General features: G+C 37.7%; 1 long non-coding RNA gene across 1 annotated transcript; it reads right to left on the reverse strand.

Moving 5' to 3' along the window:
• Nucleotides 1-48,776: 48,776 nt before the first annotated feature.
• Nucleotides 48,777-51,551, reverse strand: LOC141353193 (uncharacterized). Its single transcript, XR_012360215.1, has 4 exons — nucleotides 51,184-51,551; nucleotides 50,092-50,282; nucleotides 49,693-49,758; nucleotides 48,777-49,000 (listed from the first exon to the last, which is right to left on the reverse strand). It is a non-coding gene; the product is annotated as an uncharacterized lncRNA (long non-coding RNA).
• Between the last annotated feature and the right edge of the window lie 20,538 nt (nucleotides 51,552-72,089).

Genomic DNA, 72,089 nt, shown 5'->3' on the forward strand with positions numbered 1-72,089 from the left:
TTTCTGAAAAGGGAGAAACACTCTCAAATCTCATTGCTGTGCTTTATATTAAAAACGGGACAACATTCTAATCATATAACACACTAATAAATGAACATATAAACAGCAGATATATTAAACATTTAAGCAAAATATAAAATATATCAAAATATAAAAAATAAATTAGAGCAATGGCGTTCAAGGTAAAAAAGAATAATTTTAGCAGCATTATCTCAGTTTTTCTCTAGTGAGCATTAGCATAGTAAAAAAAGATAAACAAGTACTTAAACAAATTCATTGCTTTTTGTTTGTTAATGTTAATACATTAACATTTATATGATAAACAGATTATAGTGTAAATGTGAAAATATACCTCACTGTACGACATGAGGGTTAATAAATGACGTGATTTTGTGAACGTAAAGCACAACAGTATCTTGGTTCATTTACTTTTTACCACAGTAAAAGTATTTTCTTGTCAGCTAAAACGCTGTCTAATTTCCTAAGTCTGATAACTGTAAGGCTATTGTATTAACTTGGGTCATTACAGGCCAAACGTGACAACACGCATATCAACAACAATTTGGTAAGTCTAGAATTAATACTTTTGGATGATTATCAATCTCTCGTCGGCATGTCGGTCCTTCAGTGCTTTGCTAGCGCCGTTAGCACGCGGCTCTGTAGCAACGCATATTTGGCTTACTTCACTAGTGTCCTTCGGGTTCGCATGTTTATTTGACTCGCATCCGAAAAAAACTCCAGACAGCAATACTGCTTGGCTTTCTTGTACTGTTAAACCAGAGCGAACGAGACGAGGAGAGAAGGCGGAGCACTGCATTCACGTGCACTGTGTGTGCGGTGCTGTTTAAAAGCAAAAGAGAGAGAGCGAGAGCGCGCAGCTGGTGTTTGCAGAGCTACATAAAAAACAACTCGCAGCTCTTCTCGGAGTATCGATTCCGCGGGACACGAGTATTGGAATCGTTTTAAAATTTCAGTATCGATATGTATCGAAATATCGATAATTTTGACAACACTACACCGAACTTTTACAATTATGTTATTGATAATGTTACCACGGACATGCATGTTTTTTTTTACAAGTTCCTCAGGTAACATGAGCCCTTTTTTGCGAGCAGAGGAGTCGTAGACTCGTAGCTGCATGCGTGATCTGAGTTGGTTGCATTAGTATTAGCGATTGGAACTGGGAGATTTTGACCAAGTGATTCAAGTGACTCAAGTGACTCGCACAACCCGGATCATATTAGTGAGTGACTCAGATTAACCTGAATCCTTAAAAAGATCTGGGTTGACCATCACTAGTACAGATTACATTAACAGGAAATGTCCCCCCCCCAGCAATTAATGTTAAAAACTCTAGTCACATAACAAATAATTAAGTTTGATTTTTTTGTAATTTTAATTTTTTGGAACACGATGGAACATGACTTCATTTCCCAGAATGCTTTACTTTAACCAAGAATTTAAAATGGTTGCCAAGCAATTTTCCAAAGTAACTTTCCTAACACTGAATGTATGTGAGATTCTTTCTGTTGTGTGACTGTGGAATTTCTTTGAATTGCCATGAATTTAATTCCACTTCCTGTCATTCCAATTCCAATTCTAATTCAACTTCCTTTAGGGCGGAGTCAATTCAATTCACATTCCAATTCATGAATTGAATGGAGGTCAATTCTGAAATTCTGAATTGTGCACAAGCCTGGTTCAAAGCAAAACACCTATAGACGGTTTCATTGGAAGCACGTGATACACGTCTGGATCCGAACCTTACTTCCGGTTTCGTTTTTTTAATGCTCTGACTAGTTGCAAAACTGATCTCTTGAACAAATGCCTCGTCGTAAATAACAAATGTTTTGGTTTCCTAGGTAATCTATGTGTTGTTTTTTTGCTTGTTATATAAATAAACTATGTTTCAAGAACTTTGTTGTTATTTATTCTTAGGGGAGTTTACCGGAAGCTACGTGCAGCCGCTTGTTTATGTTGTTACTGCTGAAACGGTCTATAACTTAAGGCGGATGCACGTGATATTGTAATGCGCGCGAGGGGGATCTGTGGCGCGTACAGGTACTGTGATTGACAGGCAGATTTTACACAGCCTTGCGCTGATTGGACCAAATGAACCGGCCTGCGCTGATTGGACCAAATGCCGGGAGCGGTGGATTTTTTTGAAAAACAAATAACAGGCTCTAGGTGGAGCTAGAAGCGCTGGTTTTTTTCTTAAACAGTCTAATTTATGTTGTTCTATCGTAGCATAGTGTTGGTTTCAGTGAATATGATAACAAAATATGATCAAATAAGTTGCCGACCGCAGCTTTAAGGCCTGCTTAATATAACTTTGTTAATACAGGTTTAAATGAAATTTATCTGAGAAGTCATTGTAAAAGAATTGATGCATTTCCCAAAATCTTTAAGGGTATGAAGTTCGCATTAATCTCTCAAATGCATAAATATAGCTTTTTAGCTGGATAATATGTCAGCACTGTAGTCAAACAAACACAGAAAACAGGCTAATTGTCATGTTCCATTTCTCTCATTCTCCAGCAACATTGGTTTAAAAAGTAATGGGTTTATTTATTTAATTTCGCAGAACACATAAACAATTGTATCAGAGAGAGATGAAAACACTAGAACATAGCTTCAGTTCCAGGAAAAAACGCAAAGGCGCTCACACATAGGGGCGGTTAAGTTTGGTCCCTGACTAATTGGCGCAGATAAATCGTCCTATGACATAAGTACTGTGAGAGCGATCAAAAACGAATTATTTTAAAACGAACACACAGGGTGAATTCAAATCGAAAGTGATCATTCCTATGCTCTATTCCCTTTGAAGATCACATCTCTTGATGTATAAACTGTAAAGAAATTTGGGCGATATTGTCTCACATTGTGGCTATTAAAAAAACACTTGGTGAATAAAGCCATATAAAATACAGCGTCTTTTTCTGTTTATTTGGATTCTGTTTATGCGACATCACCTTCGCGAAGTGCCCTTCAAGGGCCCAAAAACGCCATTTGGAATTCACCCACAGTTACACCAAAAGTTAGCGTGGTTTCCTGTCACGAATTCGTGTGCCCTTCAAGGGCCCAAAAACGCCATTTGGAATTCACCCACAGTTACACCAAAAGTTAGCGTGGTTTCCTGTCACAAATTCGTGTAAACCTCTATTGAACTGCATCAAATACATGGGAAAAGTCATTGAGGAAAGAAATCGACCAATAGTGATCACAACAATAAATAACACTGTGAGCTACGTTTTTAACCTGGATTCGTAGAAATGAGTACCGGCCCACTTGAAGCACTGGGTTAGGCGGTACAGTATTTGGTATAATTTCTGTAAGACACAAAAATACTAATGAGAGATATTTATGTTGTTAATAGATGTAAATGGTAAACATTAGGGGTGTGACGAGATCTCGTCGTGAGATTAAAATTGTATTGTAAAAATTAATACTGGTCGTTTCTCAAACAAAAGGCTGCATCCTTTGGTGGTCGCATTTGTAGACTGCATACTTCTTATTACAGAATATTAACAATTATAAAGTTTACTATTATATTATGTTAACCGTAAATTGTTGTAATATGCTTATGACTTGCGAATGTAATGCTCAGTTAACTGAAATAAACCAGGCTTGATGACGTATGCAGCCTGCATATGCGACCTCCGGAGGATGCAGCTTTCTGTTTGCAAAACGGCCAGCATAAGACGTGTTGCGACTGTCTGTTGATCAGTGTCAGAAGTGTCTCATGCTGCTTTTTATTACAAAAGCTATGTTTTGATACTTTATTTGAACAAATTATTATTGCATCATCATTATTATGTAATTTTAAAGGTTATTGCTAACTTGGGGCTATTTTTATTATCAAAAATATCCAAATACTTATTTATCAATTAGCAAAATAATTGTTAGGGACAGTCCTAGATTAGTTAAAACATTCTAGATTAGTTAAAACATTTAAAAAATAATGTGATTTCAGTTTCCCAATCTTTCATTTTATCATTGAGGATTTCTTAAAAAATGTAAAAAACTTGTCTCGTCTCGTTCTTGTGAACCCAATCTCGTGTCTCATCTTGTAGATTAAGTGTCTTGTCACACCCCTAGTTCATGTTTGTTTAAAGGTGCAATTTGTAAGATATTTGCAGTAAAATCTCCAAAAACCACTAGGCCAGAGTTATATATTTTGTCCAGCTGATTACTATCAATATCTGTAATGTTTTCTACTACTTGTAAATCGTGAGAAAATTTCCATTCAAAACATTGACACGGGGCAGTGCAGTCTCCTGTCAATGACGTTAATATCCATGTGACCCTTTGTCACCGCCTTTACTGACGTAACCCACATGAGAACACTGGTCCAGCTCAAAAAAATAAAATGGCGGCCAAGGAAGCGGCTGGAGCACAAATTTAGTGAAAATAAACGTATATTTTCACTTTTTAAGCATTTTAATTTCATTTCTAGCGAGAAATTAGTATTGTAGTTTTCAAATATGTGATTAGTTATCACAAAGGCGCTCTCTGTTTTTATTTCAAACACGCTGCCTTTGAAGTGCGTCGGAAAGCCTTTCTCTGGGCGGCCTTCAGGCCTCCGAGTCCGAAGTCATGTCCTCATGAGGCAGCGAGGCCACAAGTCCTCACTGCCTTGAGTTTTCGGACGCAGCCAGTGTTGTGGACAAATGCGGAACTATGCGCTTGCTTATGGACTTATGGATATCTCTGTACCGTCTGCCGCTGGTTGTGTCAGCTCCTGTAAGCATACGGGCCAACCAAACGAACCAAGAAGAGTTTGGAACAAAACGAGGGAGGATCAATTTGGTGTTGCATTATCTGGATAGAGAGAGCTTCACGACAACATTTAACTAGACCGAGATTCTGATCCTGCTTGTGTTTTACGCGATGGGTGAGTTGTTTTGATTCGTAACCCTTCAAAAAACGTATGCTATTATATTGATCACAACATTAGTGTGTAGACTGTAATCAGCACGTCTTCCCGCGGACGATATGCACATCAAAAGGTATTGCACAGCAATATAAATGGTCATTTTAAGACACTTCACAATAAGATTTGTACTGTCAATACATTATGTGAAAAATCATTGTAAGTTGAAAACTTAATTCTGAGCTGTGTTTACCATCGAATTTGGACTAATACTGTAATATCAATATGACTAACAATTTCGTTTTGAACATCACATATAAACTTACATAATGAAATAAACGATGTCATCAAACGCAACATTTATAAGACTTGATTACCTTATCCATCAACGTGATTTCTCGTTCTCGTCTGATTAAAGACTACAAATCCCATAATTCCACGCTGCTTCAGAGCGTCAGTAAACAACATCATTGTTTTTGTTTGATCTGGCGCCATCTTTCGGCACATAAATACAAATTGTATCTTTAACCTGCATAGAAACATCAGACAACACTAAGTAGAGGACACAATCCCCTTCTCTCTATCACGAGATCCACAGTGTGATGCCGGAAAACCCACTGCACCTACTGTAAACTGTTGTATAACAATTTGGGTGAGACACAAAATCACGTAACAGAACATCTTCGACATGCAGTTCATTAAAAAGGTATGTGTGTAAATTATTGTACGTTTTTCTTATACAGTTCAGTTATTTTGTTTGTTTGTAAGTTATAAACTCTTTTGTTTATCACATCTTTTAGTCATTTCCCCCTAGAATTTTAAGTGAAAACAAAGAATTTCAGTTGACATTTCCTTGCCTTGTGAGACATTTTGGATTTCTGAAACCCAAATGTTCGCATACTTCTGTACACAAGGATACTTCATGTTTAAAGGGCACCTATTTCAGTGCTAAAAACATAGTTATTTTTTGTATTTGGAATAATACAATGTGTTTGTGTGGTTCATGGTAAAAATAAAAAAAATCCACATACCGTAAATTTTTATAGCTCATGATTTCCCTGCCTTCCTCAAACCCGTAGATTTTTTTTACAAAGCTCATCATTCTGAAAAGTGATGTGTCCTCCGATTGGCCAGCTTACCAGTACATTGATGTCCCAGAAAAGAATAGCTCACAATGCAATTATGATAATGTCAGTCTTGTCCACATCAACAGGCCCAGGAAATAAACTGTTGCCTACAATTCGTGTGTTTGTTGTCCAAATAAAGAGAGTTACATTGGAAATGATAATACGCGTCATTGTATACATAATGAACCATTTTTAAATTATGTGATAAACAAATGGGTTTATAAATTTAGTTTAATTCAATCAGTACATGTAATTTGTGGCAGCTTAAACAGCTTTGCTTCCTTGCTTCCCCAAATATCTTTGCACTAACCATTTCTGAAAGCACTTGCTCGTCCAAAGTAATGGTTGCTGTGTTTTCACAAAAGTTTCACAAAATGCCTTCCAGAAAAATTTTCTTCTAAAAATATATAAACATACAAATAAACATACAAATATATCAAATGAAAGAACAGACCCTCTGCTTTCAAACAAACAAAACGGGATTTTGTTATCCTATCTATATATTTTTTCTATTCTTATAAACTCTTAAATATGGCTATTTTTCTTTAACAAAAAATCCTTCACAAAAATGCAATTATTTCAGTTTTTTGCTAAAAAAAAATATTTTAGGGATCAAAGTCAGAACTTGGGTGAATTTGATTGGGTAAGTGCGGTATTGCAGATTAACATTAAAAAAGTGTTTCTGAATAATTTTTATGTAAATATTTTGTCTTAATTGACGAGATAATTTGTCAATGGCGGAGAAAGAGTTTATTTTATGTGAACCAGCAAATTCCTTTTATTGATTTTAATGCCACAGTGTGTGCAAATCACCCTGAATGTGTATTCCCTGACTTTTGATGGAGAGCGCGACGTGGCATCAGAGTCTGCGGTCCATCTCTCACCTGTGCGGCTGACAGACAGCGATGGAGAGCGCGACGTGGCACCAAAGTCTGTGGACCATCTATTACCTGGAGACCCGACGGACAATGAATGAGATTGCAACGTGGCATCAAAGTCTGCGGACCATCTCTCACCTGTGCAGCTGATAGACAGTGATGGAGAGCATGACGTGCCACCAAAGTCTGCAGATTATCTGTCACCTTGGGACCGGAACGACAGTGATGGAGAACATGACGTGGCACCAAAGTCTGCGGACTAACATCAACATCAAAAGGAGTTATTCAGAAGAACAAGGCCCGGACTCAAGTCTTTTACAATTTACATATCCACATGGAAATGGAAAAAGATAAGTGCCCAGTTGCATAAAGCACCTTAAGTTTTTCCCTTAAGTATAATACTTAAGGGGCGATTTTCCCTTACCTAAGAGAATAACTTAAGAGTGTTGCACAAAAAAATTCTTAACAGTTCTCTTAGGTAAGGGAAACTGTTAAGTGTTTCATGGCAGCGATCCTGGTTTCACGTCATAAAAGTCTGTTGTTGCCATAGATATGCAAACATCAACAATAGCAATTTTGCAGTTTCAGCAAATAAAGTATATCGGAATGGATAAAGAAAACAAAAAAAGAAAGCCTAATTCGAGAGAGCAGAATATTCTCTTGATTGAATATTCTTGATTGAATATGTTAAAAGAACAACTATTTTGAAAAGCAAACTAAATCTCAATTTAACTGTGGCAAAAAAAATCAGAAACAGTGTGAAGAAATAACGGCTACAATTAATGCAAGAAATCTTGGTGTGAAGCAGACGGTTCAGGAAGTCCTTAAAAAATATGAAAAAATCTCTGTGGTCGCAAAAAAAGAGCTGAGCGCTTATAAGAAAGAAGCCAACAAAACAGGTGAGATTAAGCAAGACTATACTTTTAAGATTTTATGCACCGCACTGGTGAAGAACTCACTTTATTTGCTGTACAGTGTTAAGACCTAACGAGTACAAAACTGACCAACAGGTGGAGGACCCCCACCGGCTGAGTTGTCGGACAATCTGAACCAGTTTACTGCATTATTGTGTATCAACATAGAATAGCTAATATAGTGGCTAAGAGGATACATTATAGAGGTCTACACGGGTCCGAAAATTCCTACCCGAGCCCGATCAGACCCGTAAATGTGCTACACTGAACCGACCCCGACCCGTCTGTTGTTTTGAAAGCTGGACCCGGAACCGACCCGGACCCGTCTATTATTTAAAAGCTGGACCCGGATCCGACGCGGACCCGTCTATTATTTAAAATCTGGACCCAAACCCGTCCGGGAAGACACAGACCCGACCAACAAATATTCTTTAGCTAAATGTTATTAATAAGTCAATAAACAAGTAGCGAAAATTAAACTTTTTGTCTTACCCATAGAAGTTAGTCTTCTTCCTCCTTATACCTGACTGTGTGATGCACAATCCTTATTTCCAAGCAAGTTCCATCATGTTATTCCTCTCTTGACGATTGAAATGTTTAATGCTTTAAAAGTCAACTTTACAGTCATGGTGATTAATAACGCAGTTTTACATTTGTTGTGTATGTGCCCATTTGGATTATAATAACGATTGCTCGTTCAGTGCAATGGCTGCTTTTGTTAGCTTTACTTCTTTGCTATCATCTCTGTGCTCTTTGAGCAGATCGCGAAAACTTTAGATATAACAGCAAGATGGTCAATTTATAATATTATTATAAAAATTTGAGAAGTCAGTGCAAAATGCGCAGTACGGCAGAATAGGTCCCGCCTTCTAAATAAAAGAGCCAATTGTCAAAGGTAAAGTAATTGCGTCTCACTGCAGAAGCTCCTAACTGGTGGCCAGAGAAACATTACAAGAGCGCATGCGTGTTAGCTGCCTGGTTGGAGCAACCAAATATACACTTTTTAACGCAATTTTAGCGTCATAGAAAAAATGTATGCGACATTTCATCTAAGTTTTTGTTGCTGTTTTTGAAATATTTTATTTAAATGTGAGTGTGTTTTCTCCGAGTCCGATCGACCTCGGGTATTACCCACAATGTTAAACAGACCCGGGACCCGAAGTAATAGATTGAGACCCGACCCGGCTGATCATTTAAGATATAGACCCGAACCCGTACGGGTCTCGGGTCGGGTCTTCCATGTAGACCTCTAATACATTATTACTTTTGACATAATTAGAGACATAATATGTAATAACATAATGATATAACTGACATTCCTTTCACACTTAGACCCTTACAGCACTCTGAAAAACAACTTTTTCAGAGCTACCCTGCCCACACAACCCATGCACTGCAACTGGCGGACAAGGCCCTCTTCAAGAGTCTAAAACACCACTGGGATCAGGAAGGGAGGAAGTGGACAAGGATGATGGCTGGGCAGAAAGTATACTACTTTCAAACTTAGACTACATGACATATTATGCAAACATACGCATTCACGTTAATGCACGCATCCCCCCCACATACAATTTAGTCCCTAGTCATATCAAATGTACACCAAATAATTATTCTATTTCTTGCAATAACAGAGGCTCTTTTTGTATTTACTTTCTGTTCAGTATGCGAAATCGGTCACATTCACTGACTTGATCTTAGTGCCGCAAAGGGAGTAACTCTTTATGCACATGAAAAATATTTCCCACTACCATCTGAAAACTTCCAGTTGCAAAAAACACCGAAGGCAAAAAGTTGTTGCGATGTGTGACATGATCAAGGTCACCGTCTAGTAAGTTAGCGATGTCAAATATTGTGCGTCGATCAAATCGGTATTCTTGCAACAATTTTTCATCGCTAAGATGGTCCAAAGGATTCTCCATATCCCTAAAATATTCTTATTGGTACATAATGATCTTCAGTTGGTTCTATAAATTCAGCCATGTTGTCTTATTTTTGTGCTCTTAAGGTTACGATTTTCAAACCTTAAGTTATACTTAGGGAAATGACTGTTAAGGTGTTTTATGCAACACTTAACGCCATTTAAGGGATTACTTAAGTGAAAACCAGCTATTTAAGGGAAATTCTAAGGGTTGATGACGTTTCTTAAGGGTAAACCTAATACTTAAGGGTTATTTTGTGCAACACCCTTAAGGTGCTTTATGCAACCGGGCAAAGGTATTTGCCGGGTAGCAGGACATTGCAGAAATCATGGACACATGTAATTTATGAATACCTGCTGCACACTGGTTTTTACATACCAGCACATACAGGTCACTCACAGTCGAAAGTATTGTTGTTCATTTATGACAGTTAAGGCATCATGTTCCTTCAAAACTTGCAATGCACATTGTAGTTTCCATCATAGACACAAACCATTGAGCAGTGACTAACACATTCCGATTCAGGTAACAGGAATTGGTAAGGTAACACATTTGAAATGGGAGGTAAGGTCCCACCACACAAGTTACCAGAAGAGAGGCAAGATTGCCAAAGAAGTGGTACAAGGAGTTAATAATGTCTACTATAAAAATCTCAGAGAAACACCAGTTCCTGAGTAGATAGCAGAAAACATCAGTAGAAGTTTGAATAAAAACATACTCAAAGTAGTTTCTAGTGAAATTCAAAAAAAGCTGCAGACTACATGATGTTATCCTGGAGCTGATGTTGACTCAGAAAATTATGAAAGACACAGATATGTCATCGCAATTTTGCCCAGGATATGTCCAACATCTTCAGGTGGATCCATTTGGTATTTATCTCTACACTGAAACAGGACTGGTCATTCTTGTACAATATCTCAGAAAAGGACATCCTGTTACTTTGCATCTGGATGCTACTGGAGGGGTTGTGAGTCAAGTTCAAGTCAGGCAAAGAAAGTATTTTACTACAGCATCAATCTACCTGGACATGGAAAAGACAAACCTCCTCTTCCTGTGTCTGAAATGATAACGGTCATAATTTGTTAATTTATTGAGGACAAGGGGAGTGTGGTGGCCACTAACCTAGGCCTTGTTGAGCTAGAGGAAGAAGATGCTAAATTAATAGCCAAAGCAATTTGGGATTTTCTGAGGAAGTGTGGCCTTAAGAGGGAGATCTTGCATGCCATTGGAACATACAATGCATCTGTAATGACAGAAGTGTACAATGGTGTGCACAAAATTCTAAGGAGAAAGTGACCTAAAACATCTGATCCTCATTCGCTATGTGTGTCACTCCCTACAGTTAGCTGAGAGCTCTGCCTCAAAAAACACGCTTCCACATAGTGTGGAATTTCTTATAATTGGTTCTCCATTTCTCCAAAGTGCAGAGAGGCATACAAGGCTGTCTATGAGACAATAAAATGGGGGGTAAGACCTTTATTAATAACTACGGTCTGCGCCACTCCACAGAGCCTGCTGTGTCCCGACTCCTGGATCAGTGGGAGGAGTTAAAATTGTATTTCAACTCTACCATGTCAAGTAACACTGTACAGTACATAGAGTGTAAAACATCTGCCATATACTGTAGCAGTGACCAACAAAACCTTCTGTACCCCACATTTTAAAAATCTATGCTTGGCAAGTTACAGTCTGCTGTTAAGGCTTTTTAGGGGGAACAGTCGGATCCCTCTGAGCTGCTTGACTGTCTAAAAAAACTAATAAAGCCGGTTTGCAGATGAGTCATTAACACTATGGCAAAAAATGTATGTCCACTAGACGGACACCTCTCTCCTAAACCATATCTTGGCTATATATTCGAGACCAAGGCAGCACAGCTAACCTGTCTCCAGAGTTGGAAGATTCTGTGCGAAGGAGATGTGTTAGCTACACTGTAAAAAAAAAATGTAAAAAAACGGTATTATTCCGGCAGCTGGGGCGCCAATAAACTACCGTAAAATAACAGAAAAAAACTCTCTCGTTAAAAAACAGTAATTTTCCATAATTAAATAACAGATTGTATCTTTAATATTACATTAAATCTTACGTAATTATTGGATTTTTTTAATGTAAAAAAACCCCATATACACCTTTAAAAACAATTAAATTATGTACAAATACAGTCAAATGCTGCTATTATACAGAAAAATGCTACTATTATTTGAGTTTTATACTATATTTATATGTAAAAATCGTGTTTATTTAATAAATATTTAACGTAATAAAATGATATATCACCCACAAAAAAAGTGCTTTAACTTTAAAAAAAAAATCGAAATACTTTTGTAAAACAGATAATAAGCATTTTTTTACAACAATCTACCCTTAATTTTAGATCATATCAAGTTTTTTTAATGTTTTTACATGGAACTTAACATATAAATTCTGTATATTTAATTGATTTTTAATGTGAAAAAAAAATCATACTCTCCCAAAAATACAATGAATTTAAGTACAATTACAGCAATTCAACATTAATTTTAGAATTTAGCAAGTATAATTAGAGTTTTTATATGTAATTTTACATAAAGATCATGTATATTTAATTAATCTTCAATGTTAAATAAGCATACTCTACCATAAAAACAATGGATTTGCCTTTTTAAAAAAAGCAAATACTGTTATTAAACAAGTATGTGTTAGTAAAATTAGAGTAATCTACCATTAATTTTAGACCCTATCAAGTTTTTTTTACGTTTTTACATGGAACTTTACATATAAATCCCATATATTTAATAGATTTTACAATGAATTTAAGTACAATTACAGCAATTCAACATTAATTTTAGAATGTATTAAGTATAATATGAATCTTTATATGTAATTTTACATAAATACTGTTATTAAACAAGTATGTGCGAGTACCATTAATTTTAGAGCATATTAAGTATAATCACTTTTTATAAAGACTACTTGGACTACAATATATTAACCTTTGTTTTAAATTTCCAAATACTGTCAAAAAATATTGATTATAGCAACAATCTGCTGATAAATTTGTCAAATTTCAGAACACTATGCTATAATAAAGATAACTTGATGTACATTTATAAATATTCGACTTGCAAATGTAATGGACAATTCCAAAAATATTGAGCTATAACAGTACTTAAATGACAAATGATTTAGCTTAACAATAAGAACCAGAACACACTAACTACTGTTCAACATTTTTTTATTCTGCTGATCAACAGATCAGAATAGAAACAGTTGCAGCGGATATTCACAGTGAAATAAAAACACTTTTACAAAAAAAAAGAAAAAAACAAGCATTACAATTTTAAAGTCTGGTACTTCAGATGCCAGATGCCTATGTTTTGGAAGATAAAAGTTTTTAAAAGTCCTGTTATAACAGTAACTTCACTGAAGCCTATAATAAAGTAGTAACACTTTTAAGTACTGGGAACCAATTCTGTCAACAATTAAATAACACTCAAGAATGCATCAACAACATGAACATTGCATGAAAAAAGAACTATGGGCATTGATTTATTTTTTACGCCCTCCACTCATAGTCCGCAATTTTCGTTATCAGGGATAGAACCCTTGGACTAACCGGCAGCTGCTTTTTTGCAGAGTTCTTCTCCACCTTCGATCCCTTGTCCGGGTTAATCTTGAAAAGGCATCTATCAAGTGAAACACATCAAACAATTTCAGTAATAAAATGTGGACTCCTGCAAAACATACCTTATATCTTGACATGAGGACGAATCAGGAATAAATTGGAAAACGGTATTATGTAAAAAAGAAAATGGTAAAATGTATACAAAAAAAATTCATACAAAATTCTGTCAAATTCATGCAAAAAAAAGGAGGCACCAGGGGTCTGAGATATGTATCATCTACGGTAATATCTTATTGTTTTAACAATGACCACACATTATCAAGCATGCTACTTCACTCACTTTTTCAAAAACTATTTTTATATTTTTTTTAAACTTCCTCACTGAAGTCAAAAATTTTCTGCAAAACAGCAGCAGGAGATAAAACACTGACTGCATCAGCAAATACATGGGAACAAAAGTGCAGTGTAGTTTTTATGTCCTGGCATTATACACAAGCAGTTTAGAACAGCCAGTTGTGTTCTAAAATGCTTGACTTTGAATAAAAATAAACTGACAGCTGTGCCCTGAACGTCATTCAGTAACAAATGCTGTAACATAACAATATATCAAAAATATATTTGATATTGAATTAGTGTCCAACTGAAAAAATGTTAAGGCATAATTCCACTGCTGTGTGTACTTTCACATATCAATCCAAGACGCGCGGCAAAGACTGTAAAGTATAGCACAATATGTACTGTGCTGGCACACTGCATGTGGCTTTTCACACAGCCACTGTTCCGCCTCTGTTACTATCAACCATTTCCTGCTCAGATCTGACCAGCCCTTTCCATATTTCACACAGCACAGTGTGGAGGCATATTGGCACAATACTGTGCACTGTAACTTAACGAAATATAATATAAAGTGGCTTAGTGTGGACTTGGTGCTCACTGTGCTGCTGAGGCACTCAAGGCCCACACACAGCTGTTGCATCATATGGCGTTTTTCCATTGCATAGTACCCCACGGTTTAGTTTAGTTTGGGTCAGGTCAGCTCACCTCATTTGGCTTGGTTAGCTTTTCCATCGAGTTTAGTATCACTTCGGAGTGGGAGGGATTATAGGCGTGTCTTTATATTTGCGCTGCATACTGCTGTGACATCATACAAGTGAGAGCAGAGCTGCCAACTTATGAGTTCAGCTTGGAGTGAGATTTTTTTTTTTTCGGGGGGGTAATTTTTTATATAAGTCCTAACCATTTGCCAATAGATAATAGTGTGGATTTTAGCTATTTCTGTGTTAAATAGTTGGAAAAGACTGCGTTAAAATGGTTCACAATACAAATCGAATCATATTTCAGAAATTAAATTGAAATAAAAGCTTTTACTGAGTTTAAATGCCTGAGATTAGAGTCTTTACCATTATTTTATACAACTCTATTATGCTTTCCTTCTGATAAAAGTTCCTTCCAAAAAAGTTCTTAAAATCTAATGAATAGCCTACTGGTCTCTGTAAAACGTATAACTGCAGATAACAGCAGCTTTGATTCAGTTTATCCATTGAGAAAGAGAAGCGTAAAGTAATGATTGGTGATAGAGAGACTGTCACAATCAAATAAACCAAATGAGTACTTTATATTAAACTTAAGCAACAGATAATGTGTATGTCAAGACCATATAATTATATTTCGTATATATTATTGTTTATAGATGTCAAATATCAATTGACTTTTTTCTCTTTTATTAAAACCTGTCACAGCAAACATCACGCAGGCTTGTACTGCTTGCAAACATACACACGCGAGTGATGGTTGATTAAAATTGCTGTTTTCTGAGGGTATCTGCGTGCGTGGAATCCGGGCAATTCTCTGCTTTTCATCCAGACCTTGACGCTTTGTGTGTTCGACTGGTGCGGAGCTGACTGATCGGCGTATGACATCAAAGTAACGCGAGAGCAAAGGTAAAGGCGGACCCTTTTGTAACATTTCGCATGGCTCTCGCGGTAGTCTGATGACCTCGCTGCCGAACTTCCTGCGCAGCGCCACATAAAGTGAAATGCTCTTTGACTCTTTGCAGCAAAGTACCAACAACATGAGAAGTGGTGGCACCTAAGACAGTGAAGGTACGCTAAAATATAAAAGTGTCAGTACTGCGAACACTGGTTTAGCTACATACATCGTGCTTTGCTCTTTCACCATCGCGCAGCCGCGCACTCGCTCTCTGTGGTTTGTAGCTGGCGCTTCGGCATCTGTAAACAATAACTCCACCTTCTTTGATTTGATTGGCCTTCGCATCATTTTGACTTTGACGAGCGCTTTATGCTGTTTGAGGCACGCCAGATAGAGATAGGCGTTTACAGTATTTACAGTTAGGTATATTAGGCAATTATTTAATGTCTTTTATTAAACTCAGTGGGAATCTCAATGGTGGGCACGAGCCTGCGTGAGAAAATGGATGTGTGGCGTGAGAGCGTGAGAATGGGGTCAATTGTGTGAGTCTCACGGTGAATGCGTGAGAGTTGGCAGCTATGTGAGAGCGTCCTTGTACATTTCCATACATTTATTTATTTCTCAGTCCGCCACAAAGTTAAAATTGTCCACCACAAATAGATGTGTGCATATTGCGTTTATCACTACCTCTGTCTCACATGACAGTTTCTGTATAAACACCACGACCCGGACAGGGCTTATTCTGGTCCCAGGCTAAAATGCATATTTGAGCTACAATAATTTAAATACACCTTTTACTGAAATATCTCAACATATATGAGTGCCATTGTGTTGGTCGCAATATGTGCACCAGTCTTGTTTTTTAGGGTTTGTTTGTAAAAACTAAAATGTCCTAATATAAATAAGGCCTAGTCCTGTAAACCTTGTCCAAGAAACTGCTCCAATGTGTTAAGCTGGCACAAATGTACAAGCACTTTATCAGTACATACACCAATAGCTTTCAGATAAACACTTGGGATCACCTCCTGATGACTCTGATAAAGCTGCGTCTTAATTTATTACAGCGTGGTCTTGCTGAAAAGTTAGCCGTTTCTTAGTCCATAGTTTTTTATAGTCCAATTTTTATAAACCTTTACAATGTGACCTGATGTTACCTGTTGTAAAGTTACATTAAACCTTCATATGTGATGTCATGCAGTTATATTAAACCTTTACAATGTGATCAGATATTATCTGTAAGGAATTTCTAAAACCATATGTGAGCTTTGTAGATTCCACTTAAAAGGATTTAAGTCTCCTGATTTGAAGGAATAAGTGTTGGCAAGTTTGCAAATGAATTCTATCATGGTACATTACCACATAAAAATGAAATAGTGAGTTATTGGACTGGCTAAGGTGCACATTTGCTTTAAAAAAGATGAAATCACTGTGTAAATATTGGTAGGCATCAGTACTTTAATAAATTTCAATGCTGCTCTATCAACTCCTTCTGACAGGACGAGGTAATTAAATATGTCTCATAGGTTATTTGCCGCGGCCGCTTCATATCGTCTAACCACGTGACGATTGATGGGACATTATAAGACTATCTAAGCGTCGTATAAAGTTTTAACCGTGCTCCTAATTTAAAACATTTACAGCAGTAGCGATATTTGTAATTTCGCTAAAGTTATAGTGAACTACAAACAATCTTTTAGCCACCAAACTAGCTACCGAATGCACTGTGCCATATAAGAAGTGGAAGTCAGTTGACAAAATGCGGAAGAGCGAAGAATTAAAAATGCGCGGGGCGAAATAAGGTTAATAGCAGAGCACAGATGACAACATGTTTGCTCGAGACAGCGCAAGCTAGTACAGGTAAAAGCTAATCTACTAGTTCTATGCAATGTTAAAGCGCCAATACACATCTCAGCTGAAACTAGAGGGGATGAGGCATAAGCTATATTATCGGACTATCGCCTCTTGAGATAAAAAGTAGAACAACACAGGATGGGCCAAGGTTAGCTTGATGGCATGCTGTTATTGATGTCATGTCTTTGTCATGACACATATTACCTTTTAAGAAGTGTTTTAATAATACACACTCTATGGTTGAGAAAATGTAGTAAAAAAGACAGCAAGGCAAAGTTGTGAAATCCTATACGGTGTAAGGCTCTTTTATTTAATTGCATTCGATTTTAAAGGGGTAACTATTTTTCTGGTAATTCTATATCTGTTTGGATATTAAAAATGGACATCTGAAGATGGATTGCCAAGAAGGCAATCACCAGAAAATGGCGTAGAGAGGACCCTCCCACTCTGAAGAACTGGCTGGACGTAGTCAAGGATACTCAACATGGAAAGACTCGGGTATATATATTGAGACTCTAACAAGCAAAACACGATAAGAAATGCGAAAAATGGAAAGAATACCAATCATAATGGAGAGTCACCACCGAAAACTTTGATGTCAGAGACATTTGAGTATTATTACTAAGAACATGTACCCCCTGACGCTGTGCGTTGTTCTTTATACCAAAAATCAATATAACCTGAGTTACAAAAACTTTTTAAAAATGGACTTCTGCTTTCTCACCTCTGCAAGAACTCCAATGTTGCTCCTTGGGCTGCTGGGTAAGAGATGTTCAGGCAGTAATACGTGGCAAACATTAACACAAGAGCATCAGTGAAGGCATTGATGTGACCATTCACAATGGTCTGGTCCACAGAAAGCATGAAGTACTCTGCAGCCAAAGGAGAATTTCCTGTTGTAAACATACAAAAAACAGGGGATCTGTATTTTTGTTACAAACTGTGCTCAAATATCATACAGTCCAGTAATTATTCAATAAGTTTGTCAAGTTAAATTATATTTAACAAAAACACACGAAAAAACATCCATCGCACAATTGGTAGGGGTGGAAATCAACCAGACAAATAAAACAATATAATCATTACATATAAATCTGGAGTATAGGTAATGTTGCAGAAACTATCAATATATAACTACAAACGCCATTGGGTTTTTCATGGGATTTCAAAAGTACAAAGAAAATAATAGTTTTACTGACCAGTGTAATTATATTTTGTAAAAATAAACATTGAGAATTTCATGCCTGCAAACAAACAATTAAGCATGCATCCATCCCAACTTTTGTTGTGTGTGCTGCAGGCATGGAAATCCAACTTTGTTGATATATTAAAAAAGACAATTATGCTGGTCAGTTTAACTACTGTAAATCATTTGTATCTACATTTTTTAGGAAAAAGGGTTTGTTGTAGTTTTTAAAAGTATCCATCTGAAACAATCTTACCCTCTCTCTTCAGTCCTCCCTACAAAGCCAATCCCCCAAAACATATGTTCATGTGCCAGTTATTTAATTCAGACTTATTACAGTCCAGCCACAGAAACCAGATATTTGTTGTTTTTGCGTCAGAGCATCCGTTTTATTATGCAAGCAATAAAGTCCAAAATATAATAACCCTTCTAAGAAAGTGTTTAGATTTTGTGACGTATGGTGGTCATTGTTAGACATATCAATGTATTAACATTTCGGGACACAGAACTGTGCTGTAGATGGAGACTTCACAGTGGGGCTGCGCCCTCTCACTTGATTAGTCGACTAATCAGTCATTTTGGTCTTAGTCAACTAAGATTTCTTCAGTCGATAAGGCATGTTTTATGCTTTTTTTGATGATGAATGGTCTCTGGTTAACAAGAATTAAAGTGCTGCTTTTGCTTGACTCTTTGCGAAGAAACTCCAACTGTCGATTAACTAATCGTTTAGTCGATACAATTTAATGATTATTAGTTGACCTTGAATTTCTTCAATCGAGGACAGCTCTACTTTACAGGTAGGCAGTATCTAGTTATATAGAAATTAGCTGCATGTGAATCAAATAACTGCATTTCAAAAAATCTGACAAGCAGCTGGCTTACTGATCAACCTTATCTACATGACTGTAGCTTGAGCAAATGTCTATAAATTATTTTGGCTACCAGTGTATAATCCATGCAGTCATATGTGAAGGAGGAAGGCAAAAAACAACTACACCTTTAATAACCAATAGTAAATTATAATAATAGTATAATAACATAACTATCTCAGGAAAAGAAAATATTTAAACTTACCGCACACAACAATGCATGGCGTACTTGGAAGTTCCGCACAGTTGACTTCAGAGGGCAGGGTTGTTTGATCCAGTTTATGGAACATCTGGTCTTCTTCCTCATTGAAATATCTAACAAGTAGTTGAAGAAACCCAGCAGCATTGACATCTGCAACATTCTTGCTTGATGTTTCCATTTCTCTGAAGATGGTCTCCATCTTCCCTGTCTTGTCATTGGTCTTGAGGTATGAAATAACCCTGGCATATTTGTTTTCCATGGCTTTGTCATCAATGTCCATGCCTGTAAGCTCTTTAAAATGAGTCTTCATGCCAGTTATTTCAAATAAATATGGCCAATCGTTTGTCAAATCAGAGGTCTCAATTCCATTGATAATGTCTTTTCTCTGAGTGCAGAAGGTGGTCCTCATCATTCTCTCAATACTTTTGGTGTCACGGCATCTTTCTTTGTACATTTTCTTTAACTGTTCTTGTGCTTGCTTCTGGGATTCCAGTGTTTCATCAGTTGGTAGACGCATTGGTTGCCAATTTATGCATCCATAGGCGTCTAGTCTTCCTTTCCTGGGTGGGGTATCATCTCCTTCACTGGTGCTAATAAGTTGTCTTTTTAAGGAAAGTGGAGTGCTTCCTCTCCTCAAGTTATCCACCCTGCTGACCATCTGTTTTGTGAGTGAGTCATATCCACTGCCCACAATTTCACCTTCAATGACATCAGTGAATGCCACAGGATACACCTTTGCCATCTTTCTTGCGATCTCACTCATGTGTTTCTTCCCGGGTGTTGGGCATATTGTTAAGATTTCACTGACAATCAGCCGTATAATTTCAAGTCTGTCACTCTTTGTTGGTCGCTTCCCTTCTTCTAATTTTTTGATGAGCTGAGATGGCAACTTCTTCCATGGAATTTCAAAATTAAAATGCCAGCTGTTGTCAGACGGTTGACGAGGTGTGCAACTCATACTTGAACTAGATGTTGACCTTGGTGAATTTGAACTTGCTGAGCTGCAGCCACCTGAAAGGTTACAGATGAAAATATGATGATACAACATGCACTGCAAAGCTAAACAATTTCATACCAATTTTGGTGGCTTAGTTTGTTTTTAACCAATCACAGTAAATTACACAAAATTATGTTCTGTTTAGTTATGTAGTGGAGCAACACTGACATGGTGCCTTTTTATTTTTAGAATAGTTAATGGCCATGTAGAGAAGATGCATACTTGCCAAATTGTGAAACTTTAGACAATCAGACACTTAAAATATGTCAAGACTAATGATAAGTGTAAAGACCAAAAAGTGTCACATTCTGTGCAATAGGGATGGACTGACCAGAAGGGAACATCTCATCAGGCTGTGTATGAGGACTGTCACAGGACTGTTGGTTGCTGGGAAGACTGTCCACCGCATCTCTTTGGCCTTAAAGGACACACAATAGTGGAGTTATTTCTTGTTACTGTGGCAAAAAAAAAAGTAAACACCACACACCTTTATTTGAAGATAATAAGAACACCAGAAAAAGCATATATCATATTAGCATATATGTAATGTTCTAAGTAATATTAAAAGTTAAATTGAAAGGATAGTTTACCTTAAAATGACAAATCTCTCATCATTTACTCATCCTCATGTTGTTCTAAACTTGTATGAATTTCTTTTTTCTGATGAACACAAAAGAAGATATTTTGATAAATGATGGTAAAAACACAGCAGATATTGACCATTGACTTCTATTGTAGAAAAAAATATGATAGAATTTAATGGGTACCATCAACCGTGTGCTTACCATCATTTCTCAAAATATTTTATTCATCATTTATCGCAATACTTCCAAAATAGTCCTTATTATTTTTACTACTATGGAAGTCCATGGTCACTATCTGCTGTGTGTTAACCATCATTTCTCAAAATATCTTCTTTTGTGTTCATCAGAAAAAAGAAATTCATACAGGTTTAGAACAACATGAGGATGAGTAACTTATGACAGATTTTTCATTTTAAGGTGAACTATCCCTTTAAGTACAAACACATACTTGTGGTTTTAAAATGGGAAATAAGTTTCCTTGCTTCCACTGGCTTCAGGACATGAAGAAGGTCACTCTCTTGAATGTAGTTCAAGTCTTCAAGGTCATGCACTCCTAATTCTTAAAGAGCCTCAAGCAAAGGGTCAAGTTCCCTTAGTTTCGGGAGCGTTGAGGTAAGGAAAGAGGAAAAAGCACTCTGTCTATCCATAACTATACAGGAGAGAAGAGACACATTGATAGTTTTCTTTACTCTGTATCAATAATGCTGTGTTTCAGTGAAATTACTCTTGTCCCAAAAAGCTTGTACTCAGGCAATGGATAATAATCCATTTTGAGCTCTCCTTTCAAACACTTCATGGTCTGCGTTGCCTCTTTCACTTCATAAAGTTCAAACTCTGCTAAATATGACACATTATGAGGTGTAACAATAAAGTACACATGCTTCTCCTCCTTCACCAGTATAAGCTGAATTTGTCCAAATTCAGTTGACTCACCATGGCTCAGACAAAGAAAGAACCCCTTTCTGTATTGAGTGCCTTTCCACTGTACCTCTGTACTTGCCACAACATTGGTTTCCCTGACCAAAATTTCTCTTACAGCAGTGCGCACTGCATTGCTGTACAGTTCAGCATGGAAAGGAGTGGAGTTCTTCACCACCAATGAAGGTGCAAAAAAAGAGCCTGAATGTAAGTATGCTTGTAGTAGCTGGTGGTTTCTGGCAAGTGTTTGACATACGTTTTTGAAATTTTGTGTTCTTCGCACACATCTTTTGAAGTATGAATGCTTGCTTTCGAACCTCATTGTCCACAACCGCATGAGAGGGCCAAATTTCAGTATCAATGCAGGGTAGTGAGTGAAGTAATGGTGCTTTGGTTTTAATTTTTGCGCTCGAAACATTTCTTTCCTTGCCTCTAGATAATCACGTATCTGAACATTGAGCAGAGCAATCTGTGATGCTGATATTTTAGGGGCAGAAATAAATTCCACAATCTCTTTCAGTTGGACAGTCAGCTGCCATACTGGATTTTCTGTATCTGTGATCTTATCACCAATTATAAGAGGGAGAAGTCTCAGCAAAGACCAGTTTTCTGCCGCCTGGCCACCTAGTTTTACACCCTTTTCAGAAACTTCTGAGGGTGTAGAATTACCATCAGATCCCTGATAACCAAACTGCCTAATCCTACGATTAAGTTGGGGATATGTGAAGTATTTCTTCACCTTGACAAAATAGTTGATGTAAATGGCAAGGTCGTATGCCACAACACCCTCAAACAAATCATGGCCAAGACAGGGTGGGAGGCCTGGCTGGCAGACATGGAAAAAGGCCAAAGAGTTAAAGATAGAGTCAAATTTCAAACCCCTGACTTCCCTTACATCATCGTGCAGCTCTTGTACAGTGTCATTGTAGTCTTGTACGGTGCGGATGGGTGCATTGTGTTCCAAGTCGTCTAGCTTATCTCTGGTAATGTGACAATACCGGCAGAAATAGCGCGATGTACTGAAGTTTTCTGTGAAGCCACCGATATTATGCGAACCCAGGTTATCCCCAGCAATGCAAAAGAGAGTTGCTTTCACAGTGTTTCCATTTATATTGAGACCATTTGTCTCCAGTTCTCTGAGATCTGATAACAGTGGAGAGAACACTTTCTCATGGCCAAAATGCTTGAAATCAGCCTCTCGACACAAGAGCAAAAGCTGCATGTTGTCAACGGTGGATCGATGAAAAGGATCAAAGTTTGCAAGAGTGAAGTAGACCCCAAGCATCTTGTGTTTTTTCTTTGCAGAGCCAATGGGATTAACCACCTCGAAAGCATCTTGATACAGTATCACCTTTAAAGTGAGACCTGACTCTGAAAACAGAGGATTGGATTTAAACACAGATCCATCACACACATCGTTAAAAATAAGAGATGCACTCTCATTTCCAGTTTTAGTACATTCTTCCCACACAGCAGGATCTTTTAACAGAGCTGTTAATGTATCTTTTATGGGAATGTACTGAGCATTTCGCTCTTTTCTGTTTTCATCAAACCCCAAAAAAACTGTCTGCAGATGCACATATGCAAAATTCTCCTCAAAATACTGTTTTCTCTTATACTCAGTTGAAAGTGCAGAGCTACAGGATGAATGCATATCTATGTCATCTAGGGTGGTCAAAACATGTTCAATTTCTGTCTCAGTTAGTTTAGTTTTCTCATGAAGAGATACTTTAAGTTGATTCTTTGTGTGCTGCTGGCAAACACCACTGAGACTATTAATTTCTTCTACAATCAACTGTATTGTAGAGGAGGGGATGAGGTGCTTTGCCTGCAACTTCATGTAAAACATGCATAAATTTCTCATGTATAAGCTCTTCATTTGTGCAGGATCTAGTGTAACCTCATCAGGCCCATCATCAAAGGCCCCTTCATCAGACTGGCTTTCAGCAACAGAAGTCTGAGGCTCACTAGGAGCTGAAGGCAGACAGTATGCACCAGAGACATGAAGAGCTGTGGAATGTTTGTGCTTTCTTGATAAGTGGGACGTTAAAGATGATTTCACTGAAAAAGTCTTATCACAGTTTTTGAATGGGCATTGCACCTCCTCTCTTTTTGAAGTATGAGATTTCAGGTGACACAAAAGATCTTTCAGATCAATCAACTCTTTCCTACAGTGAGTAAGTTCACATTTAAATGGTCCCTGCAAAGTCTCACACTGTGACACAAAAGATGCTCGTCGATGATGACGGTAAACATGGCATTTAAATGCATTATAATTTCTAAAGTGAGATTTGCAACCTGCTATGCAACATGCATACTGATAATGAGCCTCATTTCTGTGTAGCCCTTGATGTTGAACATAACCTTTTAGGGTTTTCACAGAAACACCACACATGTGACAATTGTAATCTTTGAACATGGCAAAACACTCACCTCTTCAGATTACGTTGAGGTCAGCGAAATCTGATGAGAGACAGATAAAAAAAGTATTTGAGTGCATAGGCAATCTTAACTGAGACATCTGCCAAAAGAAAAAAAAAAATAATAATAAATTGTGTGCAAGTAACGTTAGCTAAATAGGTCAAACACTCTCTCAACCTAACGTTATATTATATTAGTGAGCCAACACTTCACTCATAACTTTGGCACGTTTACCACGTTATGTCAGGTTCAGGTCACAATTTACAGAATTAGCACGTTTGCAAAGATGGTAAATAATTAACAAGCTAACATTTAACTAAATTTACAATGCTTGAGTTGGTAATGTTAGTTACACAGTTTATATTTCGGGCTTACGTACCTTGCAGTTGTTGTTTAATTGCAGACTGTCAATGGCATCTTTTGCTGAATATCGCACGTGTTGCACATACAAGTCGGTCGCTCTCTTTCAACTTGTTTTCGCGTTCTTCCCGCGCTCCTCTCTGGCTCACACTGGTCTCACGCTGTATCGTAGCATGTATCGTAACCCCTCCCACTCAAACATTGCAGTTGTTCTTTAAAATGATTGGAAGTTACACACGTTTAGAAACACGTGTCCCAAAAGGCTTGTTCGACTTCAAGCTGCGCCGTAAGAACTGGCAGTCGAATGACGTCAAAGTACCGCGAGAACGATTCGAGAAATCATACGAAGTCTAATTTCGTCTCGCTCTCGCGGTACTTTGACATCATCCTATTTTGTATTCTCAAAAAACCTTCTTAAGAATGCTCTTATTTTTTTCCTTAATGTTGTTCTTAATAAAACTTAAGAAGAATTCAAATTCTTAAAAATAAAACAATCTGTCTTTAATAACATTCTAAAGTTAGGATAACCTCACAGTAGGCCTAAATCTCAAAATGTAACATGTTTTAAGTTAATTTGATTTTAAATGTGACATGTATTGTGTGGTCAGTGATAATATTAGCTAACATTTGACCAAAGGAATGTGCCTTTATTGAGTTTGTGCACAGTTAGTTGGAGTATAGACCATTTCAAAAGATGTAAACAACACTGGTCCAGAAGCACTTCCTGTTTCAGTTTTTTAACACTAGATAAACGTTTGGATAAAATAAACCAACAGAACATATAAACCTGATTTAACTGAAGTTAAACAAACATCTTAAAGATAATAATATATGTGAAATAAAAAAATAACTGTCACAAACTGTAACAGGAAGTGTTTCTGTGTTGTTTACATCATTTGAACTGGTTTATACTTAAACACAGTAGCCAGAAATATTTTATGATAACCTGGTGAAATACTGGTAAAAATATTCAATATTTACTGCAGTGCTTTTATGCTTTTGTCAGTTTATACTCAGCTCGAACTGATTTTGCCAAGTGGTTGATGTCCTCAGGGCAACATATTGTGTTGACCCAAAGACAAAATTTTTCTAAATAACAACTAGTGAAAAACAATGGTCTAGAAACAGCTAATCCTTGTTGTAAGCTTAAACTTAACTGTAAACTTATTTCTGAAATCTGATTGGTTGATTGAAATGTTGTCCCAGGGTCAACATAATGTTGCCCTGAGGACATCAACCACTTGGCAAAATCAGGAGAGCCTTATGCTCACAATATATCTAAAAGGTTATTTTGATTTGCTTGAAAATAGAAAAGCAAAATATGTGAAGTGCTTTATTGGATGGCATCAATATTCAATCAATCTTTATTTGTATATTACTTTACATACGAAATAATGACAATAATGCTTGAATATATATACAGTTGAATGAGCAACTTCAAGTTCAAATCGCCCGGTCTGCTGAGTAACTGTGGCCACGTCACCGCGACTCACCAGTTTTCACAGTTGTGAAGATTGTTTCTGATCATTAAGAACAATGGCCTGTGATTACGAAAATGGAGGTGGACAAATCTGTACACTGAATTGTTTGATTTAACAAAAGAGGCTGTATGATCCCTGCTGAAAAATACAGCATCAAACCAGCACGGACCAGCATGGGAATTATGCTGGTCCATGCTGGTTTAGCTGGTGGTCACAGCATACCAGCACCAAAACACAACATATGCTGTTATGAACAGCCTGGGATGCTGGTACTAATGCTGGTGTAGCTGGTGTTAATGCTGGATTGTTGCTGGATTAGCTGGTGCTATTGCTGGTGCTAATGCTGGTTTGATGCTGGTTTAGCTGGTGTTCACTAGCAAACCAGCACCAAAACACAACATATGCTGGTCTTGCTGGCATGCTGTCCTTTTCAGCAGGGATGCTGCATTTCAAGCCCTATACTGTAATTCTGTGATCCCTGTAGCTTCTGCTAGTTAGTTAGCTTCATTTGCTGTGAATATATATCCATTCTACTGCTAATTCTTATCAAGACAGGAAGCTTAATGCTTTGGGGGTATGGTGTGTTAGAGATGTAAACATCAACATTAGTACCCTACAGATGCTTTGGACTGCAGATTATAACAGGAGCTGCTGCAAGCTATCTTTAGCAACAGCTAGCATTTTCAATAAGTAAAGCTATCTGTCCACCAGGAAACTTCATAAAGAGTTGAGGCAAAGCTGCCAGAGGACTTTATTATACACCTTGGCCATGTTTAGCATTACATCTGACATTAGGCCCTTTCACACATACAGTCTTTACCAGTGGCTGCCGTGATGCGCTAATTCAAAATAAGTGTTTGGATTGTCATGTGTGTGGTTCCCTTTTTCAAAATATATGTCCTGCGTGACGAGATCCTGTGTGCATCATGTGTTTTGTCAAAAAAAGTGCCTGCTGCACACGCACCAAAACCATTTATGATAAAAGAGACGCTCACGTTCTCAAAATACACGCTAGACACTTCCTTAACAGTAAACTCTGATCACGCATGAGATTATGCGAGTATCTGGCAAACGCGAGCGTCTCTTTTATCATAAACCCTTTAGAGGCGTCTGCAGCAGGCACTTATTTTGGCACGTGATGCACACATGACCTCTCAAAGCACAGAACACATATTTTGAAATTACGAACCACACACATGACAAGCTACATACATGTTGTGACGAACTTCGCATCGAGCGCCCTCGAAAAAAGAAGTCACCGGCTGCCACTGGTCTTTAGTGGTAATTTACTGGTAAATTGCAGTAAAGAGGTCATGACAGAACCTTTCTGGTAAATCAGTGCTGCCAATTTACCAGTAAGAGAGGTTGTAAGATTACCAGTAATTTACCAGTAAGTGCTATGTTTGAACAAAAAATATAGATTACTGGCATTTAGAATGGACGACGTCAGACTCCGCTGACAGCTTCGGGCCAATCATAACGTTTAGATACAGATGACGTGTTTACCCCCGCACTGTTTATGGACATTTCCACACACACGCTGCTTAAAAGTCGAGCACACCTGAAGTTAACATCCACATTTCTTCAACAAAGTTGTTTAAAACAGCTTGCCATCTGTTTGCCGAATTGCAGACATTTGAAGTGCCCACCCCCTTCATATATATATATATATATATATATATATATATATATATATATATATATATATATATATATATATATATATATATATATATATATTTTATAATACAATTTTAGAATGTTTTTTTTTATGTGCATCCTCAACTTGGAGTCCCAAGTTCATGTACAAAGTTTGGTTTCAATACGTGAAAGCATTCCTGAGATATAAACTACTTCCTGTTTTGGCAGATTTTACACTGTGACATGGGAAACGCTTCTGAAAATCAAAAATCCTTTTAGTAACTTTTGTGAGACTTGGTCCAAGGATCATGTACATCCAGTTTAATGAAGTTCAGACAAAATTTGTGACCTACAAATCTTTTTTGTTTTGTTTTCTGTTCAATCCAATCTGGCGGAAGAACGACATGGATCCGTGACGTCGTGTCCTCATGCAACTTAGACTGGCACTGCCCGAAGGTTTTAAAGTTTGAACAGGGTCTCTGTAAAACGGCCTAGTCGGAGGAGCTGGCCAAAAATTAGGGCCGAATAATAATAATAATAATAAACTTATGAAGAACAAGCACACTTAATTAGTAATTGTATCCTTTACACGTTTCTCATCTTTTATCCAGTTTTCCTTAACTGGGCACTGATGTAGACCTTAATTCTCATCTATAATGTTTTTGTTGTTAATGTAGGCTAAAAGTTCTCCCGCTCTCTGCGTAGACCCATTGGTAGATTCAACGGAGCGCATGGTGACATTAAACGTTTGACGCGTCAAGCAATTGAGCGGATAAAACCTGATCGCGCATTCCGTATTTTTGTCACGTGTGCCCGCACATGCGTGAGTACTTGTAAAAAAAACATTTTGGCCTTGGTGCCCCCCTCTTGCCTAGTGCCCCAGGGCACTCGCCCAATCCCGTCTATGGATAATCCGGCCCTGGCCTAAAACAATGTTGTTTGTTCATGAGCAACTTTGCAACTGTTGGCGTTTGCCACAGATGTGAAAACAACAAAATACGGGCCGTGGATATGAAGTCATAACCCGCCATTGTTTACAAATACAACATTGCCCAGCAAACACTGTGGGGCCCATATGGGTTACAAATGGTACAGACTGCATGGGCTCAAAATGGGCATTAGGGTCAACTAAGTGGGACCTACTTGGTTTAGTACTAAAAAATGAGTACATGGGCTGAAAACGGGCTACTAATTCAGTTTAAGAAGACAAACGCAAACACTGTAAATCCCAAAGGTTAATTACACGAGTAAATAGTACATAAACAGGGTCCTTAAAAATATTTTTTATTGTTTAACACGATGTAACTTTGATCTAATAAAAATTTTAAAATGTCAACACAATTGCTATTTTACCCAATTTTGTGCAATCTAAAAGGATCAAGAGCCTGCAGATACAAAGAAATAAAGGCTAAAAAATACATTTTAGAGTTTACAAAACTGCAGGATGGATCTCGCGAGATTTTATTCAGCAATACCCATCCCCCACCCCTCTTTGAATTTCGCAGGTGCCATGATGACACATTGCCATTCCGCTGCAATTTTCCGGAGGAGATTTTCACTGTCAGTGTATTCAAGGTAAGAACCTATTAATTGCATACAATATTAAAAATGAAAATTGTAACAAAAAAACATTGTTTTCAAAGTATAATGCTTGACAAAACATGTGTTCTTATCGAGTTAGAATTTCAGTTATACATCCAGTTCCCTGGATCGCGCCATTTCCTGCCTTATAACGATCTTCTTTTTTTAAAAATAACAGTTAATTGTTAATACACAAACTGTGTCCAACTTGATTGAATTTGAGAATATAGCTATCATATTTGTCAGTTTTACAATATAAATACCACAATTGCAGTAATGTCTTTACTTGTGTTACGTTAGTTGTACACCAGAGGTTACTGTATTTTAATTCATTACGAAATGTGTATTTTATTTTATTTTAAAATTGCCGTCTCGTGTTTCCGGGGAAATCCGCGAATTAATGACTCGTTTGAGTCGATTCCTTATAAAGTATGGCAAATAAATGAGTCTTTTGAATCGATTCATTACTAAGCAAATCGGCCAAACGTTTTGAATTTGTTCGCGAATGAGTTTAAATGAATAGTTCAGATCGCTTTAAAAACTGAATCGTCTGGTGCGGTTTCATCGAGAAACACGCAGAACATACTGTCGGATGACGTGAATACGAATCTACTATATATTTTAACTAAAAGCAAAACTTCACACGTGTAAGTTACCCGCCATTATATATGCGCGACCTGTTTGCCGTCAGACACATTTACGTTACACGTGCACAACCTCCGAAATACTGTATACACGTGACTGTTGCACAGAATGACGAAAATCCATCGATCATTGACGTCTGATTCGCTTTTTACTGTACTGTGTAAGTGCTTTTCACAACACACACGTTAAATGAGATTATAAGAAAACATGAGTTTTGTCTAAAACAAGTTTGTATCACATGTAAGTGTAAACTGTCGATGTCCTCAGATCATCTTCGGAGATTCTCTAAGTTAACTTTAAGATGCCTAACTGAATGCAAAACTCTGTCAGTTTACTTGTCTGATATTTTAGATAAACTGTGTATATTAACACTGAGACTAGACTTAAGTACATAAAAATGCTTGTCTATTCTGTGTTTGTCCAAAGTATTCTTTAATCTGCACTGTTTGTGTGTATGTTGCAGATTCACACTGTGCCCTTCATATTGGAAAATACAGACAAAATGTATCTGTTTGCTATGTAAACCAGAAATTGGAAAGATGAATATCAGTATGTCAGAAGTAAGTTTTTATGGGTGTTCTGCTTTGTTGTCAAAGCATGTATGTGTTGAAACATGACATACTTATATTCATCTTACCAGTTTCAGTCTCTACAGCAAACAGATACATTTTGTCTGTATTGCCCCAATACTTATGGAGGGCACTGTATATACTGTGTTTGTGTGCGTGCGTGTGTGTGTGTGTGTATATATATATATATATATATAAGACACACACACACACACACACAGTTCCTATACAGTTCCTATATAGTTATATATTATATAGTTGCTCTTGTTGCTTTTGTGAAAATACAGAGAAACCATTTCTGCGTGTCTAATATTATATCTGATACTGTTATTGTATTTTCTGAAAAATGGAGATAACTGCTTCTTTCTTGCAAGAGCTCAGATGATATTTAATCTTACTTTAATGCTCTTTATGTATTTTACAGAAAGCTTGAGAAAAAATGCACCAACAAACAAAATAACAAAAGAGAGGCAGAAACGGCTGTGTCAAAGTGGCTAATCGGTACCAGGGACAGGGGAGGAAATCGCACTGCAAGGACATGTGTTGGAGAACAAGATGAGTAAAAGTCTTAAGATTTACATTTTAACTGGAAATACAAATTGTAAAAAGACGAATGATAGTGCATTTCAATGCAATTTCAAAAATGTGTTACCATTTGTGTGCTATTACATACAATGACCGGGAGGGGACATTTTCTGTTAGCTTAGTTTTGTCTTGTAAATTTTAACTTGTGGGAACATGTGATCCTTTTATGATCGTAGCCAAAAGATATTGAATCATGGGTTTTCAAACATGTCCTGGAAACCCACAGAACTGCACACCTACTTCTGTTCCTGCAATTTGCACTAATGAGCTAATCGCTGCCCTAACAGGCACAAACATATCGGGCAGTGTTTACACATAAATGCCGAGTTCATACTGCATGATTTTAGGCCCTACTGTCACTCGCCGACAGGTTTTGCGAAATCGCAAATGACCGAAATCATAGGCAAAATTGGTGCTTGTTTATGCGAGTGATAATCACACTGTGTGAATTATTAAAGATTATCAAGAAAATGGTGCGATATTTGGCATGCTTTATATTTTGACCTGTCTGTGATTTAAAAGCGTTAGTTCACCCAGAAATGAAAATAATGTCATTAATTCACTCACCCTTCACTTCAGTCGTTCTACACCTGTAGGACCTTCATTCGACCTCAGAACAAAAATTAAGATATTTTTTTATTAAATCTGATGGCTCAGTGAGGCTTGCATTGACATTTGACATTTCCTCTCTCAAAATTGATTTATGTACTACAAACATATTTAAATCAGTTCATGTGAGTACAGTGGTTCAATAATAATAATATAAAGCGACGAGAATATTTTTGGTGTGCCCAAAAAACTAAATAATGACTTATAATGGCTGATTTCAAAACAGCATCAGAAAGCATAAGAGCTTTTATGAATCAGTGTGTTGAATCAGTGGTTCGAAGCTCCAAAGTATTAATATGTTAATTTGTGTTCTAAAGATTAAAGGTCTTACTAGTGTGGAACAACATGAGGCGGAGTAATAAATGACATTATTTTCATTTTTGAGTGTAATACTTTAAAATTATGTGTCATGAAGGGTAATTTTTTTTTTTTTTCAAAGGGCCGTTGGAACAGCGACAACAGAGAGAGGAGCTGTACTAATGTTGTTTTGTTTGTGAAAATTTTTTTCAGAAAGATTTTCTGATATGCATATATAAAAACAAGTTTTTCCAAATAAAGTTTTACAGGAGTGTATTAAAGGATTAGTCCACCAAAAAAAAATGAAAAATCTGTGATTAATAACTTTTTCCTCATGTTGTTCCACACCCGCAAGACCTTGGAACAACATGAGGGTAAGTAATTAATGACAGAAATAAAATTTTTGGATGAACCTAACCCTGTAAGTTTAACTTTTTTCTTTCTTTAGTTGTGTTTTATAAAGTTATACATGTACAAGTCCTAATAGTCATGTTCAAATTATTAATAAACTGCTTAATGAAGTAAAGCACTGTTTTCTGTTCATTGACTACCTTTTAACATTTTATTGAAGTTTATTAAATTGAATTTTTGTATTTAGGGTTTACTGTAAAATAACAAAACAAACAAACAAAACAAATATTGTAGCCCATAAATATTCCAGTTGTAACCCATAAGTGCCCTAAATAAGTCCTATCTGGGCCCCATCATTAACCCATATGGGTAGTCTCAATTTTGTATTTACTGGGAAATTCATGGTAGTTTGCCGTAATTACTGTGTTAAAGAGGCTATTGTAACATCATAGATATGACAGAAAACACAGAAAAGCCTAATAGGTCTCCTTTAACAAATAGTATAAATCAAAACGGGTTTCTGGTAGATTCTAACATAAATTAAAAATATGTACTACTTTAATGTAATACAAAATGTAAATTTGGCAATTTAACTAAATTAACAAGCAAATCTATATAAAATTACTGAACAAATATCTTTTACTGTCAATTGTCAGTAATTGCACTTATAGAAATGTTTTTACCGTATCAAATCTTAAATCTTAATTTTATCTTTAAAATAAATGAAATATTTGTGTATATATGACACATTATGATAGTGTCTTTACAAATTTACGTGGAGAAAAAAATATTTGTGTGTAAATAAAGGTATTGTGGCTGTTTTATTAAATGATAAAAACAGTATTTTGGCAGTTTAATAATGCTTAAAGACATTTATGCTTATTAAAAAAGCAATTATTCAAGGTTTTTGTTTTCAAAATGTCCATAATTTTATGAGATATTTGTCAATTTACAAGTATTCTATGTAAAATGACAGAAAAAAATACTTTTTGTTGCTGTTAATTGTTACTAATTGTATCTACTTTTAGTAGTATTTTTACAGTATTAAACATAAATATAACAGTTTTATCTTTTTAAATAATAAAAAAAATCTGTGAAAATACGATACATTTTGAATGTATTTTAAAAGTAATATTATGTGAAAAAACGTACATTTTCTTTAAAATAATGGGAATGCTCTGCTTATTCACAGCTACAGGTTTTTTATGTTATTTTACATGAGACATTTAAATTTACATTTTATTTTTGTAATTTATTGGTGTTTTTATGTATTTTAAAAATACAGAAAAAATCTGTAAAATTAACATGAAAAAGTATATAAAATTACAGTTTTTTTACAGTGTACACCATCTCCTTGGCAAATGAACTGAGGGCAAGGCTTTCAGATAATGTAGAAATATTACGGAACATGTCTTTCTTTAATGTGGGGGAGACACTAAAGCACAGAAAGAGCTCAGCAGACATGACAAAAATTACACATCTCCTTGGATGATGCCCAACCACAATTGACAAAATTAATAATCCGTGGAGGTCCATTCACCTTCAGAAATGGGAGGAAACAACAAACACCATGACATTCTGGGCTGAAGTTAGGAAATACAGGAATTCAGCAGGCATGAACCCATAGGAAGACTTCGCTTCGGCTGCAGTTTTTGTCTTCTCTCTCTCCCACACTCAAATGCTGAGGTAGAGTGGTTGTTCAGTCAAATGGGTATTATTAAAAACAAACTTAGAGCTAAGCGTTTGAAGGGACATGCGGTTTCTATTCTATATATTAGGTGTTGCTTGAAGCTGGCTGGAGATGCATGCTACAAGCACAAACTCCCAGATAATGTGCTGCAGATTTTGGCACTTCAGCTGCCTATTCATTTAGATCAGGTCGTGGAGAAGGTTCTAGCTCTGCATCCAATATCATCTCACAGGAAGAAAGTACTGAGGGTCTGTATGCTGTTGATGATGAATTCAATCTTAGCATCCTCATGGATTGATCTATGCAATTTTAACTTTTCTGTTATGTGAACATACAATAATACAGCTGAGTATAGTTGACATTTTTTGAGCATTTTGTGACTAATTAAATTTGTTAGTGTGCACATGCTGCTGTTCTTTTGTAAATGTGCAGGGCTTCTGTAAATATTTACATATTTACAGATAGCCTAAGCATATAGTTTAAAATAACTATGAACAGTCGTATTTGTAAATATGAATATAGATAATCTGTAAATAGGCACATAGTTTAAAATAACTATACAGTTCATGTGTAAATAGTTTATCTGTAAATATGAGCATAGTTCATCTGTGGTCCGTGTACATTTTATTTATTTGATATCCTATCTAAAATGAAATAACAAGAAATAGAAAGATGACTCGTTTTTCGTTGTTTCGTTTAGTTCACTAAACGGAAAATGGGATTTCGGCTCGATTTTTCATTTTTCGTTTACCTTTCAGAAATCGGTTTTATGCTTCAATATTGCATTCGCACATGTGGGCGGCGCTAAAACACCCCTTTCATCTGATTGGGGGAAATCGATCTTCTCTGCAGCCTTAATTCTGCCAGGCAGAATAAGAGTCACTGCCAAGTCTGTCTTTGATAAGCTATTTTTGCAACCTTAAGCGCCGCTTACAGTTAACAGTTATGATATTTGATTATGTTGCTGGGACCAAATTATTACTTATTATTACAGTTTGTCCCTTACAACAATTTATCATGTTTCTCGCTGATAATTACTAAAACTAAAGATGTGTTTAATGTGATAAACGAATTGTTACACGTGCTGACAAGTGCTTGAATTTAATTAAAATATTTGCTGTAACAACCACTCACTGTTAACGACGCACAGTATTTGAAGCTGCAAAAGGTTCTCATTTTAAATACTTATTTTAAAGAATGTCAGCCACGATAGCTTACATTAAAGGTGTCGCTTACAAAGTCACATGCAGCATTAATTATAAGTATTTTTTTTAAGGTTAAAGTGTAGTAATCATGTTTTTTGCACATTGACCATCTGCAGGTTGATACAGTAACCATGGTTTATCCATTGTAGCAAAACCATGTTTATTTTGTGGAAATCATAGCTTAAAATGTTCGATATTTTGTTTGTTGTAAAACCTTAAAAAACTTTTGTAAGGAGAATATTTTGTATTTTATATATTGTGCAATTGTTGCATGTATTATTGATAAATACTGTGAGTAGTTCCATCTCTTCGGAATTAAAGTGTAAAAAAACCAATAGGCTACACATTATCATAATAATATGTCCTTGTCACTCTTTTATTTCGATTTAAAGATACTAAGTAGGTGGATATAACACGTAAATAATTTTGAAAATTCGTTTACATATACAACCCCAACTCAGAAAAAGTTGGGACACTGTAGAAATTGTGAGTAAAAAGTAATGGAATACTTTACAAATCTCATAAACTTATATTTTATTCACAATAGAATATAGATAACATATCAAATGTTGAAAGTGAGATATTTTGAAATGTCATGCCAAATATTGGCTCATTTTGGATTTCATGAGAGCTACACATTCCAAAAAAAGTTGGGACAGGTAGCAATAAGAGGCCAGAAAATGTAAATATACATATAAGGAACAGTTGAAGGACCAATTTGCAACTTATTAGGTCAATTGGCAACATGATTGGATATAAAAAGAGCCTCTCAGAGTGGGTGTCTCTCAGAGGTCAAGATGGGCAGAGAATCACCAATTCCCCCAATGCAGCGGCGAAAAATAGTTTTCTGAGTTTCTCAGAGAAAAATTGCAAAGAGATTGAAGTTATCATCATCTACAGTGCATAATATCATTCAAAGGTTTAGAGAAACCATACTGGATGCCCGTGATCTTCGGGCTCTTAGACGGCACTGCATCACATACAGGAATGCTACTGTAATGGAAATCACAACATGGGCTCAGGAATACTTCCAGAAAACATTGTCAGTGAACACAATCCACCGTGCCATTCGCCATTGCCAGCTAAAACTCTATAGGTCAAAAAAGAAGTCATATCTAAACATGATCCAGAAGCGCAGGCGTTTTCCCTGGGCCAAGGCTCATTTAAAATGGACTGTGGCAAAGTGGAAAACTTTTCTGTGGTCCAACGAATCAAAATTTGAAGTTCTTTTTGGAAAACTGGGACGCCATTTCATCCGGACTAAAGAGGACAATGACAACCCAAGTTGTTATTAGCACTCAGTTCAGAAGCCTGCATCTCTGATGGTTTGGGGTTGCATGAGTGCGTGTGGCATGGGCAGCTTACAAATCTGGAAAGGCACCACCAATGCTGAAAGGTTTACCAAAGTTCTAGATACATATGATCCCATTCAGACGTCGTCTTTTTCAGGTAAGACCTTGAATTTTCTAACATGACAATGCCAGACCACATACTGCATCAATTACATCATCAAGACTGCGTAGAAGAAGGATCCGGGTACTGAAATGGCCAGCATGTAGTCCAGATCTTTCACCCATAGAAAACATTCAGCGCATCATAAGGAAGATGCGACAAAGAAGACCTAAGACAGTTGAGCAACTAGAAGTCTGTTTTAGGCAATAATGGGACAACATTCCTATTCCTAAGCATTGGTCCTCCTCCAGCTGTTCCTTATATGTACATTTAACTTTTCTGGCCTCTTATTGCTACCTGTCCCAACTTTTTTTGGAATGTGTAGCTCTCATGAAATCCAAAAAAGACAATATTTGGCATGACATTTCAAAATGACATTTCTTTTTACGTTTGATATGTTATCTATATTCTATTGTGAATAAAATATAAGTTTATGAGATTTGTAAATTATTCCATTACTTTTTTACTCACAATTTCTACAGTGTCCCAACTTTTTCTGATTTGGGGTTGTACTAGGCTTGCCGCGATAGTCGGTGAAACGGTGATTACCAGTGCTTCAGCTTCTCACCGGTTAGATCACTTGCCCACCGCGACACCGTCTTTCACAGTCGTTTTGATATTTTCGTGTAATTAAATCATTTACTTTTGTTAGAGAGAGCAAACACACTAACAACTGAATGTGTCTGCTGCCTCAATTCTGCGGAGCTGAACGCGCATCACATCACAGAGCAGCAGGTGTCAGATTTCATTTATTTCTGTCAGAGTGTTCGAGGCAAGCTGACTGACCAGACGATGGCAGAAGCCGCGTGCTTACTCGTTTTTGTTATACATATATGATGTTTAATATAAGCGAGATCGTTTTGTTGTTGTGTTTTCATCAAGAAAAATAATTAACCCATCATTCAAGCAGCGCGTTATGGAGAAGTAGCCGGTTGCTCTGCTTGGGACTGGCGGGTTCTGTGAGAATTACCTGCGCACATTGACTCAAGCACTTAATTACCAGCTGTTACACTCGCATTGCACACAAATTTATACGCGATTTAACGCAGCGTACGCAAGCACTGCATTTAAACACTTGCGTATTTCAAAAGTGAAAGTAAAATGTGCACGTCTGCATGCGCATTTATAAGCCCCTCCCATCCGGTGATACCGGGATCAACGGGTTTGTGACGCGCTGATTAACCGGTGGGAAAATTCTGTCACTGTGGCAACCCTAACATGTACGACCTTAAGATTATTGGACTTGCTCCTCCTGGAGCTGTAATGTTTTACCAAATTGGCCTGGGAGCTTCAGAATGGTCTGATATGAGTTGGTGTGTCTTATCTATCTGGTCGGAGTTGGATGAAGATCAATCCCTAAAATAAATCCCTTTGACTTACCACCTTATCAGAGCAATGAAGACCGTAATACCGAATGTTGTCCACCAGAGGGGGTAAGATATTTTGATTGACTTAAACCCTCTCTCCATTTGCGATACAACTTATGTATACAGTATACACTTAATTTGTACTTCTATGAATAGGCTGATAACAAGTATAAGAACAAATTTCACACAACCCAGCTTTGTTCCTTCACAAAAAAATGAAAACGTTCCATTTGCACTTTATCAAGTCTACTTCAAAAATTCACAAATTTCACTCTAGTTTCCATCAAGGCATTGTTAATTCCTACTGGTTTATACATTAAATGTTTGTCATGAGCTGTTTCTTAAAATATACTACACACTGATAAATTACATTAGAATAATGTAAAGCGTTATCGTCAGGGACACGGTCCTGCAAAGCTTAGCTTCAACTCAAATTAAAAGTGCATTGGAACCTGGGATTGGGTGTTAAAGGTACAGCGGAAGATTTTCCCGAATTATTTAAAAGAACCGCCCCATCACATTTGTTAAAAAATGCACACGCAACACTCTCCCTCCTCCCGAGAGGGAACGCCTGTTAAACGCATGCACGAGACAGAGAGGGAGCATGCAGGAGCTCAGTTCTTCTCTTCGCTCTGTTTACAAGTTGCTGTCGGCATGTTTACCGTGTCTGTGCGGTTTGTGACTCGTGCCAGGGCTAGCATCGCTAATCATAGCTTACATCAACTTTTACTATCAGTGATTTTAAATGGATTTCTTCAAATAGCATGACAAAATGTACCTTTTCAGTAGAAACTTCGCGTGGGAAGCCCAACCTGTCCTTTTAGCTCACGCCAGTGTGTGAAATAGTCTCCCATAAACACTCTGGTCTTGTTTCTTTCTTTCTTTATAGTCCTTTCTCTTCTTGTCATACAATTCATAGACACTTTTTCTCTTGCGACCCTCAGACATTTTGAAAAAAAAACACAGTGAGAACGTGACCTTCAATGAATGGTTGAAACCGTAGCACAACACACATACACGTGAAAGTGTGCATGTGCAGAAAGCGAACCTAGAGGCGAGCACGTACGACGGTTATACGTCAACATATAATCAGAATGATTGACATCTGGGATGACCAATAATAGAGGTGAACCACCCTGAAAACGAAAATCTTCCGCTATACCTTTAAATATCAACAAATCTGCACAGTTAAGTACCTGCATGCAGATGTACATGCCAGTTAGTACAATGCAAAATGTAATCTGCAAAAACCTTATTTACTGTATCTGCACAACAACACATGCAGCCAAAACTGAATGTTTTCAGAAAAATTCTTAACATGTCTTACTGGTATTCACTGAAAGGGTTGAGAAAATTTGTTAACAAGTCTTCAATGATATTCACTGAACGGTTTTAGAAAATTTTACATTTGCATATATCCTGCTTGAACCTTACTACTTAAACAAAAGCAGCAAGTGAAAAAATGCATAATCTTTACACAGAACTATATTAAACTCTTAGTGACTTCAAGAACATTTGATAGGCCTGCAACTTCTGTAAGGACAAAATTTTCAGATCTAAATTTAGGACACTGCCTTGAGTTCTCCATCCATTGCTGAATGCAGGCTTTGCATCCAACCACACTCCTACAGCATGATGTGAGAACTGGTTCTTCAGTGATAGCTGAAAGAAAAGTCAATTGGAGAGAATATGACTAAAATAAGCGGTTATTAAGATTCCTACTTGCAAATAATTTCAGTATCAGTAAATAGCAAACATAATTTTAGTGATATCCATACAAACTTTTTTAGCATCATATTTGTTTCTTCTGGTTTAGAAATTTGGTTAGTGCATTGAGATGCATTTTGTTTTGTATACCTCTGCAAATTAGACACATGAAAGTTTCCTTTAAAGCAACATTATGTAGTTTTTTACCTTTAAATAATGTCTCTAAAATTATTTCAGTGATAGAACAACTTTTAACTGGACAAATTTTACTGTTACTGCAACCTGAGCAGCCTCCTAGGGGCTGTTTACACTTGGTATTAAGATGTGTTTTCATCGATCGGATCACAAGGGGACGAGAGAGACACATTACGTTTACACCTGGTATTTAAATCTGTCTCTTTTGTCCACTTTCGACCGCTTCTGTGCTGAATACTGTGAGACGGTGGGCGAGTCTCTCTGCTGTCATTCAAACCTGAGCGGGAGTAATAATGAGTTTATATGGACGCAAACTAATATTATGTCGGAGTGCACTGCTTGTTTAGCAAGTAAACATGCTGCAACTTGTGTTTTGTACATGAGCATGTAAGAGCTTTCTTTGAATTTTCAGCGGAATTGATGAAATAGGATCGCCAACTGTCACAAGCTTTCAAAACGAAACTAGGGAGATCAGCCGCTTAGTTTTATCAATGAAAGGCTAAAAATAGCGCTGTTCACCGAATGTTCACGCCAGAAGTCAAAAAAGACGTAAAACTTGTGTTTAATACCTCATATTACATAAATGGGCGGAGAGAAGGCGGTCGCGTGTGGCTGTTCGAACGCATTTAACCACATGTGCGATCCGCAACTCCAAAGCGATCCGATCGAAAGTGGTTTCGACCACCTCTGGATGTGGTTGAAAGTGGTCGAAAGTGGACGAGCTCAAAACGTTTTGAACACCGCTTACACCTGGCATTAACGTCGTCCACTTGTGATCCGATTGACGAAAACACATGTTAATGCCAAGTGTAAACAGCCTCCTAGCTGCTACAAGCACACTCTGAAAGTGGGGGTGGGGGGTAGGAAACACAGCCCCGCCCCTTCCCCTGCCTGCAGAAGAGTGGCTGAATCCGAAACCGCATACTGCCATACTATATAGTAGGCAAAAAGCAGTAGGCAAACGAATAGTATGTCCGAAACCTCAGTATACGTAAAAGGGTAGGCAAGAATTAGCGGGATTTTGGACAATTTCTCGCGAGATTTAGAGGCACGTGTACTTAAGTATCGTCCGAAACCGCCTAGCAGAGGTGGAAAAAGTTCTAAAATATTGTACTCAAGTAAAAGTAAAGTTACTGGTCTAAAAATCTACTCAAGTAAAAGTTAAAAGTAAATCATTTTAACTTTACTCAGAGTAAAAGTTACTTTTTTTACAGCGGGGAGAGGTGGAGGATTTTAGTATAGTTCAAAAACGACAAGGGAATATAAATTTCAAACTAGTTGTTTTTAATTGTAGAAACATCTTTACAATTAAAGTGCAATAACAAAAAAGTTAATAAAATAAAAAGCTTTTTTAAACTAAGAAACATTTATGGAAATATTTAATGATTTTACATGTGAGTTATGCACTTTTGAAGGTGGTCAGCAGCTTGTAAATACAATCACTATAGTAAGGTTGTAATTGATGTATTGCTGGTAACATACATTATTTTATTAAACTATATATCTAGTTTAAATGAGCATATAATGAGATGAGTGCCATGTCATTCTTTTGACACGTTTCTTGTCGTCTAACTTCCCTGACCTGCTGTCAGACCGTTATTCTCTCTCTCTCTCTCTGGAATGTCTAATGACCTGCGCATTCTTGTGGACATTCTGAAGTTGTGTTTGACTTGACGCGAAGCTGTAAGACTGCGGAGGATAATGGGCATTGTATTAGAAACGCGTCGTGAAAATTAGCGATAAAACCCGGTCTGCAATTTCATACTCGAGAGCATGAATCCTACCTTTCATAGGAATGAAACACTCGCTTAGCGTCAGTGGAAAGTGTTCGCTTAAATATGACCAGGGGTTTCTTTCATAAGATTTGAACTGAGGCGGGTCTGCATTAGCGCGCACCTGTCTCGTCCGTCTCCATGGTTCTTTTTGCGCGTTCCCCCGCCCATCAATCATCCGTTGCATGTCTTTATCACCTTGCTTTTTTAAAATATTTTTTTACTCAGTAACGGATATAATTTAAAATGTAGCGAAGTACAATACTTTAAACAAAACATACTTAAGTAAAAGTAAAAGTACAGATTTTAAAAACTACTCAAAAAAAAAAACTACTCAATTACAGTAACGTGAGTAAATGTAATTCGTTACTTTCCACCTCTGCCGCCTACTTACTGAAAATGTAGTAGGGGAAACAGCACGTGAACAGAGTAGCACGTCCGAATCCTCAGTATCCATAAAGTCAGTAGGCGAGAAATCCCCGGATGCCCTACTGAGTACGCCCAGATTCTGAAGCCTGCATCGGATGGACACTTCTATCCCAGCTTTCTCATGATGCCAAAGCAGCAGTTCTCATTTTAACCATGGCCGAGAACAGCGACGCGGGTGTTTTCAAATGTGAGTATTACAAACGAATGCACGGTCACGTTTTTAAACTGACAACTGTCCAGTCAACTGTAAATGTAATGTAAAACGTTGTTAAATGTGTATAGACGGTAACGTAAATGGTACAGTTGTGTATTTGTGATTTTGCTGGGAAACACTTTTTACTACGTAAGTTGTCCTTATAAGTTAGGGACGCTCTGATCAGCTTATCTGCTGTTCTATCTCGAAAGTGAATTTACAGACGCACTACATATTAAACACACGTAAATGGCTGTTTCACGTCTGGCAGGAAAACCTTTGCCCTTTGCGAACTTAATGCTGCAGAGCATATAATGTGAATTAACCAATTCAGTGAATGTGTGCTATTACGTTAAATTATCTGTTGTCCACACTGATTACATGAAGTAAAAGTAAGTAATGTAAACAAGTGTGAACAAGTGTACATGACGCATAAGCATAACTTATGTATTTGTTCATTCCTACTGCTGATGATTTCAGGATGTGTGATGGATAAAAAGCGAGTTAACACTTTAACTGTAGTACTTAGCTCATATGTCATAGAACTAACTGCACTGTTGTTTTAATTTCATAGGGACTAATGAGCGTGTGCTCATGAAATGAGCGTGTGCCCTCTTCACTGGAAAGCGCAATGCTGCTATTAAAGGCTTTGAGTGAGTACACTATACTACCTACCTTACTTTAAGTTGTGTTTTATTTTAATAGTTTAAAAATGAGTTATTACGGCAGTTGTGTGATTCTTCATGTTTTTGTGTGGGTGCAGAGCTTTTGTGTTGGAGCAGGGCCTTCAGGGGAAGGTCAGTGCTTTATTTGTGAAAAGAAAATTGGAAAACCTCAAACAGAACTACAAAGTAAGATATTTGAAAAGGATAATATAAAACTTTACATGGACAAATCATAACACATTGTGCTGTTACATTCCTTAGCTTTTGTTTTTGCATTTTTATAGGATCTAAAATGTCCACAAACAGGGGTGAGCACTGAGGATGGGGAGCCCACAGCAGCATCCTGGAAGTGGTACACTGCCATGGATAAGGCAATTGGGGCCAGACCATCCATTACTCCACCTGGCCTTATTGCCTCATCTGGTCCGGATGTTGCGGTGGCCTCCTCATCCTCAGTGTTCCAGCAGACACGACCCAAGAAGAGGAAGGAAATGGCGGAGATAATCCGAGAGATGGAGGAGAGTGAAGCGGAGAGAGAGCGGGAAGCAACTGAGAGGGAGGAGAGAAGATGGAGAGAGATGTAAGACAGGGAGGACCAAAGAGAACGAGAGAGACAAGAGAGAGAGGAGAGAAGAGAACGTGAAGCCAGAGAAAGAGAGCACAGATGGCAACTGGAAGCAAGTCAGAGAGAGGAAAGAAGAGAGAGGGAGGCAAAGGAAAGGGAGGAAAGATTTCTTCGCGTCATGGAACTGTTGGCCAAGAAATAATTAAATATTTTTTTCCCTTTCTATGCTTTGGAAATTGTTTGAATAGCAAACATTAAATTCTAAAATACAAATTACAACTTGTTATATATATATATATATATATATATATATATATATATATATATATATACATACAGTGTTGTGTGTAACACAACACTGTTGTTACAGTAACGTACCTACTTTTTCAGGTAAAAAGTAGTGTAACCCGCTACTACTGAAAATTTGGTAACGAAACGTAGTTAATTTATCAATTCGGCGCAACGTTACTTTTCCAGTGGTTAGATTTGACAGCAGTGCGGCATCTGCGCGCTTGCGCATGCGCGATAGTCACACAAGCTCCACACTGTACGTGACAGAGGCTGGTGGCAGTCTGCAAAACAATCATGGCAAGCGAGAAGCAGCCGACGCTAACTTTTGAAGGATGGAGGTATTCTCACTACTTTAAACTCGTTGAAACTAAGGGGAGAAATGTTAGTGTAAGGTGTACCTTGTGTCCTGGTGAGAAACTTTTGTCCACTGCCGTTAACTCAACTGCTAACCTCATCAAGCATTTGAAAGGAAAACATGCTAACGTGAAGCTTGTCGCTCAAGATCCCCGGCGGGGAAATGAGGATATGTCGAGTCCAACCCCAAATAAGCAGCTAAAACTTAATTTTCACCACCAGGAGATTACTAAACAAGAGTTGGACAAACTTGTCGCTTCATTCATCGTCGATGAAATGTTGCCCATCAATACTGTCGAATCTCCCACTTTCAGAAAGATACTTAGCAAAATACCTATAACCGGAGACAGGCGCCCATGGTCAGATCGTAGAACTTTCACGGGCTATCTGGACGAATGTTATCTAAAAATGGAGATTGAATTAAAGAAAACGTTTGAGAGTTTGCAGTATGTTTCCACCACTGCGGATATATGGAGTAGCCATAACCGAAGCTTTCTGGGAATCACTGTGCACTGGATTAACCCTCGCAACCTTAACTGTGAGAAAGCTGCCATCGCATGCAAAAGAATAAAAGGCAGGCATACATATGATGTCATAGGCTCCGAAATGGAACAGATTCACTCAGCGTTTGGCCTTTCACATAGGATCACCGCCACCGTTACAGACAACGGGTCAAATTTTGTTAAAGCTTTTAAAATGTATGCACCCACTGAGCCTGACGATGAGGAGGATGAAGAGCAAGTCGAGCAAGGTGTAGTTTTCACAGATGTGGAAGAGTTGCTTGGGACTACAGAAGGACAGTTTTCTCTTCCTCCTCATTTTAGATGTGCTTCGCATACGCTCAATTTGATCTCGTGCAATGACATCGACAAATGGCTGTCATCAAACACCGACTCAAAATCTGTGTACAGGAGTGCAACGGCGAAGTGTGCTGCTCTTTGGACAAAGGCAAGCCGTTCTACCGTAGCCTCTGAGATTGTCGATGAAATATGTGGGGAAAAAATGATCGTGCCTACATCCACAAGGTGGAATTCCTTCCACGATGCCTTGTCCCTTATCAGTGACATCCCGGCCCAAGATTTGAATACGCTTTGTACTAGACTGGACATCAGAGGCCCGACAGAGCGCGAACATCTATTCCTAAAGGAATACTGCAATACTGTTTTGAAACCGATGACAGTAGCACTGGATATCTTGCAGGGCGAAGATAACTGCTACTATGGTAGTCTTCTACCAACCCTGGAGACCCTGATGTCAAGGACGCTCGCACTCCAAAATGGACTGTCAAAGATGACAGCAGACCTACCGGGTGTAATTGTACAGGTAAGCCAATTCTTAATAGCCTATTTGAAAATTAGCTATGGGCCTACGTGTTGTATCCTCATAGTCATAAAAAACGATTTAGTTTCATATATATGTTTAAATAGATGAAATATATATAGGCTATTTTATTTGAATAAAGTGTAAAGCATATAGGCTAAGATCATAAATTTGCGCAATGTATTGGGAGACAAATGGAGTGGGCAGACATGATTTTGACCACTTTATTGAGTTGGTTTTTGTATAAAGCCTTTCTTTAAAGTGAATTTCGTTTTGTATTAATTTTATCTTAATTTTAATCAATGTTTTATCAACCAAATGCCTGAATTTAATAAATAAGAAAAAAATAAAAGAAAACGAGTTAGTTTCATATTTATGTTTAAATAAAATAAATAAAAAATATCATCTATGTTAATTATATGAAAAGTGTAAAGCATGAGTAAGATCATTTTGCGCACTATATCGGGAGACAAATGGAGTGGGTAGACATGATTTTGACCACCGCGCTGCTCATCGCGGAGTGTCGCACTCTACCCCATAATACAGAGCCGGCTGCGAATAAAAACAGAGAAGTTGCCGCACACAGCAGCGCCAATGAAAAGGACTTTTTCTCTTTTAATGAGGAGGAGGAGGAAGACGCAATGGCCTTTAATGCAGACTCAGAGGTACTTGAGTACATGAGATCAGGCTCTGAGTTAGAAGTTCTCAACCGTTTCCCCCGATTAAAAGCTGTGTTCATGAAATACAACACTGCCACACCATCCAGTGCACCGGTGGAAAGGCCGTTTTGAGGTTATCATGTTGTTCCTAAGGAGCTTATTGATACTGCTTTTTTTATATAATAAAGAGCACAAAAGAAATACCTGTTATGTCCTCCTTGGTATAATTTTATGTAGGCATACACATTTAGGAACAGATATTTGGTTCTGCCCAAAATCATGCAACATAAAAGTAACGTAAAAGTAACCAGTAACATAAAAAGTTACTTTTCAAAGGGGGCAACTAAGTAAAGTAACGGATTACTTAAAAAAAAGTAACGAGTAAACTCTACTTTTTAAAAGTAACTTCCCCAACACTGTATATATATATATATATATATATGTGTGTGTGTGTGTGTGTGTGTGTGTGTGTGTGTACACACATACGTATACAGCAACACGCACATCAGTGTGAAATATTTATGTACGTATGTATATATGTGTATCTATGTACATTGCACCATACATGCATGCATATACACACTGACTGTTTTGGACTTACAGTCATCTTACATAATGTAAGGAACATTGTGGGAGAACATAACCATAATGTTTTAGATGCACTGAGTATAGTCATTTGAAATCAAGCTGCAGTGCTCCTTAAATCATAATTATAATCTGGAAAATTTACATTACGAAGCCTGAATGCTACGTGTACACTCATGTGGATAACACATTCCACAAACACACACTTTATTACATGGTTTTATCATTGACTATTAGCTACCTTCAAATCTAACAACATGGATGTTAAAGGCAGGGCATGGTGGGCCTTGCTCTGCAGGTTTCGGTTACAATGCACCTGTCTAAAATCAATTGATTAGTACTTATTTCAATTAGTAACTAGGGACAGGTGATGTTAATTAGAACCAATCATGAACGCTGCAGATCGAAGGCCCTCCATGAGCTCTGTCCAGAAGTACCTTTCCATTACCTTACACATGAAAACATTGATCTTAGGCGTGTTTCAGTGAAATCTATAAATGCTGTCGTTGTTTAGGAACCTTTTTAGGATTCTGTCCCTTGTCTATCTTTACAGGAACAGAAAATTAATTTTGGTTAAGTGTTTTATGCCTTGTCCTGTACCTAAGCTGCAATTGTTACTCAGTGAAGCGTGATTTAAAAAAATTTGGGTAAAGCTTCTGCAGATCAGACTCCATGCACAGAACCCCTTAGCACTACATTTAGCAAAATTACCTTTTCTGTTCAAAGACAGGGATATAACATCATGGATGTCACTAAGTAATGACTACATTTATTTGTTTGTGTGAACCAACCCTTCATTCTCCTTTGTATGCATGCATTTACAATGTAGTACAGCCTCTAAGACAGGGGTCGGCAATTTCCGTCCTGGAGGCCCACAGTCTACAGTTTAGCTCCAACCCAAATCAAGCACCCGTGAACTTAATGTGCAAGTTGGACCAAAAACTTAAATTAGATTTTTCAGATGTGCTTGATTAGGGTTGGAGCTAAACTCTGCAGGACTGTGGCCCTCCAGGACCAGAATTGCTCACCTGCTCTAAGAGAAGCAGCTTTATTCAGTGTTTCTCAGGAACTACAGTAGAATCCCCATGTCGCTGTACAAAAAAGAAACATACAGAAAACATGAACTGTAAACACTTTTACATTTATTTATAGGTAGTCGTGCTCATGGAGAGCAGGAACACACATGTTTGGAGCAGATACAGCAGCAGCAAGATTGTCCCGCACATGGTCTCCTGCAGCAAAGTTGTGAGGCAGATGGGGGCCGTCATCATGATCTTCATCATCTGCTGGCTCAATGATGTCCCCATTGACCAAAGAAAGATTGTGAAGCACAGTGCAGCATGCAACAACCTCCGGCACGAAGGCAGGCCTCACCTCTAAGGCCTTGAAGAAAGTACTGCGCCAGCGTGCTTTCAGCATGCCAAAGGCTCTCTCTACGATGCTTCGTGCACGAGAATGCTTGGTGTTGAAACGAGCCTGTACAGGGTTCTGTACATTATGGGTGATGATGCAGATGGGTGCAGTCAGGCAAGGATAGCCACTGTCCCCGAGGATGCACTTTCCAGCAGGTGGATAGAGGCTGCGAGCATATACAGGGCTGTTCCTCAGCACCCTGGAGTCGTGCACAGACCCAGGATATCCCACAAAGACATCAAGGAATTTCCCGTGGTGATCAGTGATGGCCTGGAGTTGCACAGAATGAAACAGTTTCCTGTTGAAGTAACAGTGGGAGTTATGTGCTGGAGGTTTAATCCGGATATGACAGCCATCTATCTAGTGCACCAACAGCTCTGTTAAAAGCTGGTGACCCAGCCAGCTGTGCAAATCCTGCTCCCACTGCCTCCAGGTCATGGCCAGTTTGAAAGTAAATGACCCTCTTCAAAATACCTAAAATGGCCTTGCTCACCGTGCACAGAGGACTTGGGGATGTCCATGTGACACCACCCTGAAGGATGCTGCATGGGCCAGCCAGTACAGGAACACAAGCACCTCGATGTCTGTTTTCCATCCATGTTCAGACTCCAATCTGACTGCAGCAACGAGGGACCTGATGGACAGCAATGACAGACGAAGGTCCCTACGGTGGTCTGTGCCTTCCTGCATGTAAAGCCGCAGAATTGGCACTGCGTGGTTTAAATGGCAGTAGGTTGTTGGACTGTCCACCTGGGAAAATGGTATGATAAATCATTATAAAAGCGTTGTTCTATGTTTGGGTGTATTATTTTTTTTCATAGTTAATCATAATCATAGTTAATCATAATCATAGTTATTTGTGTTTCTTAAGTTTTGGTTTGCAACTTGTCATTTGTATCGTACTCTGTTTCTGAATTAAATGTAATTGTTATTAGTAAATGCGTTGCTTCATTGCCTGATTCTTGTCAAACATTTTTGCTTATAAACTGGAAAAAAAATCTGTTGCACATGATTAAATAAGGTTGTCTTAAAATAAAATAAACTTCATTTCAATTTATTTTCATTTTAAGCCATTTTTGGGGAAAAAAGTGAAATCATTGTTCCTGTCACAATTTTAAAGCACAAATTGCGTCTTTAACTGCACTGGAAAAGTAACACGCTGGCTTTACTAAAGTGTAGCTCTTCAATTTTGCATGGCCTTTTTTAAATATGTTACACAGATACTGAGAAAAATTGGTTCAATTGCTTACATTTCCATGGGAAGCATATTTAGGAATATAATGCATTATTTTTCCTTCCACTTTTTCAATAAACCCTTCCTTTTTTTTCAGCGTGTAGTTTTTTTTAACAATGTAAAAGTTAAGTATTTCTCAGCATTTGACCTCATTACTTTCTGTAAGGGTTGGGGTTTAATGGAAGTAAATGTAACAAGTCGTACTTACATTTTGCTGATGCAAAATCATCAGTGCTCTCCAAATGCGAGATCTTCGAGCTGCTGCCCGACGTCTCTGTTGAGTAGAAATTATTAATGGGAGCATTGGCAAAAGGACAAACAGCAGTTTACGCCGTAAGGCTGTGGTGTGACTGATGCGATTACATCTAAGTGCACCTGTCCTTCATTTCCCTTTTTTATTGCTTGGAGCAGGGCAGGTGTGGTGCTTATTTTCAAGCCTGAAATTGTATGCATATACATACATATGTGTGTGTGTATACAGATATATACAGATAAATATGTATATAGATTTTTAGATTGTGTCAATAATAGCTATTGTTTATTATACTATATGGAAAACCTATATTTATATACTAAACATAAAAAAATGTTAAAAATATACATTTACCAGTTGTGCCCTCAGAGTCCAAGATCTCATTGCCTTGGGCATTTGTGAGGACGTAATTTTCTTGATTGCCCATAGCTGCTTTGGCTTTTTCCACAATACTTGGTACATTTGCCTCAGATTCTGCAAAACGTACCACAACGACGCGACTGGAAACCAAACGTCCATCTTGAATTTCCGAGATGTGTATAGATCTAATCAAGATAAACACATTTCTGTATTGTACAACATGACAACCTCAATACAGAAACTTCATCCTCTCCTTCCAACATGACATTGTTTAGTTATGATTTTTTTTAGATGCTCATGTGAACAGTACCAGACCTTGCAGAGTTTTACTACACTTTATATAAGAACATACCTGCTAGGGGTGTGACGAGATCTCGTGCGACGATAAGAGACTGCATCCTTCGGAGGTCACATTTTTAAACTGCATTTACATCATAAAGTCTTATTAGAGAATATTAACAATTATAAAGTTTAATGTTTATTTAGTTAATCGCAAATTGTTGTAATATGCCCATGACTTGCGAATGTAATGCTCAGTTAATTATCTGAAATAAACCTTGATGACGTATGCAGCCTGCATATGCGACCTCCGGAGGATGCAGCTGTCTGTTTGAACCTTTTGCAGTGCATGCATTATATTCTGTCTTTTACTGTGTGTGTTTTTTTGTTTGGGTTTCCAATAATGTTTGTTTGGAAACTCGTGTGAAGTCTGAGACACGTTGTGTTTGTCTGTTGATCAGTGTCAGTCTCAGCAGTTTACATGATTTAATGTCTGCATGTTCTTGCTCAAAAAGACAGTGGCTGTATAATTTCTATTGTAAAGAAATGGACATATATTAAATATTAAAATGGATTTAAACATTGTTTTGCTAAAAATAAGCGTTTCTCTCCGTCTAAAGTGAAAGTGAAGATAGCACCCGCGAGACGAGTCCACTATCGCCCCCTGCAGGCATTGGTTATAATACATACATAATGCTTTTTATTTATAGGCCACAAATGTAATGTTGTTTAATGTAACTTTTTTCGTGATCAAAGTCAAAAAGGCTGGCAATAAAGCAACTGTTTCACTTGATTTACCTGACTTACCAAGACTGCACAAATCTCTCAATTCCAATTTCAGCAACTTGACATGTCAGCATAGAGACATAGTAGCCTACTGTATGAGGCTATCTTGCAAATCAATCTCCTCTTGGTCCACTAAATGGATGAGTGCCCCTTTCAGCGGGTAGTTGACTCTATTGTTGACCTGTGGCCATATTCTCTCAACAGTGATTCTGTAAAAAATAGGACAGGGAAAGTCTTTTGCAAAATCTGCTGCACCCACTAGAATATTTAGCTTGTAGTTTTACTGGAACAGTATTATAAATAAAACCTAACCACTGAATTTTAATTGTGTCCTCTATTAGAAGCCTAAATAAAGCAATTTTGCTTTTGCAAAGAAACACACAGTAGCTCCACGACTTTGTGTGGTTTCTGTTATAAATTAACACAGTAGTGGAGGTAGCAGGATTTTCCTGCACAGATGGTCAACTGTAGGTCTTGTAGCCATGCTGCAACTTTGTTGTAAAGGGTATAAGTTACTTGCCATAAAGAAGCCTCCCACAGAAAAGTGAGGAAAAGGTGGAGATGATAGACATAAAAAGTCTCAAAGTACAACATAGCTTTAAAGACTTAAATGCAAAAATAAAATATCCATAGACCTGGGGTGTCCAATCCTGTCCTACACTACAGTAGAACTTGATTTGATAAGTGGTGATTTGTTAATTGCATTTGTCTCAAGACATCTCAGAAAGTGAACCAATCATGACTTATTTAACTTTAGTTTAGTTTTCCCAATTTGAAATATTATAAGATCGCATAGAAGCATTTTCTGATAAAAACTCATAATAAGAAAACTACTTATCTATTATTTCATCTTGTGGGATTAGTTTGAACAGGATTGGACATCCCTGAACTATTGTAAGTGAAATCAACAAAGCAAATAGCTTGTTAAAGTGGAAATGTTAGCTTACCATAACGTAGCGCAAGTTCTACCAGAAAACTCGAATGTTACGTCATTCATTTCACAAGGCGCAATCAATCACCCCTGATACTGAGAGTATATAAGCCTTGTACTCACCTGTCTTTGCGTTCACAGATACTGATGCCAGCATTTACAACCCACCCTCCCTACCACCATCACCAGGTCGGTTCCGTCCATACTCGAGGGGGATTAGATTCTGGCCTGTCTTCATCTTCAGACAGGAACCGCAAGAATCCGTGACCCCCGGATTTGAACATGGTCGGGGCCTACGCCAAAGAACTATACTGTGTTACATTCCAGCCTTGGTTGCTAACTACTGTTAAATAAACTCATATCAATTCTTAACCTATCTTTGAGTCTTTCTGGTGTTCAATTACTTAAGACTCACATTTGTTGATGGTGTTTGGCAATATGGCTGCCTCTCCGTGTTGTTTCTGAGGTGTGAAAGTTTCTCTTGGATATAAAGTGTTAAATAAAATTCTTTGCCATGATCCACCCTGATCTGGTCCCACATGCCATATTCAACCCCTGCACTTCTGCATGACACAAAAAGTATGTTAATTAAATGCAGCACTAAAGGTAATGATGCTCTCTGATTATACAGTTATTTCAAGTTATTATTTTCAAGTATCTGAGCTCTATAATGTTTTCTTGCAATACATTAGTCTATTTTTAATATTATCAGTAAAATGGTAATTCTTGTTGAAATAACTTGTTAATTTATATATAACCATGTATACTTTCGCTTCCGAACACTTAGGAGTGGTTTCCTGGACAGGGATTAGACTAGTCCTAGACTAAAATAAATTTAAGAGCTGTCCAAACTGAAAACAACTAACATTGACACATCTAAAACATATTAGTGCCCTTGTTTTGCCTCAAAATCCACACCAGCAATGCTTTTAGTAAGGCATGTTTGTTAAAACTAGTTATATTTCATAATTAAACTAAGGCCTAGTTCTGGCTTAAGCTAATCCCTGTCCGTGAAACCACCCCATATAGTCTATTATAGGATTAATAACAAATTTGTTTTAAAATTGAATTATTTTGGAATCACACAACTAAACTACCAAAAAAGATTAAATGTTTTAAGTTACCTGTAAACATTTTGATATATTGTTAGATTGTTTTTCACTGGCATAGTGGAATGTCCCACAATCTTTCTGGAGTATCAATCCACAGATACTACATGAGTCACCCCAAACATGACTATCTTCTCATTTTGGTCAATATGTAATTTGTGACCCATATATGCTGCAGTGTATGGCACTGGATTACGGTTCCGAGATCCCTGTAAAAATAACAAAACTTAAATCAGATTTATTCTTGAAAATTATATTATACACTGTCTTTTTAAATGGTTACAATAACTCAGAGAATTCTTTTCAATTACACAATAATGTCTGACAAATACTGGCATGCTCAGAGTCCAGTGTGACTGCGGCTTTACTTAACATGATGTTGCTGATCGTTATTGATTGGCTGACATGCCACACGTGAGTTGACCATTAAGTTTTTTTCCAATTGTAGAAGAATAGCCAAGGGTGCCATCTGCCTAGAGCAGTGGTTCTCAATCCTGGTCCTGGAGGCGCACTGCTCTGCACATTTTGTGTGTCTCCCTTGTTTAACACAGCTGATTCAAATCATCAGCTCATTAGCAGAGATCCCATTGTCCGGCAGATAAGAGAGACATACAAAATGTGCAGAGCAGTAGGCCTCCAGGACCAGGATTGGGAACCACTGGCCTAGAGGGACATACCAGCAGCAGACTACACTCCTATATTAGTAGATTATTAAAAAAGCATTGTTGATGAAACTACATACAAATACAAATTATAAATCAATGCATTTCTTGACTAGTAAAAAAAAAAAAAATCGCAATTCTAGGCTTCTAACTCAAAGTATTTCAATAGCTTTGTCCCAATTCGAAGGCAGCTTAAAATTAATCCTCAAAATGCGTCCTTGGAATGAATGGATCCTTCACAGCCTAAAGACTACCCCAAGATTCATTGCGCACCTGTAACGGCTGAATATTTTAAAATACACATTTAAAAGTGGGTATTTAGCAGAAAAAAGTATTAATATTATTCTGTGTATGTTGCGTATATTTCTAAGGTTGATTCGTTTGATGTACTGTTGGTTAGTTTAATCTACATCAACATGTCATATTTTCTAAAAATTTATATTTTTCTGGTTCCATATTTATTTTAATACGTCAGAAACGTCTCCGCTGTGTCCCGCTGAAAAGCGCGTACAGCAGGTGTCGCAAATTATGGATCCTCTGATCCTCGCGGCCTTCGAATTGGGACACAGCTCAATATGAACTTCCAATCACGTGACGCTCGAACATTTTGAACTTCTATTGTTGCATCTTTTTTTATTTAACAGCCCAGGTGATGTAAGGGCTCTTTGAAACAGTGTTGCCAACTAAGCGACTTTGTCGCTATTTTTAGCAAGTTTTCAGACCCCTCTAGCGACAAATTTTCAAAAAAGCGACGAGCGACAAATCTGGCGACTTTTTCTGGTGTTATTGGAGACATTTGGCGACTCTGTCGTGAAAGCACATTTCGTTCTTACTCTTATCAACATGCAGCGGTTGCTGCCATCGGCCCCACCCCTGTCCCAAAGCACTCACAGGCGGCCAGTCCTCGTGCAGCAGTCCCTCCCAGTTGCAGTCAGAGCAGGAGCTGTTGTTCACCCCTCCACGTCTCGACTGCAAATGAATCGCGCGTGCGCGAAGTCGCCGCTGTCTGATCCCGCCCCGGCTTGTAAATGTAAAATATCTGAGTCTAAAATAAATAAAATGTAAAATGTTCTTTGTCTAAAATAAATCACTGCACAAAATCATTTAACTCAAACAGCCTCAGTCATTTATTCACATTGTCCACTGTGTGTGCTTCTCTGTGATATAAGCTAAACATCTAGCTGGCTAGTTCATCATGTCTCAGTCTAAACTGTATACTCAAAAATACAGAAAGGAGTGGGAATCAAACGCTGAATTCAAAGGCTGGTTGAAGCCGTTTATTGGAGATGATACACAGGCATACTGCCTGTATTGTAAGACTGATTTCTACGCCAATCTGAGTGATGTAAAAAAACACATGACAACGCAAAAACATACTCAAAAGGCAAAGCCTTATAGTTCGACCCAACACAAACTACCATTTATGGTTCAAAAAATTGACACTGCAAAAAAGGCTGAGGCCACCATGGCATTAGCTATAGACCCTTTGCAAACATGTGACCTAGACCACGTGACGACGCCATGCTGGACGGCAAAATCACTGACGCACTAGGTTGATTAGTAATAGACGAGCGGGATTTTTGATTAGTTTTAAACAATTTAAATATATATTACACTAAAATACATGGCTTCTTATATTAAGGAAGTTGTTGTGCCGTTATCGGTCGAGGTAGGGCATTTGGTAGGTCCTCACAAAAAGCGCTATTTAGAGAAGTTAGAGATAGCGGGACTGGATACCGACCCTTACCTTCTTCCTCCTTCAATTTTCACGGACCTCATTAAACGCCGAGTCTGCCCGACTTCAGCCCGCATGATTTGTACCACTATGTGGTAAACAGGATATCCCCATACACTGGTGCTGATCTTAAGGCTTTTAAAAGTCTGCAGAGCTGCCAACTTCTTTTTTTGGGGGGTGGGGGTTTGTGGTAATAATTTTTTATATAAGTCCTTACCATTTGGCAATTGATAATAGTGTGGATTTTAGCTATTTCTGTGTTAAATAGTTGGAAAAGACTACGTTAAAATGGTTCACAATACAAATCGAATCATATTTTAGAAATTAAATTGAAATAAAAGCTTTTACTGAGTTTAAATGCCTGAGATTAGAGTCTTTACTATTATTTTATACACTTCTATTATGCTTTCCTTCTGATAAAAGTGCCAAAAAAGTTCAGTTAAAATCTAATGAATAGGCTATTGGTCTCTGTAAAATGTATAACTGCAGATAACAGCAGCTTTGATTCAGTTTATCCACTGAGAAAGAGAAGCGTAAAGTGATGATTTGTGATTGGTGGTAGAGGGACTGTCACAATCAAATAAACCAAATGAGTAGTTTAATATTAAACTAAAGCAACAGATAATGTGTATGTCAAGACCATATAATTATATTTCGTATATATTATTGTTTACAGATGTCAAATATAAATTGACTTTTTTCTCTTTTATTAAAACCTGTCACCGCAAACATCACACATTGCTGTTTTCTGAGGGTATCTGCGTGCGTGGAATACGGGCAGGTCTCTGCTTTTCATCCAGACCTTGACGCTTTGTGTGTTCGACTGGTGCGGAGCTGACTGATCGGCGTATGACATCAGAGTAACGCGAGAGCAAAGGTAAAGGCGGACCCTTTTGTAACATTTCGACTTGCTCTCGCGGTACTCTGATGTCCTCGCTGCCGAACTTCCTGTGCAGCGTCACATAAAGTGAAATGCTCTTTGACTCTTTGCAGCAAAGTACCAGCAACATGAGAAGGTGGCACGCAAAAGACAGTGAAGGTACGCTAAAATATAAAAGTGTCAGTACTGCGAGCACTGGTTAGCTACTTACATCGTGAAAATGGATGTGTGGCGTGAGAATGGGGTCAATTGCGTGGGTCTCACGGTGAATGCGTAAGAGTTGGCAGCTATGAAATTTATGGTGTCACTGCAGCATTAAACAATAACATTCATGTAAAAATAATGTATTTATGCCACTTTTCTGTAATGGTAGGTGCATCATAGCAACACGAAATAACCATTTAATGACCCTAACGAACACAAACACGTACTTGTTCGGCTTGCTGTCCGTCTACAACATAGCACTTCCGCCGTCCATCATGGCGTCCATAATTCACGCGAGTAGAGCGTGACGTCACGTGCAAGGGGTCTATAGCTGAACACTGCTCTATGCTGGCATGTGGTCACATTCGAGAAGCATGTAGAGTTGCTTTCTCAGACTCAACTGCTGCTACCCACTTTAAAATGCACAGGACAAAGTGCACAGAAATGATTAATGGTGTTTTAGCACCATACTTTCTAAAAAAGTTGGTCACAGATGTGGGTGACCACCGGTTCAGCCTCCTCCTTGATGAGTCCACTGATATAAGTGTTTCTAAATACCTGGGGTGTGATAAGGTACTTTAGTGATAGCAAGCAGGTAATAATATCAACATTTCTTGGGCTTGTTGAGTTGGAGGGAGGAGATGCCAAATCTATAGCGCATGCTGTTGTGGCTTTCCTTGAGAAGTGTGGTCTTAACAAAGAGAAACTCCTGGGGATAGGGACTGACAATGCTTCTGTTATGGCAGGGATTAACAATGGGGTCCATAACGTGCTGAGAGAGAAGTATGGCCTCAAGGATCTGGTTCTTATTCGCTGTGTGTGCCACTCTCTGCAGCTGGCAGTAAGTCATGCTTCTAATGACACCATCCCTCGAAGTGTGGAGTACTTGGTACTTGGTTTTCAGTGTCTCCAAAGCGCAGAGAGGCCTACAAGGCCATATATGAGACCATCAACTGTGGGGAGAAACCTTTACAGATAACAAAGGTGTGTGCCACACGTTGGTTGTCCATTGAACCCGCGGTTTCACGCATTTTGGACCAGTGGGAGGAGCTTAAGCTACATTTGAGCTAGTTGAGGTGGTGGGAGAGAGGAGGGGGAGAGCTAAACTGTCATCCATACAAAAGACCTCGTCCCACCCCCTTCATGGGACTTTAACATCACTGAGTAGCTCTTTTAGTGGCAGACTGATACATCCACGCTGTGTGACCGAGAGATTCAGGAGATTTTTCTCCCTGCAGCCGTGAGACTCTATAACCAGAATTGTTGATCATGAATTATTATATAGAATCTGTGATTAAGTGGAATGGAAAGCAAGCCATTTATGTAAATATGATGAATGCACTGGTTTTTATAGTCGTAATTTTGTAGGTATAAATTATTTTTATTTTTTTAATTATTTCTATTGTGGTATCTCATGTTTAATATATTGTACTATATAATATGTATACTTTTTTTCTTTGCTTTCTGCTGTAAATGCTGAAATTTCTCACTTGTGAGACAAATAAAGGCTGATCTAATCTAATCTAATTTTGCAGAATCCACTGGCAAAAATTGATGTACTTAAAGAGCCCATAGATGGATACATCAGTCCCAAACCATACTTGGGTTACCTTTTTGAGTCAATGGCAGCTGAACATCACCTTGCGCCTGAGGAAGAAACCAATGTCAGAAAGCTGTATCCTTTACTATATCTCTCACTAATGAGTTGAGGGTGAGACTGCCAGACAACATTGAAACATTGCAGTACATGTCAGTTTTCAATGTGGATGAAACTCTAAAGCACAATAAGAGCCTGAGAGAAATAGAAACATTTGCAAAGCTCCTTGGTTACTCCCCTGCCGAGATAGACAAGATTGTCCAGCAATGGCGTGTCATCCATCTGAGTAAATGGAATGAGACCAAAAACACACTGGGCTTCTGGAGTGAGATTATTAAGTTCAGGGATGCGGACGATATCAACCCGTTTCAAGAACTTGCCATGGCTGCTGTGTCTGTGTTGTCCTTGCCACACTCAAATGCTGAAGTAGAGAGAGTCTTCAGCCAGATGAGTGTGGTAAAAACCAAACTTAGAAATCGGATGTCCCTGCAGACTCTTAATTCCATCCTGTACATAAGATATGGACTGAAACTGTCTGGTGAGGCTTGCTATGAGCACCAGCTGCCTCATGTTGTCTTGCAGCTTTTTGGCACATCAGCTGCTTACTCATTTAAGTCAACTCCCTCAGTTGCTGAACCTGCCATTGAGAGCCTTGACCAAAATGATGAAGACCCACTCTTTCTGTGAGGCTGGAAAAAAAACCTGACTAGTTAGATTGTAAATGTAGTTTGTATTCAAAAATGTAAAAAAATGTTATGGTTAAAATGTTTGTGTTTATAAATTGGATGATATGATTAAAAATCAAACCAAACTTAAGAAAAAAAACTATAAAAAAACTAACAAAAATAATTAACCTGAACTTAGATTAATAGGCTAATGCAGATTGTATTCAATCAAAAAAGCTACAAATTTTATGTTTAAAATTGTTCATATAAATACTGTTCATGTTTATAAAGTGGGCCATATAAAAAATCAAACCATACTTTAGCAAACTAAAACAAATAGTAATAATAATAATAATAATAATACAATAAAAAAATAAAATAATAATAATAATAATAAAAAATAACTCCGCCAGAGTGTCTCTTTTGGGTCACTTTTGCCGGTCCCAAGCCCGGATAAAGGAGGAGGGTTGGAATTGTGACACAAAAGAATTGACAAAAGAAAGTTCATTTGTAGTACTAAACGTATTTAATAGGAGTGCAACGGTTCAAATTACTCAGTTTGGTTTGTATCGTGTTTTTTGAGTCACTCTGATATGTTTAGGAAAAAAGCTACACTGTCAAATTGAGCCCTGCACGGTCCTTAAATGCTCTTGCCCTAGATCTTATCAGAATTGTCGGCCGGAGTCCGACTTTTAAATCCTCCCCATTAGGAATCTGTGACCGCAGATATTAGTCCCTGTCTGTGCTGTTTGCTGTAACGTTTTTTATGAGAGAACCATTTGATATTTGATAGGTAAAACTTTAAATAGGCTTAAAACTCACAGAGTTAAGAAGATCTCAATTGTCCCTGTAGCTAGGCTACTTGACGCGAAAATCATTTATTATTTCAAATGCGTTTACAAGATAAAAAAATATATAGCCTACACTGTGTTGTAAAACTGATGAAATTATCTTGATATACGCTAAATACATTATGAGTGCGTATTAACACAAGCTTTTTCTTTTTACTGTTAGAGAGTAATATATGTATTTTATATAGGACTCTGTGGTCGTGATAGCACATTATCTGTTGGTTCATGTTGGTCTAGTTTAATTCAGAGTAGCCTAATCCTTAAATAAAATATATATAATATAGTGTAATATATAATATTTTATTGTTTTGTAATATTCACAGGTCCCATTCTCTCAGATCTTTTTAAAACATCTAAAATCATTCCGCAAAAATCCGCATAGATTTTGCAAAAGAAATTCGCAAAAATAGCACAAAAAAAAAACTCCTTTCACCGATTCCTTACTCTTGCAGCAATTAAAGTAGATCAAGGTTTGTTTTAAAATGGCAATATAGTTATTTTTTTTACTTATATTTAGAACATTTTTGTTTGTTAAATTAAAGTATTTGATGATGACCAAGCGGTTAGCGGCCGACAGCAAGTCGACGACATGTTTGGTCAATTGAGCCTCTCAAATTAACACTTCACTTGCCTATAATAACATCTATATAATATATATATTTTTCAGCATATTACAATGTTAGTTTAAATATTTATTATCATAAACATACACTATTTTTAAAGAGCTGAAGCAGGCTGCTCTGCTGCTCGCAGTCGCAACAGGTGCAGAAAAATAATAAAAAGGGCTATACAAAACAAAATTAAATAAACATTAAACGAAATAAACATGCAGGTTACCTTACCTAACGCTTCGTTATGCATCAAATTTAAAGCTTTACCACAGAACATGGCTATGTATCCAAAGCTTGGCATTAACACCAGCCAAATGCCACGCGGTTAGATTTCTGCTGTGTGGCGGGAAAGGCAGCCAATCCCACAAGCCACTTTGGCAGGTTGAATTTATATTTTTTGTAGTTTTCTTAAAGGGATAGTTCGGCCAAAAACGATATTAAACCCATGATTTACTCACCCCCAAGCTGTCCGAGTTGCATATGTCCATCGTTTTTCAGACAAACACATTTTCGGATATTTTAGAAAATATTTTAGATCTTTCTGTTGATTAAATGTAATGTTATGAGGTCCAGCAATAGTCCATGACCTTCAAGTCCAAAAAAGTGCGTCCATCCTTCACAAATTAAATCCAAACGGCTCCAGGATGATAAACAAAGGTCTTCTGTGGGAAATCCGTGCGGTGTTGTTGTAGAAATTGAATTGAGAATGACTCCTAAATTCCAATTCAATTCTTGAATTGAATTTGAATTGATGTCAAAAACAGGATCTAGAATTACAATTCGAATTTGAATTAAAGGAAGCAGAATTGCAATTCAATAGAAATTCAAAGAAATTCATATACATATTATACAGTAAGTGAAGTGTTAAAAATGAAGCTTTACAGTATATGTCAGATATGATAGCATTACATATTCTATAAATTATATTAGTTTGAACAACTACAGATTACATTAACAGGAAATGTCCCCCCCCCAGCAATTAATGTTAAAAACTCTAATCACATAACAAATAATTAAGTTAGATTTTTTTGTAATTTTAATTTTTTGGAACACGATGGAACATGACTTCATTTCCCAGAATGCTTTACTTTAACCAAGAATTTAAAATGGTTGCCAAGCAATTTTCCAAAGTAACTTTCCTAACACTGAATGTATGTGAGATTCTTTCTGTTGTGTGACTGTGGAATTTCTTTGAATTGCCATGAATTTAATTCCACTTCCTGTCATTCCAATTCCAATTCAAATTCAACTTCCAATTCATGAATTGAATGGAGGTCAATTCTGAAATTCTGAATTGTGCACAAGCCTGGTGGATACAATAGTTCAGAGTCAGAGCGATAGCCTACTTCACAGAGAGATTTAATGCCATGGTGTCTCGTTCTCCATACCCACGTGCCAGAGTGAATAAAGGTAAGACCAAAAGAGAACATTTTGTAAAAATGTGCTTCTTTCTTGTGTGCATTTAATGTTTATAAATAAACATGTTTGTGTGCGTGCACGCTAAATTGCATACGCATGTATTGTGGTAATACATGTCTTGAGCAACAAGACAGATGTCAGACACGTGAAGCACATCAACATGGTGCTGCTGGTGACCAGACAAGGGCCTATGTGAACCATCCACTTGAAATTCCTGATCATGTTAGCCATGAGTGGCAAGAAACAAACTGGCAGCCAAAAAACTCTCCCTTCAACGAGAGGCCTCTCAGTTATGCTGCTGCTCTTGATTAAGAACCTAAAGACTTGTTAGGTGTGGTGAAAGGCGATGACCCTCCAACTGAAAACACTCCTAGAGCACCCTACAACAGTGACCCTAGAAATAGGGTGAATGAGCTTTTTGCAGTCCATGCACTTCCAATTGCGTCCACTTCCAAAAAGCAACACCCGACAAGAAGATGCAGGGTTTATGCATGTAAGGGTTTGCGAAGGGAGACCTTGTTGTACTGCAAAAGTTATGTCCCCTTAAAATCTGGGAATTGTTATGCAGTTCAAAGATAAATTACAGTGCTTAAGTTTTATTTTCAATTTATTTTCAATGTTTATTCATTGTTAAAGGAATGAATATGAAATCTGAATGTATTTTGCTTGAAAATGCACTCCTTTCATAAAAGTGCATTTTTCTCAGTTTGTTGTTCAAAATGTTTCGTTTTTGATAATACCTACTTGCATTTAAGTTGTGATTAAAAATAAACTTTAACCGAGCCTCAACATGCTTTTTGTTTAGCAATGGAGTCTTGTGTGGTGAGAGTGTATGGATGCCATGGCGGTTCAGTGCATTACTAATAGTTTTCTTTGAAACAATACCTGCTGATGCAAGGTCTTCCTGAAGTTCTGCCCGAGTGGTTCTTGGCTCTTGGAGAACTCTCCTGATTATTCTTTGGACTCCTCGGACAGAGATCTTACGTGGAGCACCTGATCGTGGCCGGTTTATGGTTAACTGATGCGCTTTCCATTTACGGATAATGGCCCCCACAGTGGTCACAGGAACATTCAGCATTCTGGAAATGTGGCTATAACCATTCCCATCAAAATGCTTTTCAACAATAAAATTACGAAGATCTTCTTCTTCTTCTTTAGTTTTTATTGGCGGTTGGCATCCAGCATGGTGCATTAACGCCACCAACTGTTGGGTGGGTGTGGAGCATCATTGGAGATTAGACGTAAAAAAAAAAGGAAACTGTTTGCTAAATTCTCTCATATAATCTTGTTGATTTTAAGAACTCCATGAGGTGTATCCAGGCTGATGGTCACATATTTGAGAAAGACAGCAAACTTTCCAACGTGATATTTGTATATCCTATTGATTTCATGTTCTCCATCATGACTGTTCTATCATTGTTATATGCTGAACAATCTAACAAAACATGTTCTACAGTTTGTTTTTGATTTTAGTTACATAATGTGCATTGATCCGTATTCTGTTTCCCTATCATGTTGAGGTTGTAATTTAGACTAGTCTGACCTATTATCAATCTTGTCATTACAATTTCTTCCCTTTGAATCCAACCTCCTGGTCTTTTGGAGGGAACCTGTTTCTGGATCTTATATAAAAACCTGCCCTTTATGTTTTTGTTAAATTGTTCTTGCCACATTTTGTGAACTTTAAGTTAAAACTATAATTAAAACCAATCTCGACTCAGTGGAACATTCAAGTTATCTACATTTAACTCAAGGGCTTTTTTGGCCAGACAGTCCATAACCTTATTTCCATCTACTTCAGCATGTGAAGGAACCCATGTAAAAATACAGATATACTCATCTGAAGGAACCTAAAGAGGCTTTGATATATTTCATAAAGCATGTCAGGTCTACACGTAGATTTGAAATTTAAAATACTTATTAATGCTGCCATGGAGTCTGAACAAATAACCAGTTGATTAGGTCTAGCATCCTCTATCCATGTGAGTGCTAACAGAATGGCTAACATCTCTACAACATAGACTGACAAATGATCAGTTGCTCTTTGCTTAATAGATTTCTGAAACTGTGGGATATATACAGCTGCTCCTGTCCTTCCTGTATCTGGATCCTTTGAGCCATCTGTAAAACCTGAACCATACCTTTGTATTTATCACTTAGGTACTGTTGTACCATATTGCCCAATCCACAATACTCTCTACTATTTTTTAATAAGTTGGCAATTTCTAAATCCACGTTGGGCATAGAAAATAACCAAGGGGGAGCAGCCGATAATGCCACTGTGCAGCTATGACATATCTTTGTCAAACCCAATTTGTCAGCTTCATTATCCCCTATCCATCCAAAGCTATAAAAATGCCTACGCCCATGCTCCCAACATTTGCCTAAAACTGACATAGCTGGGTGCTTCGGTTTGTGACCCTGTAATGTCGACCAATATGTCATATTTAACTGAAGATGCCATAATGCAAGGGTGTAGATTTGATTCTGGCATTGGTGGGGACATAAATAAAATGGTTGCGTTGCAAAAACTGTTTATCACCGTTTACTTGACATAAACAACATACAACTCAGTATGCACTTTACTCGCCACCCCCGGTGCCATCCCAAATGTAATGTACTATAATAAACAATTTGTTATGTCCTAGAGCCTAATAAACAGTAACTGTTTAAGTCTTTGTCAAAAAAAAGAAAAATCACATTGTAACATATTTGAATCCATACTTACTTTATAACATTGAAGAATATGTAATTAATATTTAATTCTTAATTTAATTTTGCCAAAAAAAATCCCAGTGTTGAAGTAGGCATGTATATCATGCTGTTTCCTGAACAACGTTTATTAACGTTTCTGTAGTTCACATTAAATCTTCTTTTCATTAACAGACAGTTCATCAGTGTGAAAAAAATTGTTTAAGTTTAAAATGCAACCCTACATTATGTCTACATCTGTGCAAGTAATGACCACAGTGCAGTAATGTAAAGTATTCAGCAATCATGACATGAATTCATGTTTTTACCATGTTGGGGTTATTTTCTTTCATGGATTAGGGACCCCCCTGAATAACTTTGCCATCCCATTTATAAAAGGTTGACACAAGTCAACTCCTCAGGTTAAAGGGATACTTCACCGATTTAGCATTCAGCTTTGTATCTGTAGAAACCCGGCAGTATTACTGAATGACCATGTTTCCCTCCATCATTTCCCCCTGAGAGGAGAGATATCTGAATTTTGGTTCTGCAAAAAAGTCCTCCGATGATGCAAAAATCGTCATATTACATCATCGGAGGACTTTTTTGCAGAGAGGTTCCACAAGTTGGTTGACTCCATGCCACACAGATGTCAAGCAGTTTAAAAAAAACTGTGGTCATTCAACTAAATATTAGTTTAGTGATTCACATGATTGCTAAATCCCAGAAAAAAAATGTTTGTACAAAATAGTTTTGAGTTTGTACAGTCAAAGGTAGTCACTGCTATTTTTTTGAACACACCCCTTTCAACTAATTGCCCAATTGCACAGCCTTAAGAGCGTGCATATCATGAATGCTGGGTCTTGTTTGTTTTCTGAGAATCTACTGAACCTACTGGTAACTTGTTTGCCACGTAGCAATAAAAAATATACTAAAAACCTTGATTATTCTGGTTAGTCACATTGTACTGCTATTATTTTGAACAAGACTGTATTTTTTTGTTTTTGAGATTCTGCATGAATTTTCACAGCCCACGACGCAAGTAGGCATTTTTGACGATAACGAATAATATGCAACTCAATCTGCTGTAATGACTTTTCTGACACCGACATGCACAGTGGGAACCGCCTGTGACGTGAACTGTGAAGGGGTCTATAGCCTTTTTGCATTCATCAGACGACCAGGGAACCATTTTACGCTTTCCTATTCCACTTCCTTTACCAATCACCTCTACAGCAGTAGAATGCATGACTTCTGTAATTTTTTCCATTAAAATCATCCACACTATTGAAACCGTTTGGTTCTAGTATTAGTAACCTCCCACTACATATCATATTATGCCCAATTAGCATTTCTTAGCTTCCATCTGGGAAAACCTACTTCCTCCAACTGAACTGGTCCTACTCCAATGTTACTTATTATTGGGTAGTGATCACTACCTATTGTGGTATTCTCAATAACATCCCATTCTGAGACGCTGGCTATTTGTTCAGACACCAAAGTGAGGTCTGTAGATGATACCAATCCTCTCCCTACATCTATTCTAGTCCCCCTTCCATCATTTAAACATAACAAACCCTCATCTTCTAAAAATTCTGCAACTATATTACCATTGATATCTGTGTTTGCACTCCCCCATGGAGTATTGTGTGCATTAAAGTCCCCACACCATACTGTCTTATTCCCATCTTGTCCAATTATATTTTCAAAGGTCTCTCTGCTTAATTTCCCAGATGGATTATAAAAATTCACTATCCTTATATTTGTATTGCCTATCCATACCTCCCCAACAATTGCTTCTGATTCTTTATTTATACTTTTAATCAGCAGGGACTGGGGTATAGGATTATAAGTTGCTATCCCACCTCCAGTACCAACTTCCCTGTCCCTGCGAACAGCTACATACCCATATATTACAAAGTCTAGATGTGACTTGATCCAAGTTTCTGCACACATATAACTTGTGGTTTCTTATCCATTCCTTCAATAAAACTCTTAAACTCCTGCCCATTAGAGTAAAGACTACGGGCATTCCATTGCAGAATCATAAGGACCATTATGTACCAGTACATGATGACTGTGTGTCTTGTATCCCTGCATTAAGTGTTTAATTTATTAACTCAACTGATATCTCTCCCACATCAAGATATTTTTCTGCTGCCCTCATTATGATTCTAATCCTCTCTGTTCTACTTTGTGTTTGAGCTGAGCAATAGGGATGAGCGAGTACAGCAATATCTGTGTCTGTTAACCATATGAATTATCTGTATCTGTACTCGGAGTGGGTGTGGCCTAACCCAGAAGTAGGCGGGTTTGTCTTGAAATAGGCGGGGCTTTAACCGGTACGTTATTTTAAGCATGCAATTTTATTTTTTTGGTTCTTTTTTATTTTTTTATTTCCACACCAGGTGAGTGTGTGTGTGTGAGAGAGTGCTTAACTCTTTCACCGCCAGCGGTTTTAAAAAAAGTTGCCAGCCAGCGCCAGCGTTTTTCATGATTTTCACCAAAGTTTAATGCCTTCCAGAAAATGTTCTTCTTCAAATATATAAACATAAAATATACCAAATGAAAGAACAGGCCCTCTGCTTTCAAAAAAAAAAAAAAACGTTTCATCCTACCTTCAGTAGATCTTTTGTAATCAGCTTTTGAATATGGGTAGGTTTCTGCAAAAACACCACATTTTGAGCAAAAAGCAGAGATAATTCCATTTTTGTGACAGACTTTTCATAGAGATCCCATTCAGAGCGATCTTTAAAACAGACACGGACATGGAGCAGCTTGCCATAGGGCAATACTTCCGGTTTTAAAAAGTTGCGGAAGGGCGCCACCTAGTGGATAATAGCGGTATTGCGGAAAGACGGAAATACTCGTCATTGGCGGGAAAGCGTTTTCTCTTGATTGACGAGATATCTCGTCAATGGCGGGGAAAGAGTTAAGAGGGAGAGCGAGAGAGAGAGCGGGGGGAGTGTATTCTACGGATCAAATAGTCTGACGCTGTTTTTCAGATCTGCATTCAGAGTGTGTGTGTAGCTTAATTAATTTGTAATATTTATAACACTAACTTTAACTTACTACCTTTATTTTTTTATTAAATACAGCAAAAAAATGTCAGACACTCAGTGTGTGAAGTAAAAAAACTGGTTAGAGCCAGCTGACTTAAAAAAAAAACTCTGACGACCGGCAGAGAGAGAGAGAGAGAGAGAGAAAGAGAGAGAGAGAGTGTGTGTGTGTGTGTAGCTTAATAATTAATTTGTAATATTTATAACACCAGCTTAATACCTTTATTTTTTTATGAAATACAGCAAAAACGTGTCAGACACTCAGTGTCTGGTTACTGGTTAGAGACAGCTGAAGGTTTAAAAAAGAAAAAAATTCTCTGACAGGCAGAGACGCAATGCGAGTCTACTCTGCTGGTTAGTACGTATTAACGTTACAACCCGAAGTAAAAAGCTGAAGAAACCCTAAACGTTAATGGAAAAGAACCGCAAACCCGAGTGACTGAGGAACAGAGACAGAGAGCTGTTCTGTGTGTGAATGAGCAGAGCGGGACACAGCAACACAATACATCTGTATGTGTGTAGGGGAGGGGCGCTGTTACTACTAGCCTATCACAGAACGCTGACACAATCAGCTACCCAATGATGATTTTCATTTAATCCGAGCACAGATATTGACTCGTATAATACTCGTACTCGGCAGAAGTGCTTTATCCGTACCGGATACTAGTTTCAGCCGAGTATCTGGCTCATCTCTACTGAGCAATTAATTATCTCAGCAAGAAATGTCAAACTTTACTTTGTCCACTCCTACATTTATATTATTTGCTGTATCACAATCATTTCTTCCCTTATATTCAATCAGATTGGGTCTCTGTTCAAGCACTTTCTTCATTGGTAGTTGGTGTTCTAGATTTCTCTTTGTACTGACTTTTTTGATAGCCTCAGCATATGTGAGCTTCTCTTCTACTTTAACCTTCTGTATCTCAGCTGCTTGTTTGTGTGCTCCACATCCTTTATATGCTGCACTATGTTCACCTAGTTACAACAATTTGCTTTTGTACCTTCAGGACATTTGCGATATTCATGATCCTCTCCTCCACATTTGCCACACCGCTGTTTACCTCTGCACACTGCTGCCACATGCCCAAATTTCTGACATTTGAAACAACTCAATGGTGGTGGAATGTAGTCGCACTTGGTAACTCAAATATCCTACTTTTACTCGTACCAGTAACACTTCCTCATTGAAATGTAACAAAACAGACTAGTGCTGCGTCCAAAACCGCCTACTACATACTATATAGTACGCGAAAAGCAGTAGGCGAAGCGAGTAGTATGTCCGAATACATAGTATTCGAAAAACAGTATGCGAAAAGTACCCGGATGACCTACTACTTCCGGTTAGATTTTGCAGTGTGCATACGATGGACGCTACACTATCCCATGATGCCCCGGACGAGGAGTTATCCAACGAAGAAGAAGAGGCACGCGGCTGTTTTCGCGCTGAAATGACACGACGTGATGACGATGTATGTCACGTGATGTTGCAACATGGCGGATGTAGTACGTCCGAATCTCATTCATACTACCAGGATTCATACTATACAGTACCTACTGTTTTAACGCCAAGTAAGTAGGTACTTCATCTAATTCAGTACCTACTATACCGTATGCGGTTTCGGACGCAGGTAAACTCTCCTGCTTGCTCCCATTTTTAGTATACAGTAGTCATTTTGCCTTCTCTACTTTAGCTCCTTCTACACTGTAAAAATATTTTTGTGATTAAGTTTTCTCAGCTTATTTTTTTATGTGGACATAACTAAATTGTTTCAATTGTTCACTTACATGATGGCGGACGCTGCCTCACGAGGGTTGGCTGTATCGTCTGCTTCTGTATTTAAACGTTCTCGTCTGAAACCTGAGATATACAATACTGTTGACGGGAAAATTATTGTTGAGGATGAATTCCTTAATTTTCTTGCTGTCAAAATTAAGACTTTGAGTCAGGATGAAATTGTCCTGTTGGCTGCAAAAACGTTTGACTCTGATTGGATTGAGGCCTCAAAGAAGGTATTGTTTGAACTGTGTCCTACAACACAACGGAATGTTTCTCATAAAGGGCCACAGAAAGACATCAATAACATAAAAAGCTGTCTTAAAGTGATAAATGAATGTGGCGAAGACATTCCTAGATTTGTTTCCCATTTCTTGGATGAGTTACCCCCAGTGTCTTTCGATAGTATTGATGTCTCAAGTTTGCTTGGAAGAATGGAGCAGCTGAGTGTTGAGCTTTGTACTATGAAACACGCAATGCAACTACATGTTAACGCGGATGAAGATCTACGAGCTATCACAGTGGATATTAATCGGAGAGTGAGTGTTTTGGAGCAAGCGACGGATGGGATGCGGGTTGCCAGCACGGAGGGCTCTGCAAAGCCCGTTAGTGCTAATACTGCGCGGACAGAGGGTACGGCACTCGGAGCCGCGTCAGTTGAAACTCTTGAAATAGACATAAGCGGTGAAGGAGTTGTGATGGCGAGGTCATTATCGTTGACTGCTGATAGAGTGGTAAGTCATGTGTCAATGGAGGGAGCCACAGGATTAACACCTTCCTTGGATTCCCCGAAGTGGAGTCGCGTCGTAAAAAAGGGTCGTCGACAAGGTTTTGTGAATGCTGATGTTAAAACAAGATCGTCTAATGATACCAGCATGCAGAAAAAGAAGTCCGGTAATGTCAAGTCTGTTGTTGGCACTGGAGCTGTGGGCACCCTTCGAATGATTAAGACCAAACTGGTGAGTGTTTTTGCCTCCAAGTTTACACCTGACTTAGATGCCGTGACCATGTCTGAGTACCTGAAACAAAAACTTGGACGCGATGTTGCTTGTCAGAAAATTGAAACAATACAAAGCAGATACAGTTCATTTAAAGTATCCGCTGAATGTAATGAAGTCAGTGAAATGTATGACCCACAACTCTGGCCCGAAGGGGCTTTTGTAAGACGCTATTATGAACCGCGTAGGGTGGGAATCAATGGGTCAAATACTGCTCCAGTCGCTGGGGAAAGTGTGCGTCCTTGGGTAGGATAAACAATTGTGTACCTTTCATGGACATTCGGGTTGTGTCATATAACTGTCGTGGCCTTCGTGTGGGCCAGGGTGATGGGGACAAAGCCCGCCGTGTGGTTGTGGACAGTCTGTTAGAGAACTGTGATATTTTATGTCTGCAAGAGACTTTTTTACCAATGCAAGATTTAGATAAATTAAATTCTATTCATGATCATTTTCATGGTGCTGGTGAATCCACAGTGGATCTTGGTATGGATATAATTAAAGGTAGGATATCTGGGGGTGTAGCCATACTATGGAATAAAAAGCTAGATCCACTGGTTAAGGTAATTCGATTGGATGTTAATTGGTGTATTGCAATACAGATAACTTATCAAGATAAGAATTTTATTATTCTAAATGTGTACACACCTTACGAAAGTCATCATAATGAAGATGAGTATTTAAATAGATTGGCTTTTATCAGTTCTTTTATAGAAAGTTCTACTGTGTCTAGTGTGTATGTCATTGGGGATATGAATGCAGATATTTCAGACAAAAAGTCTATATTTTCCAGTCATATTGCTCAGTTTTGTCATGATAATAATCTTATTTTGTCAACAGAAGTGTGTTTGCCTGTAGATAGTTATACTTATGTTAGTGAGGCTTGGAACACAATATCATGGTTGGACCATTGTATTAGCACAGCAGATGCACATGCATCGCTGAGTGGTATGAGTATTCTGTATGGAATAGTAACAACTGATCACATACCTGTGTCCATTGTGATAAATGCGGAGTTCCTTGTTGCAATGTCTAATAATGATAATAATGTCAATATAGCAAAAATTGATTGGTCTGCACTTACAGAGGAGGATCTTTCGGTTTATTATGTAAATACAGATAGATGTCTGGGTAACATTAAGTTGCCTAGGGATGCGATCATGTGTAGTGATGTCAACTGTAAAGATCCAAGTCATCAGAGAGATATCTGCTCAATGTATAATGATATTGTTAATGCCTTGCATGGTTGTAGTAAGCCCTTTTTTAAATTGAAGGGTATACCAAATAAGACTAGGCCTGGATGGAGTAAATATGTATCTGAATATCAGGATGAAGCCAGAGAAGCTTTTAAATTATGGGATATAGCAGGTAGACCCAGGCAGGGACCTGAGCTTGAGTATAAAAAATCTACAAATGCAAGATACAAGTACGCTATTCGTTTTATTGGTAAAAATGAGCAATCATTGAGGGCTGATTCTATGGCTATGAAGCTATTAAATCAAAATACCACAGATTTCTGGAAAGATGTAAGAACAATTAATAGATGCAGAGTATCTCTTCCTTGTGTCTTGGATGGAGTTTCGGGGGCAGATAATATTGCAGAATTATGGAGACAGCATATTATAGTCTTTTTAATTGCATCCAAAAGGAATTATATGATGTGGATGAAATTCAACCTAATGATTCCATGGTGATTATGTCACGTGACGTGGAACATGCTATGAGTAAATTGCCTCAAAATAAA

The sequence above is a fragment of the Misgurnus anguillicaudatus genome, chromosome 21 (assembly GCF_027580225.2).
Source record: "Misgurnus anguillicaudatus chromosome 21, ASM2758022v2, whole genome shotgun sequence".
Classification (NCBI taxonomy): Eukaryota; Metazoa; Chordata; class Actinopteri; order Cypriniformes; family Cobitidae; genus Misgurnus; species Misgurnus anguillicaudatus.